The sequence below is a fragment of the Ciconia boyciana genome, chromosome 4, assembly GCF_034638445.1.
Source record: "Ciconia boyciana chromosome 4, ASM3463844v1, whole genome shotgun sequence".
NCBI lineage: Eukaryota > Metazoa > Chordata > Aves > Ciconiiformes > Ciconiidae > Ciconia > Ciconia boyciana.
Genome location: NC_132937.1, coordinates 59,666,588 through 59,738,676, shown reverse-complemented (window position 1 = coordinate 59,738,676; position 72,089 = coordinate 59,666,588).

Sequence of the window (72,089 nt, the reverse complement as noted above, 5' to 3'; positions counted from 1 at the left end):
ACTTGCCACCTTGTATTATTTCATAGATACGTTCTGAAAGCTACTAGATTTGCACCATGTTTTCCTTAACTGGGTGGCATTCAAACACAGGGTAGAAGAAGCCTCATATATTTTTACCATTCTGCTGTGTAAGACTGGGGATCTGAGCCAACAGTCAGCCAAGTGGTAGGCTGGGTAGAGAGCTTGAAGGTCTTCAATCCCTAAGAACTTTGCTAAACTGAAGACAGGCATGCAAATTTCTTCCAGCATTCTTTGGATGCTGGGGAAATGCTCCTTTATGACCAATGTGTGGGCTGTGCCTCAGTGCTCATCTTTGCATGCTGAAAGACAGCAGAAGACATTCAGAACCTACCAGAGTTAATTGGAAATTTGTAATTGACGTCAAGAAAGGCAGGATTACTGACATGATTTCCACTTGTTTATTGAGCTTTTGTGGTTGGTAAGGCTGGTAAGGACCAGCCACATTTGTAGAAGGACTGTATTTTGCCCAGAGACAATAAGACATAGTTGCTAACTAGCCTTGCAGACTCTTGTGTTCCTGGAACAAAAGAGTGCATATTTTTTCTCTGCAAATGAAGAACAGAAATATCCTTTTATCATTAGCAGGCTGCAAATGAAAAACCAAAATCCCAGAGTTGCCCCTCTGTTAAATGGTTTTAGTGTTCCCATCAGGTTACATAATATTTCATATGCTGATACTTTTAATAGTTATCTCAGGGCAAAGAAGAAAGAACTGTTTGACTTTTTAAAAGCTTTATAAAGGAAAATGTTCCAAATTGGAATATAAGTTAATTAGTCCAAGGTTGAAAGATTCAGTTTAAATAATGAACTCTAAATCCTTAAGAAATTAGAGCCACATGCTTTTACTTGTTCTTGTGATCATCTTACTCCAAAACTGCTGATTTTCATCATTGGAAAAACATAACTGAATACTTTAAATTCAAATCCCAAGTAACATTTTGGGCCAGAGCCTCAATTTATGTTTATGTCTTGAAGGTGTTCTGTTTACACCAGAAGAAACACTGTTTTAACAAGAGAAATTTTCATCATATGACTAGCTAACATACATTGGCAATAGAAGTGTCATCCAAAATGTAAACAAAATGTCTGTATTGAATTATGATTTACTTATAACAAAGGACTTTCCCTAATCTGGTACTGTTTAAACAGATAGATTTTTTAAAGGTTTTAGATATTTTGAGCCATAATTTAATTTAACGTTCTTAGTTATGTATGTTACTATATGCAAGTTACTATATCTGTTAATTTTATTGAAAATCAAGATAATTGCTGCCATTTCCTTATGGTAATGTGTCAGTTTGACAATTTTCTGTCTGGAATAAAAGGGGAAAGGATGAGGTAGCAACAGGGACAGCAAGTCAGACAATAAAGCTGACTTGCTGAAAAGCATAGAAGACTGGGGCAAGCAAATACAAGATGTCAATATGAAGTTAAAGAACACATAATGAAAAATATAGCTCTTTGGTAAATGTGATTGATTATAAGTACTAAACACAAGAATATCATCAATGAGTGCTGGTACTATTCACACAGCAAAATGCTTGGATACAGTTGATTCTCGCAAGAGACTGTACTAAGCCTTCTGTGTTCAGTGAACAAATGGCTTCCTCGGAGTCCTCAAGGATACTCTTTTCAAACTCTTAAGAAAGACTAAACAATGCTTCTAATATTATAGAGACCATGCAAACTTGTGTATCACTATTCATTTACTAAAATTGTAAAAGTTTGAAGAGCTTCCCTATGTGATAATTTTAAAACTAAGAAAGCAGAGCAAGAAAGTGAAAGAAAGGGCCATAAACATAACTTTATATAAAGTTTATTGTATCTGTTGTAGTGATACTATTTCAGCAATCTATCTCTCTCTCTCAATCTGAAAGTAAGAAGAAATGTCACAGAGGAAAAGAAAGTGGAAGAAACCAAAGATAATCGATAGATATGGTGATGATGTTTGATGCTTTATCTAATGAATCCACCTTTGATATTTTTTAAAATTCTATTTTCTGCCTTCAACTGAAAGCTGTGGGCAAGTTTTTCTCAATGTGATTATATTAATGTAACCAGTGACTGGAAGATGCCAGAACAACACAGGGTCTCATAATTTTGTTCTGATTCTGTTTTTTTATGGATATGGACATATGTTTTAGAATTCCAGTTCTTCTGGGAAGGGTTCTTTGCTTTTCTTTCTTTCTAAGATACTCAATGCAAGAGGTCTTGTTACCAGTGGGGACACCTGATTGCTATTTTAATACAAATAGTTACTAAAATAACCATTCTGCATTGTTTATCCTGACCTTTGAACATTGTTATCCTGATTCTTGAAAAACACCTGAAACACCTCCCAAAAATAATGAATACCTGAGGACTGAATTTTGCACAGCAAGTTCCAGCCTCAGTAGGTGGTCAAGGTTTTATACACCTGAAAACAATATTTAATGACTAAAGAGTTGAGCAGTCTTATGTAATGCCTGCTCTGCTAGTTACATTAAAAGTTTCCTTTAATTTGATTTGTGCAAGACAGGGTGTTGTCAAAACCTCACTGAATTACTGACAATAAATAATATTCTTTATAAGTATAGGCTTTTTTTTTGGAAAGCATATAACTAAACCATGCTCTCAAATTGTTGTTTGCAAAACTCATGACCTTGAACAACTTTAAGTGAACAATTCCATAATTCTCAAACATTCATATGTCTCTGTTTTTAATGGAAAAATGTTTGTGGGGTTTTATTCCCAAGTTCAAATCAAACTTAAAAAGAAAACTGGGCTTTGTAATTTTGGTATGCTGATGATGTGCAGTGAATTGTGTTCACAAAATTTTTCAGAGGCTTCAAGTGCACTAGCCTTCTCTGCACTTCTGCATTAATCATTATCTGAGTCATTTGTCCTTTGAGCTGTGCATACAGATGTGCATGCTATATGATCTCTGGTATCTCAATTATAGCAAGATTTCTTAGTTAGCTATACTATATCATCAAAACCTAATTTGTGTTTCAGAAGAGTGAGGGGTAATTCCATTAGCGTACTTACTCATACCTCTTCAGAGCAAGGAAAATTGTATGGTATTTGTGACCAAGCATGTCTTATGGTTTTAAAACGCAAATCCATATTTTAGTTATGACTTCAACCTTGACCTCAGAGTTAAACCCAGTGTTTTATCCATTTGCTCTCTGAAGCCTGAAACAGGATGCGCATGTGAAGTAGGTATTTAGAAGTAGTTTTGTCTGATTTGCATACTGCCATTTTTGTAATTATTTTTGTTTGACATGGTACAACTGCAACTAGCATAAAATCAAAGGCAGTAAACCAGTAAATTGTTTTGCTGCTTGCCTGTTAGCAGCATGCTAAGAATGCTAGAGTACATCACTAGGAAAACTAACAAGAATTTTAAGCTCCAAGTCTGAAAACAATTTTTTTTATCCCCTCCCCCCCTTTTTTTTCTTTTTTAATGTAGACACTATATTTCATGCCTTCCTTTTCCTTCTTTGAAATTAGCTCATCCCATTTAATATACTTTGGAAATAGTTTGCTAGCTTGTCGAAAGATTTATAAGGCATAGATAAAAAGTCAAGCTTGTTGACTTCTGGAGCAATTAACAGAATCACAGATGGCCTATTTCTTAGCTTATTTTCTCAATCCAACCATCAGTACAATTATCCATGTTAGAGAATTTTTTCTCTTATAGAAAAGAGGGTCACAAGTCCAAGAAAGTTAATGTTCACTCCAGGAAATATAACTGGTTTTAATGCTTCTTCATCAGCCACTCCCAAGGCTATCAGAAAAAGTAGCTTCTGTCAGTATCTTGAGATACTTATATATCTTTGTAGTCCTGGAGAAACTTTCGGAAGGGAGTATTTTGGTGTTTAGTATGGTGCTTTTTAATTTTTAAGCTGCTTGTCCAAAACAAATACAAAAACTGAAAGATCCTTCTTCCAACATGCATAGATAGGCCTTTGTGCAGAAGGATGTTAACATTCAGGGGATTTTAGTCAATATACCTTTTAATTTTAATATATACTTCCCCAGTGAGATAATGTTCCCAATGTTAGCACTGTAGCACTATCTTAGCTTCACTGCACAGTAAAACAGCCTTTATTATGCTGGGTAAGCAGGCCAATCTCCTTTTAGATTAGATTTTTAGATTTAAAGATTTTTCCTTTTTCTTCAACTGTGGTAGATCAGCTAGGGGAGAGCTTTAGAAGACAGAAAGCAAACGAGATTTTTCATTGTTCCTAATAATGGAGTGCAACAAACTTGTGACCAGCATCAGAAGAATTTGATAGGTGCTTATACAAGTTTCCACATCATATAACAAGTCTGCTGCTAAAGTTTTAAATTAAGATTCTGCTTAAATCAGACTGAAGATGCTTATGAATATAGCAACTCATATAATTGCTGTTGGGTTCCTTAGGTAATTTTTTTCTTAAGCAGGATAATACATTTCAAACAGTAACAATTATTTGCATTAAAAATAGGGCAAAGTTACAGAGAGGAGTAGGGCTAACTGCTCAAGCCCTCACTTTTAATATTAAGTCCCTTTTTCTCAGTGAAGATGAAAGATATGATTAAAGTTGAGAGCAAACTAAATTGTATTCAAGATCAGCACAGTCCTTAAATGACTAGAGTTGACACATCCATCCAACCATGGTCATTTAAGTACATAGTGTAATATGTTCTTAATGAGAGGTTTGATCAGAAATTTAAAAATCTGCTGTTTTCTCAGATCAAGATGCTGATTTATAATGTGCAACAGAAAAGATTGACCATAAACTAGAATGTACGTGACCAAAATAACTCTGGATATTACCTCTTGCCATCTTGCTAAAGAAAATATTCTTTGAAGAGACAGTTGAACAGATTCTGTTTTAAGCCAAGTTGGGAGATGAAATTATTATACATTTTCACTAACATTACTAGTACTTTGTATTCACTATCTCTTCTTTGGATCAACATGAATATGTTGCATTTAAAATGCAAATTGAGGTGCATATCAACATTCCACAATTCCTGCTGAAACAGTAACAATTTAAGTTTGTGTTGGTTTTTACACAGTTCCTCTCTTCTGTCATCTTCTGAACTCCATCTCATTTTCAGTGTCCAGTAGTATAAGTGTTATCCCAAAACTACTTTATTATTATTATTATTTTATTTTTAATTTGACTAGTAAGAGTCAAATTAAAATCTGAAAATTGAAAATTAGAAGTCCATTTCTGAGGAAGAATTGGTGAAAAGGTGACTGTGGGATTTCGTATTTTATGGTAATTTATTAAAGGCAAACTGAATTTACTCATTTGTAAAGTAAGAGGAGTATGTTGTTAATTTCTTTCTATGTCAATCTAACTAAGTGGCATTGATCTAACATTTCTATTATTTAATGACCAAAGATGAAGTGAAGATTTCACACATATATCAACACACAACTGTGGAACGGGACATGAGAGTAACCACTGGCCTAGTTTCAAGACAGCTATGTTACAAAAATAACATGGAGCACATGCATTTGCCTAGGAGTTAAAGTGAGGATCTAAAAACCATATTTTCCATGTTGTAGAAATTTCACATTTTATTAATTAATAAAATTAATCCATTTTCTCCAATCCAAAAAGGAAGAAAATGAAACAGTTCCAAAATTTCACATGAAAAATAATTTTGAAAGTAAGCACATTTGGTTTTGATCAGATGAAACTTTCTACTTAGATTTTTACCTAAAAATGCAAATTCCTACATTATTTAAAAAAAGAAGTAAATCACTTCAAAACAACCATCGGAACATTCAATCCATTTGGTTTCTAAATGGAAATTCCTTTAACTTTTCATGATTAGATATTTTCAACTGCACCCCAAAAAGTTTAGTGCTAATGAAAGCACCTGAGAATTTCTACCCCAAATGTATTTTCATGGCCTACAGTGATTTTTCAATCATAGAAATAAGGAAGAAAAATGGGGGAATAAATGTACTGATATTGACTATGAGTAAAAAACCACAACCTCAGCAATAGGTTATTATGTTTCAAATGGAATGCATTTGAAGACAGTTTTTATAAACCCAAAACTTTACATTTGGAATTGCAGTGACACTGTGGCATGTTTATTTCAATTAACTCTGTTGGTGAGATGTTGTACAATTTAACTATATGTAATCTTTGGCCTCCCTGCTCATGCAGGGTAAGTTAATTATATAAGCCCAGGTTTTGTATCAAAAAATGAATGCTTTTCACTTCATTTTTCTTTAAAGGGCAAGAATAAAATTATTTTGGTTTTGCTACCAAGGAAAAGAGAAATCAGTATTTCTGATCACTAGAAATACATGAGAATCCATTATAATGATCCTCATCAATTAAATCAACATCTTGGTTAAGGTGGGGGAGGGCAGTTGTATTCAAGGTCACATTTTGTATTTAATTTTGTCATTGACTTCTCTCTAATCTCCTCTGACTGTAACCCAGCTGTATGTCATCCATCAGCCTATGTTCTTAAGATCCTGATCCTGTAGAGACCCATATATACCTGTGCATCACCTATTGCTAGTGGTGCCACTGGAAACAGTTAAATTTATCAAGTGATTTACTATGTAAGGAAAGGAGACTACCATTTAGAAAAGAGCAGTTAGTTAACTTCTTTCTTGCATTTGAATCTTACTTGATGTTTAATGCCATTTAGTACTGATTTAATGCCATCCGACAACTTACTAGCAGGTTCTGTTATCAGATCAGCTGTGCTTTGTGATCAATAGTCTTGAAGATTGCCAGAGAGTCTAACAGCACCAGCTTGGACAACTGACCTTTGTATATAGCTTTCGGGAAATTATAGAATCATAGAATATCTCAGGTTGGAAGGAAGCCATAAGGATCATTGAGCCCATCTCCTTGCTCTTCTCAGGACTACCTAAAATTAAATCATATAACTAAAAGCATTGTCCAGATGCTCCTTGAACTCTGACAGGCTTGGTGCCATGATCATTTCCCTGGGGAGCCTGTTCCAGTGACCGACCACCCTCTCACTGAAGAACCTTTTCCTAATGTCCAATCTGAACTACCAGAATATCTGTCTTTGTCACCTCTTCTGTTTCTATGCCAAATTTGGGTCTGAAGTTGGGCTAGTAGGGACTTTTGTTGCCAAACAGATGGTATGTTAGTTGAAGGGCTGGAGAGCACTGAGGGATTACTTCTCAGGTAAACTGGTCCATTGAGTCTGTCTGCAGTGATGCAGGATCTCTGAAAGAAAACAGTTAATGATTTGTCCCAAATGTGCAATAGTATTCACTGTTAATAGCTATACACCTTTGTCAAAGGTGGTTTTGCTGCATGTAATGACAACTACAAGTCTACCCTTGTCTCTTTTTCACTATGTTAAGTTATGAGGAAAGATCTCTTTTCAGTGACTCTTTGAGCAAAATTTTTTTATTTATGCAGCTGGAACTACCTGTGTTACTAGTTTAGTACTTCTTTATGAAACTTTGAAGTTGTAGTATGTACATTTTAATAAACAAGTAATTGGTTGGGAAAAGGTAAGAAACTGACTCCAAATTTTACCTGATCCCTCTCTGGAAACATTCCAGAAATCCTTTGAGTATAGACTTCTCAGGCATTTCTGCCTTTTCTTTCTCTATATTTTCTATAGTTCACAATTCATTTCTTAAATATTTCTCTCTTCATAGTATTAACCTTGTTTGGAGCAAGTTGGAATCTGTGTGGCTCCCCTTTCCCTCAAAGCTTTGAGGAATCTGCTATAATAAATTACCTTATGTCTACCTATTTTGGGTTAGAATTGCAATACTGACATAACTTTCCTCCTCTCTCCAATTTTCCTTTATCTTCTTGTGATTAATGGAGCATCTCTAAGACTTTCACACCAACACCAGAGAGCATCAGAGAAAGAAAGTCTTAATAGTGTGGTTCTCACATTCTTCTGCAAAATATTTCTGTCTAATAAAACAATATAATCTCCCTGAGTTTTGCAGGTGATTTAATCTCTCTCTCTTATTTGCTACATATATTTCTCTGCTGAGCGCTGCATGTTCATTGACCACTGATGTACTTAGCAGCTGTTATTCTGTGTCACTCTTCCAGCTGTTCTGCCTGGCACTAGGCTACCATATTGTCATGCCATTTGGAATCTCATTTCTTTGCTGCATTGCTAGTGTACGTTCAGTCTTTTTTTGTGACTGAACTGAAAGAATTCATTGAGATCATCTAAAAGAAAGAAAACCATCCTAAATATTCTTCACAAGTTGGAACAGGCCTAAGGAACATACTAAGTTGGAACATACTAAGGTAGACCAAAGAGGAGAGGTCAGATAGATATGTTCTAAAGATAGAATAACAATTTGGTGCATTTTACTTTATAAATTTCTGCTATGTTGAGAAATTCAGGAACATGATCTTCCTTTCTTGGCTTGGCAGAAGACTTGTATGTTTCAAAGGCAGTGAAAGGTGTGCCAGGAAGATTTCACTGAAAACAGATTAAATTGGACAGGCCAAATACAGATCTAAAACCACTGGCCACTTATCTCCCTGCTTCAGATTTGAGCAATAATCCAACTGCTTCCTTATAAAACATTAATTTGTATGTATGTCTATACACACACACAAAACAGTCAGGCCATCATACAGAGTGGTAGGCTGCAGTACAGTTCAGGGTGTCATAAATGAATTATAACAATGGCAATACTCAAATACAAAACCAAAAGAAGGACTTATCTGAGCATGATTCAATCCAACTGCATAGGTCTCCAGAAATCTGCGAGGTGGTCCTTTTTTATAAGAGAAAAGAAAAGAAAAGAGGAAAGAGGAAAGAGAAAAAAGAGAGGAGAGGAGAGGAGAGGAGAGGAGAGGAGAGGAGAGGAGAGGAGAGGAGAGGAGAGGAGAGGAGAGGAGAGGAGAGGAGAGGAGAGGAGAGGAGAGAAGAGAAGAGAAGAGAAGAGAAGAGAAGAGAAGAGAAGAGAACAGAAGAGAAGAGAAGAGAAGAGAAGAGAAGAGAAGAGAAGAGAAGAGAAGAGAAGAGAAGAGAAGAGAAGAGAAGAGAAGAGAAGAGGAAGAGAAAGAAGGGAAGGGAGGGGAAGGGAAGGGAAGGGAAGGGAAGGGAAGGGAAGGAAGGGAAGGGAAGGGAAGGGAAGGGAAGGGAAGGAAGGGAAGGGAAGGGAAGGGAAGGGAAGGGAAGGGAAGGAAGGGAAGGGAAGGAAGGGAAGGGAAGGGAAGGGAAGGAAAGGGGAAGGGAAGGGAAGGGAAGGGAAGGGAAGGGAAGGGAAGGGAAGGGAAGGGAAGGGAAGGGAAGGGAAGGAAAGGAAAGGAAAGGAAAGGAAAGGAAAGGAAAGGAAAGGAAAGGAAAGGAAAGGAAAGGAAAGGAAAGGAAAGGAAAGGAAAGGAAAGGAAAGGAAAGGAAAGGAAAGGAAAGGAAAGGAAAGGAAAGGAAAGGAAAGGAAAGGAAAGGAAAGGAAAGGAAAGGAAAGGAAAGGAAAGGAAAGGAAAGGAAAGGAAAGGAAAGGAAAGGAAAGGAAGCTTGCAAATGTTAAGAACTAAGAAAAAGGGGTAGAATGCTTACTCTTATGGATGAACAAGTCATTCAAAGGAAGATTCATTTTTAAGAATATCCAAGACTTGACCACCCTCTGAAGAAATAGAGAAGATATCAGCTGTTAGTTATGTCTTTTTAATTATGTCTGTGTTGCTATAGCTTAGACAGTAAGAAGTTGTGATAACAAGCTACCACCATTTCACTTTTGACTGCAGTTCCAAGAAAATTCACAAGATGGCAAAGACTGAAGGGTTCTTTAACCTTCAGATATCTCTTGTTTTCCCTCTTTCAACATACCTCAGAGAACAATAAGATAATTTAGGTTGGAAGGGACAGGAGGAAGGTTACCTTTGATCTCATGATCAGATCAGGTCACTCGGAGTTTTATCCAGATGAGATTTGAAGACCTTGCCGGTGGGTGTGGCACCACCTCTCCAGACCCCTGCTCCACTGCTGGACTGTCCTTTTCAGGAAAACATTTCTCCTGATGGCCAGTCTAAACTTTTTGTGTTTCAGTTTATGTATGTTCTGTCTTGTCCTCCTGCTATAAACTGCTGTGAAGAACCTAGCTATGCCTCCTTGATCTCCTCCCCAGAGGTGCTGATTGTAAGTGCCTTTGAAATCACCCCTTCTCAAGGCTGAACAAGTCACACTCCCACAATGTCTCCCTGAAGGGCTTATCCTCCAGCCCCTGTCCATCTTCTTTGCCCTCCACAGAACTCTGTCCAGTTCATCAATGTCTTTCTTGTATGGGGGAGCCAAATTGGACACAGCATCTAGATGTGGTCTAGTGAGCACTAAGTAGAGGGAAATAGCCACCCCTCTCAACCTATTGGCCTTGCTCCTCTTCATACACCCCAGGATGTTGTTGGCCTTCTCTATTGTCAGACCATACTCCTAGCTCATGTTCATCTCACTGTCTTCATTTTAAGATTGAGAGAAAAAATCAAATTAATATAAAAGTGCAGTGAATAATGTAATTCAGTGTATTGTTGAACTTCAGTATAAAAAGGAAGATCAAGTTTGTCTGTGTACATTTGACTGTACGTTTACCGTATCATGCTGCTCCATTTAAAAATGACAAATGGATATAATATTATTATGAAATGTTCTATCTGCCTGAGGGACAATAACTTCTGGTCTTATATTCTGGAAATTTTGAAGTTATTTTGTCCTGATATTACTCTTAAAATAGGAAGGCTGTTGAATGTTACATGAATTGCAATCATTAAATATCAGCTCAGTCTGGAAGATTTTAAATGCAATATATCAAAAGAAATATACCCTAAAACCACACTTTGAAAGGTACATCTTAACCTCCTTCAGGTTAGCCAGGATATGCAATAATTTGTTACTTATGTTGAAAACAATTTGACTATTCTTGTCTCAACCAAAAGTAGAACGAAAAAAATAAGTAGGTAAAGCCATGAATTAAGCACTGTTTTAAAGATTTTGGTTCTGTCAGAACTCAATGTACTTTCCAAATATGAACACTACATGGAAACTGAGAGTATTATTTAACTCCAGGAACAACAGTAAATGCTACCATAAAGTGTTCTAAAGTGAGTGACAATAAGGTCAAAGCTCATTTGAAAACAATTCTCATTTTAGATCCCTTTCCAATGAGTGAGGACCAAGAGCTTTCTAATTTTATATTTCTTCTGTTTGTATATTTCTGTGTGTACATGTACATATTGTGTATATTTGTAGTATAAATATGTAATTCACTGTGCAGCAGCTGTTCATTGTTTTCATAATCTTAAACAAAAGGTACAGTGGAAAGGATTAGTGTAAATAAAAATGTACAGAAGATTCCTGAAATAAACAGAAAAAATTAACATTTTTGTTTTTATAAAGAAACCTCTTCTCCTCAATGTGCTTATGGGTTAATGCAGAGGGTTATTGCCTAACAACCACACAGCAGTCAAATCTCATCACCTTCAGCAGGAATAATTTATGGTTTAATCTTACATGCAGGCGTATTAGATTAGTATTACTCATCAGAACTCACTTATTAATAAAACAAGCTGAATTAGCCACTAGAGAATCATATTTGGAAATTCAATGACAATTTTACATTTTTAATAAAGGCTCAGAAATATTATTGCAGAGCAGGTGGTATGAAGAAATGTGGTCAAATTTGACATTCATTAATAATTGAAGTGTGGAACGTGACAGAGGTGAAAACTGATATTGATTTTTTCCCCTCTAATATTTGGATGAGTTCTGAAAAGTAAATAAAATGAGATAACAAGACATATCAAGTCACCCTGATTTCTTTGATCACCCCTCCCTGTATGCACACATATATATCACTATTTTCCCTATCATGTTTTTGAATAATTCAACAGCCATAGTCTTTCCAGTTCAATGCATTATAAAACACACTCAAGCAGAGTTTCAATCATATTAGACTGAAAGCTGAATTTTTTATGAAGGATTATTTAAAACAAAATGTGTCTTGGGCCCTACAGTCTCTGAAACCAAACAATCCTGAGAGTTCAGTGAAGAAATGTCAACACTGTGGAGAATTTTTCGATTCAAAAAATTAAAGGAATCCTGTTTGATGTATATTAACCATATCAATATTAACAACCTTCTGCTGGATTTCAGAAGTGATATGAGAGTGGCAGTATTATCAGGCTTGTATTTTAACTAGTTGTGAAAGCTCTGAAATACTCGTACTCACACTGAACTTGACCTGCCTTTGTGACAGCTCCAGCGGTACTCCTGCTGAATTCAGTAATGCCAATCTGCAAGCTCAGCTGAGGTTAGCCTCTTCGGCCTTGTTGAACTCCAAGCACGCAAGGAGAGCCACCAGCCTCTCCTGACCAAACTCCAGTGAACTGTAGGCATGTCCGTGGGGTATTTTCTGCTAGATTTACATGGCTATTAGAGGTCTGTAGTATACTCCATCATGCATATGAGTTTGTTTCAGCATTTCCCACCTCTTTCTGCCCTCACATTGAATAGGCTTGTGGTCAGGATCTTCTTCAAGACATCTCTTGGTTTACATTCTTAATCTACTTGAGTGACTGGGTTCCCCTTTCTTGGTCCCGTACTGATGATGGCAATAGGGGAAACTTGCTGAAAATGAGCTGGAGCCTTCCATTCCTATATGCTTACAAAAGTAAATTCCTTGATTCTGGAGGAAATAATCTACTCACACATTCTGGCTGTAGGTGCAAATGTTATGGAGAAAATAAAGGAAAAAAATCACTTTCTCTAATGTTCACTGTAGAGGATTTCAACCTTCATGTTCTTTGCAGTATCACCCTCATTCCTTCTGTACAGTGTCCTACAAGCTTGCCTAGAACTGCAAGAAAATCCTGTTCTCATTGACTTTATCACAGTCATTTTCTGGATTATATAGATAAGCTATACAACTTATCTACATAAACAGCCCACAAAGTATTGTTCAATAATTTAACAATCTTCTCAGCAGAATTAGCTCTCTGGAGTTAACCTATGAGATAGGAGGAGATCAAGGAGTGTTCTCTTACATTGTCTGTAAAAAAACCAAAGGCAGCTATAAAAATGCCAAAGCAGCAGAACATTCAGGAAAAATATAAACAATCAGGAGTTAAGAAGAAGGAAGGAAGTAGAAAAGTTTAAAAACAGGAGAGAGAAAGTGTGTCAACTCATTAGATTTCCTTCAATTTTTTTTTAAGGATGCTTTCATGTTTTGAGATGAGCATCTCTGCTCCAAGATATTGAGCGCAAATAATACTGATTGACTGCAGTTATTTTATGCTCTCATGCCTTCTGTCTACTGCAAACTGTTTGCAGGTCCTGTTGACTGTGTTAGATCAAATGGATGATGCTCTAGGTCTCATTTTGTAAGAATGATTTTATATTGACTTCAATAGCCAGAATTAATGAAATCTAGTCAAATAACTGAAAAGGTATTCCACAAGGTATTTTGCTTTAATTAGTGAGAAGTATTGCAGAAAATATGAGTCAGCTGAGATTTTTAAACATAACAATATATTATTCTCCATTCATATCTGTCATATATTAGTGTTGGAAACATAACTCCAAATTATGAATTGTGAGCTATTTGGAATTTGAGTGCCATTTCTTGGGTTTTTTTATTATGTGTAGGTTTTCATCAGACAGAAAACATAATAATAAAAAAAGTTACTATTTTAATTAAAATGAGACAATAGCTTAATAAACAATAATAAGCAGCCACTACTGGGCAAGTTAAATTGTTCTTATGTGACACGGTGCAAACAGGAATATGTTCCCTTATGCAAAAATTGCAGTTAGTTGTTCAATAAAAAGATCTTGCAAATGGAAGTATTTTCTGTGATGTTAAGTGTTTTGTCCTCTTTATCCTGGATATACCATTAATTTTGCCCATCATTACACTACATATATTACATATATAATCACACACAAGTTTAGAGAGTTGTATGTAAGACAGACATAGAAAAACTGCGGGAAGCTTCTCAATACCTCAAGCAACTATTTCCTGTCAAAAGTCCATAGCAGATGGATATCTGTCTTGGGGTCTGAAAAATTCTGCCTTTTCACTTGGGAAAAACATTTATTTCGTACCTTCACTGCCACTAATGCTGAGACAGGGATCATGCTCTTGATAAGACATTTTTCCAAAAACATGGCACCTGTAGCTCTTCCCTCCTTGCTGAAGAGTTGCTTATGAACTGCCAAAAACTGCCAGCTTGTAGCTCTACCAGCCCATTGAACCTGAACTTCCAAGTAATGCTTCAGGTTATAGTTTGTTTGAAACTCCTAGAAACTAAGTCATGAAGTTCATTGACAAAGATTTTGTGCAATGAACCCTGGAAAGCTCCCTCTACCTTATTCAAAATCTTGAATTCAGACCTTCACTGTAGCTGCACTTATTTTCTTCTGTCTGTCTGTGCTTAATTTATTCACTTATGGTTAAAAATTACTGTTCTTAGGAGTTAACCTACTATTCAAAAGGAAATGAAAATGGATAGGTTAGGAATAATAACTAGCTTTCTCCCTTTCTGGAAACCTGTCATTTATATAAAAGGTTACTCCTCCCCCGTAAATCTAGGAGCTGACCCTTATTCCTTTATTACAAGAAGACTGCTTGATTAAAGAATTGAGTTAGTCAACTGTTATGAAGATTTAAAAAAATGCTTCCTTTCTTATTTTAACCATTGGAAGAAAGATGTGGATACTTGCTAGGAAGGCATCCTATGATATATATAGTTATATAGTTCCTCATGTGCTGCATAGCTCACTTTACTACTGATATCATTCCACTGATTCCTCCACCACTGAACCAGAAAAATGGATAGCAGGTTTGTAGTTCTGTATCCAAAAGAAAGCTCAGAGTTTTGTGACATATGACAGAACATAAGTGAACAATAACTTAAATTTCCACTGCCAGGCAGAGCTATGCCACACATTGTGGAAAATTATGCCTACTGATTATAATTCTTCTGGATCCAGAGCCCATCAGTGCCTATTATTAAGGACCATGGAGGCATGAACATGAACCACAGTGCACTTGCTATTAGGCTGATCATGTCATCAATCAGCCTCTAAGGATCTTAGGAATGGCTTTCAATGATCACTCAAGATATTCATTTGAGTTTGTGAGAGAGCTGGTTTGTGCCACCTTTTTTGTTCAGTATTTGAGGAGACACTGTGTATTTCTGTGTGCTAGACATGATATTAATGCCAAAATTTGGGCACCTGATTCTGGAAAGGAAATACGAAATTGCTGGAGAATTAATAATCGTACAGATTATTAACTCTATCGGAGCCAAGAAGTCAAATCCTTTAGAAGTATTTCAGCCAAAAATTGTAGAAAATTAATTTTGATTAAATGAGTGGCCAAATACACAATGTGTTTGGAACAACTTAGAGATCACTGAACACATGAAATAGAGAAAAGCAGATTTCTTTCTTCAGTTCAGAATTTTTCCTTTAACACAAAGAGAAAAAAAGCATCCACAACACTGACAAAGGGGCATAGTATTACAGTAGTTGATTTTAAAAAATATGTTTTAGTGACATGCAATTCACTATTCAGCTGAAAAATATTTTATTGCAAGGAAAAGAAGGAGGTGGCATTATCATCTGGCATGGGAATAAATGATCATTTTATGAAGTCTGGAGTAACTTGGTGGTAATACACAAGGCACAGTCTTTTAAATGCTCGTTCCATGCTTCTCTGAAACAAAGATTGATTCATCGTTCATAATTTGGCATGAGCTGCCATACATAACTGTCAAGAAAAACTTATATGATGATAAAAATAGAAGTTGCAAATATATGGTGGTGTTACTTTCAGAATAAGAAAGGGATATTGTTCTATTTCCTGTTCTTTCGTGTTGCTGTTTGTCTGTAGTCCTGGCTTCCTCTGATTGCTCTTCTTAAAAGATGTAAGGCATTCCTCTTCATTTAGAAGAAGAAATTTTACAAGAGACCATGAATCGCAATCCAGAAGGTACTCTTTACAAATGTCAGCTTGAAAGTGTTTTCTGGAGAAAAATGAACTGAAGTACTGATCCCAAAATACCTCCTTATAGCAAGATCCCTGTGCTTTCTTTGAGGAGGAAAATGTCAATATTATTTCCACCTGGTGACAGATAATGCCAGTAGGAAGAACAGATAATGTGAGTACAGAAACAATCTATAGCTCTTTACACTGTGTTTAGACTGCATCATAATCTAAAATTGTCATGGCAAGAAACAGTCATTTTACATGGCAATCAGAACACTGTACAGATCTGATTTTTTTTTTTTTAATGAAGAAAAAAAGGTTAGAGAGTAATAGGCTCTAAAATACTCAAAACTACAAAATCATACATGCATTGCCAGTGCCCATACATATTTTTACGATTTCTGTAAGAGCAGTAACTTCATTTTGATTTTCCAACATTTAACTTAGATGGCTCATATCAAAAAGTGAACTTTCTTAGTATAGTCAAAGCTGGTAATTGTTGATTTGTAGACAGACATGTTACAATAATGATGGTGTTTGCTTTTTGTCTGTATGAACAGCAAGGGCTGCAGTGACCACTATCCTGGGCAATATCTTGGTGTCACTTTGTCTGGAACAATCCCAGTGGCAGAGGAGCAGGCCTTGAGGAATTGCCCATCCTGTCATAAATGCTTCGTTCTCCTTGTAGACAATCTGACTACAGGGAGCAGAGTTGTATCATGGCACAGAAAAGTACGGTCTCTGGCATACCCGCCAGTATCCTGAAAACAAAAAAGAGATGGCTAATTTGCTTATGTGGATGTACTTTGCATAAGAATGGAAACAACTGAGAGATGGACAGGGGAAAAATAGAGAAGAAAATGCACTATCCATTCCTTTATATTTCCCTTAAGAGGCCAAGGCCCTTTCTCACAACAGTTCATAATTTTGTTCCAGCTCTGTACATTCCTAGTCTTGCTCTCCCTGAATGAATTAATTTTCATTCTCCATTCTGTTTCAAGTCAATCAACCTATTTTTTTCATCTATTTTTACATAAAAGTACCTGCACTGGGTCAGATCAAAGGTCTACCTACTGTAGCATCCTGCTCCTGACAGGGGGCCTAGGGAGGAGTATAAATGGAGGCAAGCACACAATGATACTTCCCTAGGATAGTCTCCTTCCTTCTGGGGATTTATAATGCAGAGACCTGAACTAGAGATGGCATATTTATATGCACTTGTGTTCAATACATTTTCTTCCACAGGTTTTTCTGTTCATTTTCTGATCCCAAACAGACTTTTAACATCGACGACATCCTGTGGCAAGGAAAACCACAGAATACTGAAGGCCTGTCCTCCTTTGCCTGGAACAGTGTTGTTTACCTCTCCTGTTCATCCCGTTCACTTGTGGAGAAAAGATGCAAGATAGCTCTCCTACCAGTACCTCAGAATAAGAACCAACACACAAATCAGCAAACAACACTTCACAGTGTGTCCATGACCTAGGCAATGAATGGCAGTTCCCAAAAGTGGAGCTGCCTCTCTTCCTATCTAGAAGTACCTGCATGTGTATGGCTGGGACCTTCTCCCTTAGTAGTCCCACACGTAAAATGGGAGTAGTAATAGCTCCTCTTTTTTCCAACAGGACTTTCGTGTGGACAAATGCATTAGAGCATATCATGTACCTGCCACTATGTTCATATTACTGTAATGAGGAAAAGCAGTTTTGCCAAAATCTCATCATTTCCACTAGAAATTGTATCCAAGAAGAAAGATGATATACAAAGAATAAGTCACATTAAATTAAAAACAAAACAAAAATATACTGTTAAAGTAAGGGTGATAAATGGCAATGGAAGAAAAAATGGTAAAAATACTCTTTTGGTTTGGTTTTTTTAGTTTGTTTGTTTGTTTGTTTGTTATTTTAAATCCATGATACTTAGTCTAATAATCATATCCATTTGCAGGGCTATGTGTGAAAATAATGGTCATATCATGACAATATATTCCTGGAATTTATATGAAAATATACACAGCACATCTTTCCTGCATAAATTCTTATTCTTTATAATTTATCAAATGATGTATGGCCTGTTGTAAGACCATATATTATGGACAGTGAGACTTCTTTTTTACTTTAAATAAGCACTTGCTTATTTGTGATACTCCAAATTCTTTCTTGCCCCACACACAGTTTGCTATCCTACTGCAGTTAGTTAAAAACACAATTGGAATTACTCTATATTGTCCCTACTTCCACTTCTTGTCCAAAAAAATGAAAAGAAAATATACATATCCACACATTTACACTTATGCTGTTATATATGCGTTATCCACCTTATTAATCAGCATTATAGATAAAACACTTCTTCACTTGTTTTGGAATTTCTCAGTTTTCAATGTAGGGCTAACAGACGTCTTCACTGTTGTATAGCTGAAGGTGTATTTCAATACCACTCCCCAGTAAGGACTTATTTCAAAACATCTGTGGTCATCCGAGTGTTGTTTCCATTCACCTTATGGATGTGAGGTGACTTTTCCTGTCTTCCTCTAAATTAGACTTGCTTATTATTTCCCTCCTCTTCTCTGGTCCACTGAGTGGAATAAGAACATTCTTGTCTTACTTGTTGTTTATTATTTTGGAAGTGCACTATATCTGAGTTCTGGTGTAATTTTTAGGCATTCTTCTCTTTGGCTGGGTCAGTAATCTGTGGGGAGAGACTTTTTCTTCTTTTCCTGCCATTAACCTGTCCTTGAAGAGTTCTGATCTTTCAGTCCTTTATTTCTAGCTCATGCTAGCAAATGAGACTGTGAAATCTCTTTTTGGCATTGCAATTGTGCAGCAACAGCCAGTCATAGGACAACCATCTATTCATCCTCTTCAGTCCTTCCTAGGGTAGAGATCTTTAGTTTTGCTTTTTCAACACTTTTTCCAGTGAAAGCTGATTGCTCATGAAATAGAATGTGTATGAAGAAAAGTAACTTATCAAGGAAGGGAAGGAATAACCTATCAAAATCTATTTAAATCTGTTGGCAGTCTAGTCACAATCTACTAAACACCTTTCCACTCTACCTTCCCCCAAAGACCAAATATTCCCTTCTGCAGATCAGACCTTATCTCTAGAAACTCTCACACAAAAGAACTGCTTACACTCCTTAATCCCTATCAGAAATGCCTTTCCCACATTACTGTCCAATCTGCATTAAACTGGTGATGTATGCATTTATCACAAGGATAGGCCTGTAAGAGGAGCTTTGTTTGCTAGCCTTTGAGTTGATGAACATTTCTACCTTCATTGCTTGGAAGGTATGCATTCAGTCTTGGAAATGAAACTGTGCATTTTCCTGCTCTCTGAAGCTGCTTGCTTCATCTCTGACATTCCTCAGCAGAGACACTAGTTTGTTAACACTTTGACTTCCAAAAGTTCTTCTGTGCATGCATATCTACAGAAAAAAAATCACATGATAAGCAAATGACATCAGTAACCAGCTTTTGCATGGGCCATCTATGTTTAAAAGGTGAGTAAATATGTTGTGATGTGGCAGTTTCTACATGTAGATAAAAATATACCAAAGCTTCTTTAGCCATTTTACATCCCCATCCTGTAATTTGTAAGAGGCATTCCCACGGATGTCTGCTTCAGCAGCCGCTTTTGGTTTGCCTTCTCCTAGAATTAGGGATTTGGATTAGACAGTAGCTTGCAAGGCTCAGCCATGGGAGCCTCATTTGAATGGCCCATGAGATATATACGACAAAATCTAATATACCTGCATGTATTTTAAAAATAATACTTGTTCTTATAGCATTGGTATAAATGTTTGTCCAGACAGTTGGCCATAGGATGTGAAAAATTCTTACTGGAGCTCTGAGGGATTTATTTTCACTGCTTCTGCCTCTCAGAGTCTTGATGAGGGTTAAGGGATCTTATGCTCTGGATATTTTTACATAGATATTTGGATAGTTGAAATAGGTTTCAGGATGGTCTGTCAGGACAAGAAGGGAAGGCAAGAAACTTTTTGTTGGCTAATTTTGCAGTTTGGGGATTCCTTCCTTAACATAAGAAGATAAAAATATGTATATATGGCACAGTAAAGAGGGGGAAATAATGACACTCAAAGATTGTCTTATTTAACACTAAAGCATTTAATAATTCTAGATGTCATTAAAATTATTATAGTGCAGGTTACCAAGAGCATCATGTCATTCATCATACTTTATGTTGAAAGTGGTATTGTTAACAACATGAGATTTTGGCCTGACATGGCAAGTCTTCCAACTCTTTATGTACTTTATTTTAACACTGTTGGCACCTTAATACTGCAAGTCACATCTTATCAAGCAAGTCTACAGTATGAGTGTGCCAAGACATTTAACTTCATTAACTTTTATTCTTTCCAGATTACCAAAAAAAGAGTAAGAAATGAAAAACCAAATGTGATGTTGTTTGTACTTCCTTACACTATGCAGAAATTGAAATGAAGTAGTGAAAATAATGGATTGCATAGTTCTCATAAAGTATAGTTTGCTATGTAAATCTGTGTAGATTAATTCATGTTACAAGCCAGTTGTTCAACTGGTGTAAATCAGTGTACCTCTAGTGATGTCAGTGGTGTTATGATAACTTAAAATCTCTGCAGACATGAATATATATTGCATTGTCCGTATTGCTGTCCATATCTGTCTTCTCAAACTCTTTGGAACTAGCCTTTCATTAGAGAAATCAATGTTAGCTCCAGTGAAACAAATTGATATTGTTATAAAGCCTGATTCAAGGCTCTCAGCACCTAGGTAATATTTTATTTGGCTTGTTCTAAAGTCTACCCTACAGATTCTAGTACAGCAAGTGTGTTCAGATATTTCCAGGACTGTAGGTAACTTGTGATGCTAATGGACATGTGAGGTTTTGTTTACTTGTTATTCCCCCTGTCCCCTGCTGCTGTTTGCCCATATTAGTAAGCAGATATGCAATAATGACTCTGTGAAGACACCAGCAAAATGAATATGTGGCTAATGACCCTAAGACCCTTATACTGTGTGAGAATACAATGTTTTATACAGAATTACATTTTCAGATGCAACAGGAAGTCAGCAAATCTGGCTCATATTGTAAATGTTTTCATCTCTCCTTTAAAGATGTGTTTGAGTGGCACAAGAAAACCCAAAGCTATACCCTGACAATTTTTCAAACACCTTGCTATTGTATTTGCAGATTATTAATAATACAAGAGAATTAGACTTGGAATTAGTGACAGTTCACAAAATATGTGAATCTCTCTGATTATTGTTCATCTCTGTTGATCTGTTCTCCATTGCCATGTCCTTACCAATATTCCTTACACCTGGTCTAAGGGATATAGGATTATATGAATCAGAGTACTAGTGTTTCAAATTTGCTAACTGATAGACTAGCCAGACTGCAGACGAGTGAATTCCCTCTCATCTCCTATTCAATATTTAGGCAGTTAAACTAACATGAGAAAAAAGTCAACACAATAAAAATACTGACTGCAGTTGCCATAGCATGAAAAGAGAGTATACCACAATGGTGCAAAGGAAATTATATATATTCAAAGCATGAGACTGTCAAATGTTGTAACATGAGCTTGACACAAGGACTCAGCCAACAGACATTGGTTTTATTTCTTAACATTGCTAAAATACAGTTTGTAGTCTGCTGACTGCTTTTACAAATAAATGGTATTTGATACAAATTTCAAATTTTACTTCAATCCAGGAAATAACTGCCTGATACTGTATTAGTTCAAGGAGAGAGTGCCCACCTACTAGTATTTCCTGCAGCAAGGCTTCCCATTCTACTCTGAATGCATATCTAAGAGTCATTCAGCTCTACCTATAATTCAGGTTAAGTGTCTGATACAGTCATGCCTGAGTTATTTGGTTCTTTTATGTCATTACTCTTGTCTTAAAAAAAGGTTGAGATCTAAGTAGTCAAAAAAGTACAGTTGAGTTATAAGATTCAATATCTGTTTGCTTTGTAGGATAGGACAGTTTTAAAGTCTGTGCTTTTAATAATTTCAAGTACATCTATTAAATAACACCTTCTTAGATGGATGCCAAAGACACACAGTTTCCACCAGGGCTTTACACCAGCATTAATCTAATGAAGGATACGCTAGAAAAAATGGTTGGTGTAATTCTTAATGGAAAACATGTTTTTCTATGTATTTTTTTGATTGAAAGTGTGAAAAAAGTAGCTTCTGGCTGCTGCACCTGCCAACAAGATAATAAGTTAGCATCCCTGTATAGAATAAGGAGTGATTACCCTCCTGTGCAGCTCAGAGGGGAAGACAACTTAACATCTCTTGCAGATGTCACCTAAAGAGGACCAAGAAGGCAGGAAACATACAGAATAGTTCTCTCAGGGGTTCTGAATGGTTCAAGTCACACATACATGTGTTTGTGTGTTTATAAATAAATATATGTATGCTTATCATTTATGTTTAAACGTGTCTATATACATACCCACATAAACACAGAAGATAGATACAAATATAGATATAAACATGCACAGACAGGCTATGTATCTGTGCAAATATGTAGTGTGCTGAGATGTACATATGTACATTCTGGTTTTGCATGTCTATTTACATACATTTGCATGCCATACCCCTTTTGTATGTATGTTATATTCAGGTTTACAGACACATAAGTAACATTGCCTTTCCAATTTTTTTCTTTCTCACACCTTTCATGGCCACTGTACATGGGAACATAAATCACAAATATATATAATGAAAGCATTCACAAATGTGTGTATAGTCACAAACATAAATATACATTAGGTCTACATATGTGTGGGGAAGGAATAGGATGGGTGCAGAGAGGGGGGGGGAATGGGTGTGCATTCTGTGTGTCTCCCATGCACACACACATGCATGTGAGCATGCACACAACACACAAAGACATAATTCTCCACTACCTGTTTTCTTATGCAACATAAACAAGGCCTCTGTTTATCCCAGAGGGTTAATTCGGTCAGACTTTGATACATCACTTTGTGCCTGGTGTTAATATTTTACTCCAAATGCCATATCAACTTTTATCTTTTATTTATGGTGATTTTCATATTCATTTCTCAGCCAAGGAGGCAGTCACTGCAGGGAGAGAAGGCATTGATCTTTAATTTTTTTCTTTTCCCTTTGTATTGCATACTTTTGGCCCTTAAGAAAAAGTACAGACTGTGAAAGAGAGAAAAAAGATAGGGGGAAGGGAAAAAAAAAACCAACCCTCATACTTTGGGAATTCTTTGCAGGAAGTTGAACCAGCTTTTTTCACCGGCTAGGTGATGTAGCTATAAATAAGAAACAAGTTTCATGAATTTGTCTTTAGGTGGGACATAACTTGTACACTACTTTTGAATTGAACCCTAAATGTGAAAAGGCAGGCAGAGAAGAAACTTGGAAAAGGAAGATGAGTTTGGAAATATGAATAGCAAAGCCCTTGGCATAAACTTTCAAAAAATTCACCTGCAGCCCTAACAGACCGACCTATCAGATACATGATTGCTATTTAAACAGTTAGAATCCTTACTATTCTTTTTTTCCCTTTGAACAGTAGCCAGCTGGATCTGTGAATCAAGGTCTATGTTCTGTCTAGTGTAATGCTGCCACTGAATAATCAATTTTCCTTCTGCCAATACAAATGGACAAGAAAAATTGCCTAAACAAAGATTTCAGGAATATCTTCTTTTTTTTTCAAGCTCAAACAAGGATTACACAAATTCTGAAAAGTCTGAATTCCTAGCAAAACATTATTAAGACTCTCTTAAAGTGTCATTTTCTTTCAATCTTCCATCTCTTCAGTGCAATCTGATCCTTTCTTCTCAATCATACTATTATTTAAATCTTGTGTGTGTGCATGTGGTGTGTGCATGCGCACGTGTGCTGATTTTAGCTGGGATAAAGTTAATTTTCTTCATAGTAGCTAATATGGGGCTATGTTGTGGATTTGTGCTGGAAAAAGTGTTGATAATACAGGGAAGTTGTCGTTGTTGCTGAGCAGTGCTTACACAGAGTCAAGGCCTTTTCTGCTTCTCACCCCACCCCACCAGCAAGTGGGCTGGGGGTGCACAAGAAGCTGGGGGGGACACGGCTGGGACAGCTGACCCCAACTGACCAAAGGGCTAGCCCATACCATATGATGTCATGCTCAGTATATAAAGCTGGGGGAAAAAGAAGGAAGGGGAAGATGTTAGGAATGATGGCGTTTGTCTTTCCAAGTAATCTCTATGTGTGATGGAGCTCTGTTTTCCTGGAGAGGGATGAACACCTGCCTGCTGATGGGAATTCCTTGTTCTGCTTTGCTTGCATGTGCGGTTTTTGCTTTACTTACTAGACTGTCTTCATCTCAACCCACGAGTTTTCTCACTTTTACCCTTCTGATTCTCTCCCCCACCCCAACCAGGGGGGTAGTGAACGAGCAGCTGTGTGGGGCTTAGTTGCCAGCTGGGGTTAAACCATGACAGCATGTATATAAGCTTCTAATGGCACTGGATTCTGTGACATGGACACAACTTGCTTGCCTAATCCTGCTTTGTTGTCTTGGGAAATCCTCAGATTCGATAGTCTGGCAAAACGGTCTATTGAAATTGTATATATTATGGGAAATTCTCTAGTCATCACCAAATGACTGAAATGTCATTACCTTGAAATTCTGAAAATAAATGTTTAATCAGTCTGCTTGGTAAAACCTGTCGAATTTCAATTTGGATACCAGCACAGACAAAGATTCCAATAGTAGCTGGAGAGAAGTAAGAGTGGGACAAGACATGACACGAAGTCTGTTGAGACTTCATATGAATTCATGCTGACAGGCTTCTCTGCCCTTAATTATCAGCTAGTCATTTTTATGCATCATTCAGACTGCAGTATAGAACCACTGGCATGGGCTGGGGTAGATGTAATAGTACACCACATTGGACTTAGTCCCAGCTTTAGGATGGTTGCGTGAATGCACATGATAATAAAGAAGAATTTGACTACTCCACCGTGGGTGCAATTTATTCAGTCATTTCCACATTCAGGTGATTTGAAGAGCAGAGGTCTAGACAGTCCCCATTACTTTTCATTCATTCTGTATTCACCAGAGGCAATCTGGTCCCAATGAATACTCTATTCCACTGTACAAGTGTCTTGTGTATTTAAGGAAATCATTAACCTACTCAATAAGAAACATATTCAGCTGCCCTTTTTTATCTTGATGCATGCAGCTACGTCTTGGGTGATGGGCAGCTGTGTGTGTGTGAAGATGGGAAAGACAGACTTGGAAAGAAACAGTTATTCATAAAATTCATGCGCAATGTGTTATGTCATAATCAAGAGAAAAATGAATCCTGTTCTGGCTATTGCATGTTGTCCAGGGAATCGAAGTATGATATCACAGTTCATAAAAGTTCATTTTTGCTTCAGAAGCACAAAAAATGCTCTACTGAAGTCAGACCACATCCCACATGGGCTATGCTTGATTATGTGAAAAGACTTTGACTCAAAAGGAAATTACTGTGATACCTAAGCAGTTTAAATGAAAATATAAATAAGGTCAGAATACAAATCAGAATTACATCCTACTCATTTCCTTATGTGAACACATTGTGGACAATAAAACGCTGAAACTCTGAGTAAAGTGGAGTTTAAATCCCTGAACTTCTTCAGGCATTTTTGTGGAGTTTCACTCACCACTTAGTGAATTATTTTTTTATAACTCAGGGAAGTGATAGGGCTAAGTGTTCTAGGGAAATTAAATGTCTCTAAATGGTGAGGAAACTTACAAGAACAACAAACTAAGAACATAACCTGATTTTGAACCTGCTTCTTATGGGGCAGCCCCTTATGAGGCAGTTATGTCTCTCATCTGACTGGGTGCCTATGTAATGAATGAGATTGCCCCATCATCCTAACTACTCTGGTGAGAAAGATGGCTCCAATGGGAGATTCAAACCACTTAAGATTTGAATCTCCTTATCAGAATCTCTAGTAAGTGCAAAGGAAAGTCCCATTTGTCGTCCAAATGAAGGGAAAAAATGTTCAATATTGGTCACCTCTGTTAGGTGCCCAAATTAAATGGGATGTACCTGAGTCATAGACCTTTCCTTCAAGCTGTTAAGAAATATTCCACACATGGTGAGTTTTGTTGTGAGGAGGTTATTTTTATGTAAGGAGGAAGCAGATCTGGTGCCTGAAGCTTAGATAATAGCTCCTGGAAGCAGCAACCTCATCCTAATCTGAACTCCTGGGACACATTTTGGGGAAACTGGGCCCAGCTCCTTTGGGATGTTTAACCACTCAGCTGGATCCAGTGGGAGTTAGTCATTAAAGTACCTGTGGGGAGTTGAGGTCTAAGGGCAAGACCCCTTTATTTCCCAATAACTTCCACTGGAACTGAAGTGCTCCCATTTCATGCCCCACCCTGCAAGGGGTCTAAACTGCTTTCTCCAGTAAAATTCCAGTTCCTTTTTTGTGGGGTTAGTTCTAGATGCTCAGCACCTATTGAAACTGATGTATGTTAGGTCCATAAATAGCTTTAAAACCCATCCCTTGAAAAACTCTGTGTATGATTATTAAATGCACCAGTCATCTGCTCTCCCAGAATTATGCTACTGAACACATAATAGTGTACAATCTCTTTCTGATAAACTAGACCATGGCTGAAGACTGTTTCCTGCAATACCTAATGTTGTGGTCCGTTCTGACAAATCTCCATGTTTTTTTAACGAGTTATTAGAGACAACTTTTCTACTTGCTAGCCTGCTCTTTTCCACATATCCACAAAGGCATTGGATACTCTTATAGGGTTAATTTTCGTAGCTTTTGGTTTTAGATTCATAGAACACATTGTGTCCAACCTTAATATTTTACACTGCAAGCCATATCATCTTTTATCTTTTATTTATAGTGATCCTCATATTAATTTCTCAATAGCAGCTGGAACAGTAGGAGGGACATGGCATTGATCTTCCAATTTATCCACTACTCTTACATATCCTGAGGTCAAAGCAGCCCAGAGAGATTGATGGAGCTCTGGCATCAGTCCAGAGGTTGTGTGTTTCTCATGCATGAAAATCAACAACAGGAAACCAAAATTTGACAATTGGCAGTAATATCAGTGACCTCTGTAATAAATATAACAGGACGGTCTTCAATAATTTAATGGAATATCGGGTATTCCATAATGAAAAATCAGCCATGTGAGAGTGTGTGTATATAGCTTTGTGAGATTCTGTATATGTGTGCTTAGATGTGTACACATACAGCTGCAAACACCAATATACAATTTATTTTATTTACAGACCAGGAAGTCATAAAAGTTATCTATGATGAGATTAGTTGTATTATTTCTCTGCTAATGCAGGAAAAGTAGTAAAATTAAAGGGCTGTCATGTTTGCAACAGTTAGGTAAGAATACACACACACACACACGAATGTACATACGTATATGTATTTCCTCTAACCTTACAATATGAGTCACGGCTTCACTCTAAGTTGTGGCTGATATCTTAGAACCATTCATACAGCCTGCTAGGGACAGGCCTCTGAAGGATAACATAAAGAAGACTTTCTTATTCTTAATCATTATATTGTTTATAGTTGCACAACAGGGTTTGACAGCTCCTGCTGTATCGCTTCCACTTTTTACCTTTTTAAAAACAAGCAGTGGATCTGCATTGTTAGCAGTTATGAACCACAGATTAATCCTACTTTCCAACAACAGTCCTCAGATTAATCCTACTTTCCGACAACAGTCCTATCTCCTATCCCTGGTCATATGCAGTAAGAGAGAATGCTAACTGTCTAATGTTTATTCTTAGTTGAATCTATCTGCTGTAGGCAGGTTACAGGGCTTTGTAGACACAATTTTAAATAAAAACTTTATCAGTTCTCTCTGCTGAGTGCATCTAAACGCAGAAATGCTGTCCTACTCAAAGGAAGCTAAAAGTATCTATCTAAAACTTGGTAAGGTAAGATGTACAAAAGTGAAGCTGACTCTTCAAGGCACTCTGAGTAGCAGTTACTGCATAAGCACACACCATAAAAAACTACAGGTAAAATTGCAGCTTGTGCTCCTAATTGTACAGGAAATGTTAAAGTCAATGTTATGTTCACTGCCATTTCTCCTGTGTGGCTTTAGCTGACTGGGTTTGTTTTTCTTCCTCCTTTACTTGTTATCTTCCAATCACCCAGAAAGACAGTAACAAGTCCCACCACAGTGCCGGAGCTTTCTGGCTCCTCGACCCATGACTCAGATGAGGGGGTCTGGGAGAAACTGAGATGTTTGGATGCAAACTCAGCACTCCAGCTGGTGACTAAATAACCTTATAGAGAATGAGAAATGCTCCATGACATGGCCTATGCCCAAGTCAAGGGGACGTATTAAGACTGAAAAAATCCACCTCATACATGGAGCCATTGCATATGCTCTGAAGGTGTGATTACAAATATCAGACTGAGTTAGACTTAGGAGCACTCTGGAATTATGTGTCATGGTTGTAATTATGGAGGTGCTAGGGAGACCTCTGTTCACTTTGGAGCTCCAACCACTGCTCGCAGTATTCAGCCAGATATTACTTCTGAAATAAAAATATATCTCATCCCCTATAGGTCTTAAGAAATAAAAAAGAAGGGAGGAGTGGAGTATCTTTCTGCCAGACACTTTAAAAGCTGCAGAAGAAAAACTCCCCTACTAGTCAAGGTGTTCTTTGGCATCTTAGGAAGTCCACGCGTGGTCTGAGGCACAGACTCATTCCCTTTAACAGTCCATGATGTAGTGTTTGTATAAAAGGTGCCATGTGACTTGTTGAGCTTTATGTTGTAATGCAGCTGCTTTAAAAAAGCTCACAGTTTTAATGGCCATAGTAAACAGAATATCTTACTTAAAGCTCATAGCAAAAGGCTATGAGGGGCTTTAAAGTACAGCAAAGAAATGGCAAGAAACCACTGCAAGCTATTTTTCTATTTTAAAGCTTTTTGTGACTATGAAGACCCTTTATTCCCAGAAATTCAGTCTCCTGTAAAGAATCCCTGCTTGTGAAGTGTATTTACTAAGAAACGATAAGAAGCCTCTGAACATTTACCCAAATCTAGGAATATGCTTAGGCTGTTTTTTTGTCAAGTTTTTTGAAAATATTTGAATATATTATTTTTCACTACTGGCTTCAGCTGGGACTATAACAGGAAATGCTGATAAAATGAGAGAGGCTCTTCTCATGGTATTTCTGGACATAAACAGTAATAGAAGTGCCAGAGATTTCACAGGAGAGACTGCTTTTATGATATTTCCTTCTCAATTTTATTATTTTATGGAGTTCAATAATGTCTTGGGTGCTTCAAGTACAGGTAAGATGAATAGTGCATAAAAAAACAAAAATGGCTTCTGTCCCAAAGTGCTTCCAATCTGATTTCATGCAATGGCAAGAAGAAAGAGAATAACAAAATGGAATGAAATGAGAAAAGACAGAGACTAAATAATTATGGCTGTCTAATACTTCAGTCATGGCATACATGCTTCACAGCAGTTATCTGTAAACCCACAAATTCTCCTGTAAAATATGTGTAGATTTTGAGGAAAAAAAAAAAGAAAAAGAAAAAAAACCTTTACATTTGTTTGGGGCTTGCTTTACATTATCTATGCATTTCTGTCTTTACAGTGACAAACCTCTGAGCCCAGGATGCTCAGAGCTGCCAAGAATGGCAGCCATTTCTACTGAAGTGGGCTTGGAAAGGAAACTCCTGCTTCACTGATACCAGTCATCTCATTTGACACACAATCAGTTTATTAGGAGCTCTCACAAACATCTTGGAATTAATAGGGGTTTCCACAGAAAGGCTGTTCTGCCATATCATTCCTCTTACAGTCAGAAAAGACCTTCTGTTTTCCATACCCATCGCTAGCCATGGATACATTTAGACTCCTCTTATATATCTTTTCTATTCCATATCCTCTCCATTTCTCTGATCATCCTGTTAGTGTGAACTGGCCAAAATTCTAGATAGGGAATTAACATGCATAGTGCAATGCCATTAGTATTTCTCTGCCTGTGTTCATTATATGCCCAAAGATTACATGTAGTGAAATCAAAGTGTTACTGCATAGCTGACAACCTGCAGATCATGAACAATTAATATACGGATGCCTTTTTCCACACCTATGACACTGCCAATTTATTGCTCCAATTCTTAAGATCATTCAGCTCTTCCCTTACAATGTTCTGATCAGCCTCTATCCTTGGCATTTCCCTCCAGTTGAATGTCATCAGTGAATTTCTTTAGCAATGACTTTTTCTTTTTTTTTAGTGAGCTCATTACTGAAAATCTTTACTAAGGTAAAATTTGTCCTAAGATTCTTGAAGAATTGCCCATGTAACATCCCATCTACAACACAGTGTGCTCTATTTCAAAGAATTTCTCCACCAATGTGCAAAACTTTTACTTACAAGTCCCAAATGATATTTGTTAATTACTAACGTGAAAGTATCTAAGTAACTGTAAAAAAAATGGAACTATCTTTCTTTTTTTCTTTTTTATTTAACCAACAACCAATTGTCTAAAGAAGACGCTACAGCCCTGCACTCTGGCAGCAAGCTATTCTCAAATAGGAAAAAATCTCTTGTTAATACCACCATATTCCATGTGCCAGGTCAGGGCAGCACCTTGTAATAACAACATAATGGGGGCATAGTATGGGGAATTGTGACAGTGGACCTGGGGGAAATAAGTTAGAATGACAGGACAGGCTTTTTTTATATATATATATTTATCAACGGTTTTGCCTGAGGGAGAGAGGAAGGTGCTTCTGTCAAAACCAGAAAGACACCAAAACTGCATTTTCATTTTTCTGACTCACTCTTTTTCTTGTTATCTGTTTTTTTTTTCAAGATTGTTACAGCTTTTCAGGACACTCCGACAGTGCATATAACAAGCAGAGGAAAAATAGTGACATTATGAAAATATTTTAGTGTGACATTTTTTTGCTAGCAAGAAACAAACAGGAAAGAGACTATTTTCTTTTAACGGCTAATTTTAACTTTCCAAACTTGGAAAGTTTCAGCACTTCTGCCCCTACCTCTGTGGTCCTCTGCTTTGTCTTATACAACCCAGATGCTCTTCAGATTACATCTCTCTAAGACTTTTGAAGTTTTACCTGGTTATTCTTGTCCTAATCCAGATGCTTTCATTCAAAATGTTTTTGTATAAATAAGGAGAATAAAAACCCTGTATATATGCATGTGCATGTGCATGTGTGTTAATGTCATTGACAGTTGATAACATACTGTCAGCTACAAAGAATTAAATCACAGGCTGTGTTATGGAGGAAATGGGACAATAGCAGTGCGACGTGCGGGGCCCTTGGGCAAACGCTTGGCACAGTTCCTGACGCCATGCAACCCTAACACTGGGGAGAAGACAGGAGTCTCACAGGAATGTGTTGGCAAGGAGCACGGGGCACCAGGTCATGCTGCTCCCTGGGGCCAGGGGCTCCTAGCCCTGCAGCACCCTGACACTTCCAGAGAACGGAGCCATATGGTTGTTACAAAGACTTGGACCTAGCTTATTACAGCTGGTAACTAGAGGAAAAGTGGTCTAAAATAAATAAGAGTAGTAGGACCTGATGTTTAACTCAGAAAGCAGAGAAGGTGGTAAAATGGATAAAAAGAGAACAAAATATAGCTTGCCATGCTATTTGGAAAACAGCTGAGTGCATTACTTGGGCACTACTGGATTCCGATGGTAATGCCTCTTTTCTTGGTCCAAACCAAGGAGGACCAATGAGGTAGGTTTTGAACTTGGACGTGATAGCTAATTCAGGAATTTCCCATTTCTCCAAGTGTGAGTCCATGTATTGCACTCCTTGCCATACCATACGATCACCTGCAACAGTGCATTACACTGTCTCAGCCTAATGGCATCTGCTCTTTCTCCATCTGCCTTTTCATGGGGATAGAAAACATATCTGCACTGGACAAACTTGCTTTCAGAGAGAGAGAGAGATATAAGAATATATACAAATATATAAAAATAGATACACACAACTATTTATTTGTATTTAAGGGGAAAGCTGGTGAGCTCTATTTATAATGCTTGCATTTCTCAAGAGTTTTGATTCTAGCATTTTTGGGCTAGCTCCTGAGAGACTTATATCATATTGTAGTGGGAGTAAAAGGAAGCATTTTCTGGGCAAAACAAATACTGAACTATATAGCAGATATATGGCCCAGATAGGAAAGTATTGCTCCTGTGACTAGCATCACTAGATTCAAAAAGACTCCTTTTGTAAGTAGGAGTATCAGTTAAGGGCCTTGCTGTGGTCAAAGAGTAGAGAGCTTATTGTGCTCTTACTGTACACAGTTCTGCACAACAGTTGATCTGTATTAGGCTATGGAGCCAGATTCATATTCTAATTTACAAAGATATGAAAACCTCAATTTCCTTACGGAATCTGTTGCAGATTCCACAACAAAAATTTTATGCATATGTATAGTGAAACCAGAAAATAAGTTTAGACTTGGAAAAAAGGACAGATGAAAGGGATCTGGGCAGCTGGTGGGCAGTAGGCTCAATGTGAGTGGCATTGAGGGCAGCCAGGAGGGCAAACCGCACCCTGGGGTGGATCAAACACAGCATTACCAGCCAGTCAGAAGAGGTGATTATGCCTCTGTATTTAGCAACGGTGCGGCCTCACCTTGAGTACTGTATGCAGTTCCGGGCCCCACAATTTAAGAAGGATCTTAAGGTCCTTGAATGTGTCCAGAGGAGGGCAACAAAGCTCATGAAAGGGCTGGAAAGCTTGTCCTGTGAGGAGTGGTAAAGGACTTTGGGTTTGTCTAGCTTGGAGAAAAGAAGGGTGAGGGGTGACCTCATTGCTCCGTACAGCTTCCTGAGGAGGAAAAGTGGAGAGGGAGGTGCTGATCTCTTCTCCCTGGGATCCAGGGATTGGGAAGCTTTTCTTTACTAAAAGGGTGGTCAAACACTGGAACAGGCTTCCTAGAGAGGTGGTTAATGCCCCATGCCTGTCAGTGCCTTAAAAAGAGGCATTTGGACAATGGCTTTCATGATATTCTTTAAGCTTTGGTCAGCCCTTGAAGTGGTCAGGCAGTTCGACTGGATGATTGTTGTAGGTCCCTTCCAACTGGAACTATTCTACTCTCTTGTAAATAAGTATTTGTGAAAGGTGCTGAACCAAATGAAACCAGAAAGTGGTTTTCTGACACTGCTGCTTATGGAAGCTGTTGCACCTTTGGAGACCTTTGCTACATTTCCCACTGGCAATGCTTTCTCTTCCAGGACTTCATGGACCTGTGACAGTTGTGCTCTGGATTGTGGCCACTCAGGTCTTGAAAACCTCCAGTCTCCCATAACTTCTCTGAGCAACCCAATCCAGTGCTTAATGATCTTCACAGTGATTTTGTTTTTTCTTCCTTATCTCCAGCCTGAACCTGTCTAGTTTCAGGAGATGCCACTCTCTCTCACCCTCCCACCTTGCACTGTTGGGAAGAGCCCATCCCCACCCCCTTGATGCCCATCCAAATATGCTAACCCTAACTTTTCCCCATAGGCACCAGCGTGTGCTGTGAGGTGCCCTGATGCCTTCTCTGCTCCATGCTGAACAAGCCCCAGCCCCACAGACCCTCCTTGCCTCCCCTTGAGCCTCTGTGGTTTGTTGACCATTCTCTCCTGTCCAGGACCCTAAACAGAACGTAGTGCCTGGATGAGGCGTGATGGGAGCTGACCAGAGGGGATCACCTTTGCAGTCTCTAATTAGGGGAGAAAGATAGAAGAAAACCCACAAGAGTGAGCCAAGTGCTGCATTTAACTTTCCGAAATGGTCACTGTCTGAAGTGGTCAGGCAGTTGGACTAGATGACCACTGTAGGTCCCTTCCAACTGGTACTATTCTACTCTATTCTATTAGATTCTATTCTTTTCTATTCTATGCTATTCTATTCTGTCCTATATATACCATTGGGAGGAAGGATGAATCAAAACGTTGTTCTATTGTCCTTGTTTAGGCTAAAACTACTCTTTTCTTTTCTGTAATGGGAACTACAAAATTGTGGACTCTGTTTCTCAAAGAAACAAAAAATATCATGCATATGATACTGATCAGTGTTATATAATGTACACACAATACAAATATTGTACCATTCTGTTAGGAAATTTTGCAGAATAGTTCATATTATTTGACGTTCCTAAAAGTTTTCCACTATTTTCTAGCCTGATTGGGCCTCAAATTCTGTGTGGAAAATCTATACAACGGTATGGTATTTTGACAACTGAATTTTGAAGTCCCATTTAAACTCTGCATGGAAATAGAGTGTAAAGCTAATATTATTTTCTAGAAACGTACACATTATTGTCAAACACATTTATTACTAAATAAATTATGGAGGTTTCAGGGTTAGACCTTAGCGCTCTCTTCTCTTTTGAAAGAGCTCTGTTGCATCAGCTAAAGTAAACCAACTCTAGCTTTATGTATTGCTGCAAGTTACTATTTTCCCAAAGAGAACAAGCTGCAGGAGGGTGGCATCACATGTATGACTAAGTTAGTATCCTGTTGTCTAGTCTAAGGAAAATTTCCTTAAGTAGTTGTAGTAACAGTTTTCTTATGGTTTGTTGGAAAGCTTGTAAATATCTTACACTGCAATATCAATGTCCCAACAGCATGCAAAATAAAAATATTAATCTTCCTTTTTAGAAATTCCCTTTTGACTCTTTAATCTAGAATTTGCAAACATACTTTTTTCGCAGTTATTTTCCTTCATGATCCTGTCTCTCTGACCTAAAGCTATAAATATAAGATAATTTTAAGGATGTTGCTCAAACATTTTTATTAATCTACTACTGGTGTGACTGTGTTCATTAAATAATGTTTAGGTACAACCTACTGGAAACCTGAGAATAAATTCTGGTGATGAGAATGTTCAGAAGGACCTGTTTGACAAAGAACATAGGAATGACTGAAAAATATGTGGTATAAATCCCATAGGTTTTATAAAAAATTATTCTTTTCACATCAATTTGGTAAACATTGTTTATCTCAAACCAGGAGTATTATATGGACCTCAAGATAATATGTGGTGGTATTGAATCCTTGTAAACAGTTTAGAAGTTACTCATGATCAAAAAAGAGTGGGTTTTTCTGGATTATGCATGACGTTTGTATTCAGACACAGAAAACTTGTTTGTCAAGTACTAAATGTAAACAACTGTTCATAATTTTCAAATTTAAATCAGAAATTAAATATAAAGATCTCAGTCCTATTTATATACGTGTGTGTTCTTTTCCCCTTGTTCTTATTCATGCCTTTTCTTTCTGCTATTCTTTTCTGTCTCATTATGCTATTTTTTACTCTTTTTCCTTCTCCATCCCATTTGTTACTTCTCTCCTTTTGGATCTCTTACTTAGGTCTACAATCCTTTTTATCTGAAGGCTTGTTTCATTCCGTTCACTCCTCTTTATTCTCTTCCAAAACTATTTTCTATCAAGGCTCTGAACCAGAGGCCCCATGCATCTACGCCCAACTCTCACTCACCCACATGCACCACCTTTTCCCACCATTCCTCCCATTGGTTGATGTTAGTTCCATGCACTACTGTCAGTCACCTTGCTGCCTCTTCCCTATCCAGCTGCTCAGTAAAATTTATCATAGCATTCTTTCTTTACCTATTCAAACTATTGGCAGGGAAAATTGCTGCACTTTGGTAACTGGTAAGTTATCACATTCCTCTTGCTCAATAGGAGGTAATTGCAATCATAAAAATTCAGCAATCTAAGACCACAAGGGATAGATGATGAAGTGGAGCAGGAGAGCAAGGAAGAGAAAAAGCACAGCAAAGTCATAGGGCATCCATATCTGTGATATGTTAGCATTTTGGCCTAAAGAATGCTGTATGAAGACTTGGACTGATTGCAGAGCCCTCCGAATCGGGTCCCCAGTTTTTCAAATTGGAATGTTGCTTCTACACAATGGATACTTCTTGCTGCATAGCTCTGTCAAGTGGGAGATGTGGTGGAAACAGGTATAATTCTCAGTTTTACTTTGTTTTACTGAGCACCCTGGGGAAATCAGTATACTCATCAGTAAAATGGGAATAATAATAATACTTATCCACCTTTGACAAGTGCATCATGATCTAAGGATCAAAGTGCTATGTACAACTAAGTATTTTTATTATTACTACTTTGATGTGTAAATCACAGACACAACTGGCTGTAAATGTCTTTGAAGTTGTTCTGAAAAATCATATCATATTCCACTTCAGCAGTGATTTAATTTGTGGATTAGTGACATGACAGACCATAAGAGGCTATTTGGAAGTCTTCCAATTGGTTTTCTCAATGTGGCTGCTGTGAACATGCATTTAGTGTTCAGTAGGCAGAAAATGTCCTCAAATTATTATTACTGATTGCATCATTTTCTCAGTGAAGGAATTTGCGTAATTATAAATCTTCTTTTTGTTAATATGATTAATTTTATTATCTGACTCAATTACCATAAATTATATTTTCAGAAACAAAGTTGTTAGTCATGCAACCTAGCTGCTCCTACCTTCAGACTGGTTTAGTAAGGGTGCAGTTCCCCTTGGAACTAGGCGGGTGTGCTAGAGGCCAGCAGACTATTGAGGCCTAGCTTTTATCAAAAAATCCAGTCAGTAGTCCTTTGACCATCCAGTAGACTGAATTTACCTGGTCAGACAATCCTACATCATCTTTCAAGAGGCAAATTCAAAAAGAGACATGATCTCTTTGTTTTGCCATTCTGGTACAACTCCTTTCCCTGCATGCAGTTGCTTCAAAGAGCTACATAAATGGCTTAAAATGTTGTGTTAACTGAAAATGTTTGTTATACATTAATCAATAAGTTACTTTTCATCCTTCCATGTTGTGAATCTGATACTGTGATTGAAAAAAAAAGGTATTCCAAAAAAGCCTCACATTTATGGAGTAGTACTTACACAAACCATTTTCAAGACCAAACGACAAATCAAAGACAAAGCAGAACTGATGTTGCATACTAGTTCTATAAAGAAAAACTTGGACATTATGGTACTGCAGGGCTATCAAATAATTGCACAGGGAGTGTTAGGATATTCAGACACTTTGCAAATCAAAGTATTTTTTACAGGATGTACCATGCCAGGTCATATGATCAGATAGTCCAAGGAAAGGCCAGAGTGATTTTCAATAAGAATGAAGAATTAGACTGTTTTTTCAAGATCTTTTGCTCTGTCATTTAAAATACAGAGATGACAACAGCCATTCTTTTAATGAATGCTATGAAATACAATATTTTTGGCTGTTAAATCTTCTTTAACACTATCCCACTATTGTAATACTATTACAATAGTAAATTCTAGTTTGTAAGAAAATATTTAAAGCATTGCTAATCAAACAAATGTCTGAGTCAAACAATAAAATAAGATTGTCTCTCTTTCTAGATTTTCTTTTGACTTCCTATGCAGAAATATGATTTTACCAAATGGTATTTCAGACCAAAGGTTAAGAAGTTATGAATATCCAAAACCTGTTTTCCTTACAGTAGCTGCTTTAAAATGGCAATATTTGTCACTTGCAAACTGCTGAGCCAGTTGTCTCCACCAGACCTTATTTTACCATTCTTATCAGACTTAAAGCAGGAAAATGATGACAGTTTATGTTGTATACATTGGAATAAATAAGAGCCAATGTTTGGCAAACAAAGATAATTTTAAACTAAAAGTGAGAGTCACAATTGAGATTTCAATAGAAAAATTGATTTCTTTACCTCAGAAATCTTAATTCTTCAGTGGTAATGCTGCATCAACTTTTTATTTGTCTCTACTTAAAAAAAATCCTCCGTTTCTTAAAATGAACACTTCATTTCTTATTCATATTGATACCTCTGGTCACCTTTCTGCTGGAAATTATTTCTTAAAAAAACACAAGAGAGCTATTATCTAAGGAGATAAGAACTGTCATATAAATGATTGAAATAGGCAAGGTAATAAATTATCAACAGACAGATTTTATACTCATTGTCTGCTACTGAGAAATTAGTGACAAAAAGGACCTTTTAATTATCTAATCTATCATTCTGCCGATGTTTATTCTTAACTTTTCCAATGTTTTGAGAAGTTTGAGATAATTCAGGTGAATTTTCCATCACAGTGAAATGCTATGGCTAAACACTCCTAATGTCTTCCACTGCATATTCAATTACTTAACATTACCCTACTATTTGTAACACTACCCTATGCTATTCAAGCCTATATTTCTTTTTGATGTTGGATTATCCAGTCCATGAGAAATTCAAGTACATATGCAGGTAGGCATTTTTGAATCAAGAGAGGTATGAAAATGTTGGAAAGTATCCACAGAATGATAACTTGATTTTAAGCTGTTGAATGATTCCATTTCAGTGTCTGTTTGAGTAGCTACAGTCTAATGGAAGTGGAAGTGCAACAGTTCACCCAAACGGAACATTGTGTTTTATAATGAGTGACATAGAATGAACAATGAGTTTACATTATAGAGAGGAAGGTAGACACTATAGTTCTCTAAGATACCACTGTAATGGTAAAGCATTATACTTCAGCCAGGTTGTGACTGCCCAGATGACACAAAAGAAAATAACAGCATTTAATTTGAAAAAAACTGTGGCACTCTGATGTAGACTGGCTTGATCCTAGGTAAAATATACCTGAGAAAACTTTTAAGGAATATGTTCGTTTTGTGGAAAGGCTGTTTTGGTACAAGCATATTTTTGGTAGGACTCTTGACTAATAGCACCAATGTCAGTAGCTCTCCATGCATCAGTGATCCCATCAGGTTTGTCATGCATCTGCACTTCTGCTGGCTGAGGACCAGGAATTCCAAACCTGTGGCTGAAGGCTGTGTGCCTAAAATTTTCTGTGATCACTTCCTGCTTTGAAGCACCTCCTGGAGAATATCTATTGAAAAAACAGCCACCTAATCCCTTTGCAAGATTTGCCTGTACATCTGCTAAAGACATGTTTCTTCTGTTGACTTTTTTCCTTGCTAGAAACACCTTTATTGGTAACCCTATCTCACCATCTCCCTTTTGGTGGGGAGGATTATTTTTGTCAAATCAATTGCTTTCTCTCCTGTCTATAATATTTCCAGTCACCCACATGAGAACATAGGTAAGGAAGACTTCCTAAGTGGTGTGTATATTGTAAATGACACTCAATGTCTGTTGTAGTCAAACAATGAGCATTCATCTACGTATCATTGAATGACCCTATGTTTCAGGACATGAATTAAGAATTTTAAGGGTATGGTAATCTTTACTTGCTAACCGTCAAGAAATTTCTTCACAACATGGGAAAGAAACTACAAAGGAGCTTATGGTCCAAGAAAAATACTTAATGGGCTCTTAATCTTGCTGCTGATATACATGATACGATCTTAGGAGACATAACAAGTACTTAAATGTCTATTTTTCATTTAACTCAAGAAAAATTTAAACAAGGAGAGTCACTTAATATTGTTTGAGTAATAGTTTTTCTTAGCACAGAATCTCAGAATTTAACAGCTTTAGTTTTGTTTAGAAATTAAGACCAAGGTGGGGTTTTTTCCCACCAGTTTAATAACCAGAGTTCCAGTCCTGATGAAGTTAGACCCTTTTATGCTAACCTAATATTATGCTTGACATAGAAGCGATAGAGTGTGTTTTTATTCCAACAGTATCAGAATATGCTATTTAAATCAAATGTCATTTTTGCTGGGCTGACGGCTCTCTAAAATTAAAAAGTCATATTTAAATTAAAAAAGGTTAATTCGTTGACCTCAACTTTGTTTAATTGTTACTAATGCATTTTATGCTAATTAAGCACGCTTTCTCAATAATTATAGGAGGGAACAGCAAAGCTTTTAAGGCTCCTGCTAATCTAGCACCCTGTGGCTGCATGCTTCTACTTTTTTCATTTTAATGTACCAATCATATGCATTATACAAATAAATATGTCATAAAGAATCTATCATTTCAGCAACCCTTGACCTGTAAATGCTTTAAATCATATTAAAAAATACAAAGCAGTATCATTCTTCAAAAACTTCGAAAGGAAGAACTGACTAAAACATTATCTGCATTTTCTAATGATGAGACCTTAAAGGCTCCAAATTAGTTGACCATGTATAATAGTAAATATAATATTTAGGAGGTACAGAGTTACTGTACTCAAGAAATATGTTCTAGTCCTTACACGTGATTTCCCATTTCTAACTTTCAGTGTTTCCCTTTTAAACTTTTATAGTGGTCTTAAAATTTAGTTCTACTCAATTATACAGCAGTTCTCCTCCTGTTTTCTGAGTTGTCTGAATAATCTCAGTTATCTGAATAATCAGCACAGACCCAGCCTATTAAAATGATAGAAATTACTGTATTAGAAATTTTTCTATGGGCCTGGTATTTGGGAAGAAAGTTTGACATCCTGAAACTGCAGTACAGGTCTCAATGTACTTTGTAATAGAATGACTGTGTAATTACCTATATCTTTTTGAGACAGTGTGACTGATTGACTGAGATGGTTTTAGTATGTAAAGGCAGTTTTACAATGACTTAATCTGGACCAGAATTTAACTCTCTGCATATCACATGGTGTAGTTTTCTTGTAGCAATATAATCTCTGAACATAGAGTTAGAGATGGGAAGCAGCACCTCAAAAACTCCAGCACAGCAAAGACTGTAATGATTTTTTCCAAAGTATACGCTCTCAGCATTACTTGTGTGATATTGTTACGGAAAGTCTCATACTTCAACCAAAAGAAAAAATTCATTTCTATAGTGACAGTTCTAAATGCAGAAAAGAAAGATTGAAAACTGCAGGCTTATTTGTTTCTTTTTATGTTTTTTTTTTTCTTCTGGGTTATTTTGGTATTAAAAAAAAAAGATTTGAGGAATTATGAGGAAAAATCTCAACATCCACAGTTTTGATGATTTCTACAGTGTTACATTAAACAAAAAGCTCTTTTCATCTTGAAAATGTTAATTTTAGAAAAATGTTGAAAGATCAAATAAGGATGGTATTTTCATTTCTATATTTTTCTACCATATCAGCTGGAGTACATAAATAGTTATCATCACATATTGCATTGGAATATGGTGTTTATGTTTATACTTGACTATGAACCTATGATACAACATAAATAGAAATAAATAATCATCTGAAATAAAACTAAATTTCTTCTGATTTGTTTGATGTTTTTTGAACAAGAAAATCTTTTTAGTTGTTTTGATTCAAAGTAAAGATGACTTCTGAACTTCCAGAAGAAACAAATGAGAATTCATTCAAGTCTATCTGTATTACTATATACATGTGATTTTTCCCAAACATCAGCTCTGGAAAGCAGTTGAGAGAAATTAAATGCAAATGTAATTACATATGTGTTTCCCCCTTTATAAAGCCCATAAGCAAATGAAAGTTGCCCTTTTTACAAAGCAGAGCCCCTTCCCTTATCAGACTAGAAAAAAGACCAACTCTGATATATGTTATACATAAACTGTAACACAATAGCACTATCAAATTTTTGTCAGGCGATTAAACTTTATGCCAAGCTAATTTAATTTTGCTGCTGTTTTATTAAGTCCTATGAAAAAAACCAAATCTGTTCTCTTCAGTAAATCACAAGTTTCACAAAGCATTTCCTAACTCAGACTCCTTGTTCTGCTATTTTGATATATTAAATATCCAGCAAAGAATTTCCAGGGTCATAAATCTAGAGTGATAAAATTAATCCTATTGCTGAAGTGAAATAAATATTTTATTGCAGTTTTATGAGCTTTTGTTCCCTTTTCACTTGCAAGTAGGTGTTGTTTAGTGGTACAAAGACATTTTGCTGCTGAAAAATGTATTAGAAACAGTACAGCAGTAATAGAATTCATATCTACAAAGCTGTTCACTTCTCAGAATGAAGGTTCAAGAATATCCTAAGGAAAACTTAAAAGACAATATTGTCAATAACAATACTACACTGATAATTCTTCTTACATTTTAGACTCTAGGAATTATTTTACTATTATTAGTAATTTTACAACAGAAATTTTCTGAAATTGCACCTGACTGATATCTACACAATCAAATTTACTAGATGCAAATGGAACATGCAACCTCAGAAATCAGAGATGTTAATCTAATTAATCCTTCATTTTCTTTCCATTTTTTCTTTCTTAGGAATGTAAGGAAATTATAATATTAAAGATGTTCATGCCTTGATTATACCTTGGTCTGAGGTGCTAAGCATTTACAGTAATGATTCAGTTTATTCAAGCCTGTCACAACATGCGCTGCATTTTGAATCTATATTATCTGAAATATAATTAATGTGAGTAAGGGCCTCAGGGGCCCTGAATATTGTTTGTCGCAATTAAGAAATGGGCTGGGGAGAGAGGAATGTAAAGGCAGGAATTTCCATCGCAGTAGAGACAAATGGACAAGGATGGCACAGTCTAGTCTTATATATTATACAGAGGCAATTGCTTTCATCAAAGTACTGCTGCAGATAAGCAAAGTGGGACAGTTCTCTGCTGTGACTGCATCTTGTACAGCCATTCACAAAGATCTAGAATGAGTCTAAATGCTCCATTCTATTTTGGTAAAGGTTTACATGAAATTTGCACAGGCTGTATTGTCTGTAAGACCCTGACGACTCAAATTTACTTAGTCCAGCAGTTTCAGGTATTGTTTAAAAATTTAAAAATTGCAGATCAACAAATGAAAATGGTAGTGTGGCTAAGTCTGAAGAACAGATGACCCATAATGTCTTGACAACATACGGTAACCAGAAAAATGTACCTGTCCTCAAAAATGCACAGAAACACTATAAAACATCAGATAGGTACAAAGCACTGGCAGTTCATTTTTTCCATTTTTTGTGAGATACTAAGTTAGTTTGTTAACTTTTTCTGTAAAGACCTGATACTTTTTAATGAGCACTGCTGATGTTCACATTTGGAATATATGACAATTTTTCATTTTGTCATAGTTATCAAATGGTATGGCAGATTACTCATTCACACTTGCAAGTGACAAAGCTTTAGTCCAGGAAAACTGTACAACCACAGGTAGAAGCTTAAAACAAGTATGAAATTTACAGAAAGTCAACAGAAGTTTTCAAAATTATCTAGTTTGTGGAGAGATATGGAAAAATTTAGGGAAAAAAATGTTATCAGGATAGGCTATGATTAAATATTTAGGCTAAATACACACAAGTGGACCATGATTCAAATGTATTCTGTGACCCACTAAAATAAAGAGGGGGAACACATGTAAAATGTTCCCTTTAGCTGATTGTACTTAAAGATTTATGTGTTCTCCACTGTCAAATTTTACATTAAATCCATATCAGATACCTGATTGCTTTTCTACTTTTAGGGTTTATCAGGAAAAGAGAAGCTGAAGAAGAGGACATGCATAGAGAATAATAATATTGCAAGCCACTAGTATTGAGGAAAATAGTCTTGAGCTCTGAAGGATAGATCAGCAACATGCAAAAAGGATCAAGTTTACCAGTTAACAGGTTTTTTAATATTAAATATTTAAAGGTACTTTAGTGAAAGATCTTGAGCAAACGTTACCAATCACCAAAGAGGTGTGCAGCCTAGGGCTAGACTAGATCTTCTTTTTCTGTCCTGTAACAATGAATATATAATTTTTTTATGAAACACGGAAGGAAAAAAAATGCTAGAGTGACATCATGGATAAACAGGCTCAGTACAGGGCAAGTCTGACAAGGGGATAAACTGGGGAGGAGCTCAAGCCAATCTGTTTGCTGGAGGTGAAGCAGTCTTATTTACAGGTTGGAACTGACCATAACAGGCTGAGCTCTATAGGCACCCAACAGTTTAGGAAGTACCAGTGGACCCTCTTGTTTCACTCCAACGTGAAATTTCACTCCAACATGAAAACAGGATAAGGATGAACTGCGGTTAATGTTGGCAATGCTTTACTGATCACACACCAGCACTTGGATAACCAACCATAAACACTTTTATTCCAGCAGGGAGGCTAGATTTGGACTATGCCTACTATTTCTGACCACCGCTACCTTTGTCAATAAACTTATTTCCTGCACACTGCTCACTGCTCAATCCTGTGTAACAGGGCAGATTATTGTCTTTGAAATTGCAGTAGTAGAAGTAGTGAAATTTAGCAAACAACTCCAACAATATTTCCTTTTCAGGTAGTCCCAAATGTGCCTTCACCCTCACCCCGAGCTACTATTATATTTTTGTATTCATTTCTTAGGCTGAAACCTCTATTGTACTATGTATTGCTGTTGAATACCTGCAGCAGCGGTCCTTTCAATGTCCTGCTTGCAGCCTTCCTTTTCTTAGGGTGAATGTGGCGGTGTTTTGGTTTTTGTCTTTTCCCACTATGGTGATAGGGAGGTTCTTCAATGCAGAAGAATCAGGCATTTCTAAAACAGAAGGATACCAGCTTGGTAAGGAACCATTTCTGGTAGAAGATAGAATGGAAAATGGAAACTGGCACAAGGAAAAATATGTTATAGAAAGCAATGGGGGAACTGTGGCATATTTTTAATGGTGTGAAATGAAAAGGATTATAGAATAATTATGCTCCTTATGTGGTTTATGGCACATAAGACCACAACAATCACTGCTCTTCCTTGTTCTTTTAAACCCGGAGATGAATAAAATTTGGCATTTTTTGTTTACTAATTTATGAAAAGCAACAGATAGTGCTTTTTCTCAGTAAACTTAACATCTTTCCCTAATGCCTGTGAAATATTTAATAGCTTAGAAAGTGTGACAGAGATAGTTATGTATTAATGTTATTTAGCAGATCAGGGTGTTACTACTAGTTCTTATAGGTCTTCTTGAACATTTCTAGCCTGTGGCTCCTTTAGCAATGAGGATACTAAGAAAACAAAAGATTTCTTACAGTGTTTATCTAATTATGTCAAATTAGACCATCACCTGCAGTCATCCTCAGCAAATGAGTGAGTTAGCCTGACACTTTAATTTGGTTATTCAGTGAGATGCTTTTAAAATCTAGGCAAGTTAATAAAAATAGCTTTTTGAAGTGTTTGGGTATTTTTATTTTTATTCCTTAACAATGAAACCATCCATTTTTACACTTCTGTTCAAAGGCAAAAGGGACAGTGGTGTTTCAAACTCTCAGCTCCTGTTAGTCCATGTCCCAGACAGCAGCAAGTGCATTAAGACAGTTCAGGTTCTCAGCTGTCAAATCAGACAAAATCTTTCTCTGGCTACCACGTATGAAGTCAGAAATTAATAGAAATAAGTGTTGAAATCTCACCAGGAATGTGTTTATTCTGGCTGTTTAAGGGAGGAGGCAAGTTATAATTTTTTTGTAATATTTTTACCACTTTATTCAGCTAGAAACTCCCAAATCCATCTGGATCTGCACAAACGAGCAAAAGCATGAAAGTGGAAGAGTGCATATATACCTTGAAATACGCAATTTTTGTAACACTTTGTTATTTTGTTCCCATGAAACTCATTGTGAAGGTGTTCCAAGGGAAACAGAGACGCCATTGCTGGTAAGCTCGGAGAGGAAGAATTAAAATACTCCTATTGACTTCTTCCCTTTTCCTTCCCCTGTGCACCTGGCTACTCCCATCATAATACATAGTGCAGGTTTTTTGATTATTAAAGAAGGATTTTTTGGACACATGAAGGGAGATTGTTCTGTAGAATAAGCAGTACAGCATTATAAAATCTGCACGTTCTCAAAATGCGTTTGTACTCTGCTGAAGTGGTGGAGCTGACTATTCTGTTAGTTTCTTTCACTCTGTAGATTGTATTGCACCTCATCAAACATTAAAGATGAGCATTGCCCTTTCAGGATATCAGCAGATGCAGAGAAAATAATCGTTATAAAAACCACAGCTCCACCTTGGGTGTATTTTCTATAAATTACTTTATATAATAAAACCTCCTAAGTACATTTTTTTAACTGATCAAACTTACGCAATGAATGGCTACAAGTAAGAGTCTCAGCTCTGTATGAATGCATAATCCCCAGCACAAATGAACTGCTGGCTACTGGCATGGTACCCAGCAGAACATGATTACGAAAGCTTATAGCAACAAATCCTGTCATAAAAAAGTCACTATGCCTTTTATTTGAAATAATATTGCCACAAAAACACATTTCAGACCTTTAAAAAAAACTCTTTACAAGATTTAACATGTCCAGTGTAAGTTCTACAGCAAAGTTTGTAATGAACTGCAAACAAACTCTTAGTAGCTGAGCTGAATTTGACTTCTACATTCAACAATAATGAATTTAATGGTAACCAAGAACATTTTTTTCATTAAGGAGATCAATGCTTTGACGATGGACCTAGATGTGTATTTCAGTTTTATTTAAATCTGTTAAAAACACTTTTAAAAAATATTTTTCTTGTTAAGGGAACTGTGGCATCCCTGTTAAAAGAATCAACTTAGTTTTATACTTTCATTAAATTTATAATAGGGATTTAAATAATTCAGTTTGAAATAGGACTTCTTTCAATACACTTTTGCCAAGATCTACCCATTCACTGAAACTTATTTTAAGAAGCAGAAGCTAAGAAGCAATGTGTTATCAGAAATAGAATGAGTCAGGATTATGTGAGGGTTTTTTTCCTTCAGATACTCTTTTAGACTTTTTGTTGATAGGAGTAGTTTGGCCACCCTGCTTTTCTCCTCTACAGCTAAAATGAAACTGATGGGCAGAGGGCACTTGAAACACCTCAAAAATGTTGCATGGACAAGATGCTGTAAAAACAAAGGTCATTCCCAATACCTTCTCTAATTCCTATTCCCAGAATTCTGTTTTTAGTAATTTGAAAAATATTGTTCTTTTTCTTGAGTTTTGAATTAACTTGGAATGAAAGGTGTGACTTATTTTTGTTTGGATTTAAAAAAAATATTTTTGATAAAAAATTTTTCTGTTTGAAATGCAAAACCATTTTTAATTTTTTTTAGTGAAAAAAATTGTAAAAGTTTAACAAAATTATACTTTTTCCTTTAAAATGTTTACAAATGTTTGAAGAAAAATAATTTCTGCAACATTATGCCCTTTTCTGGCAATGTTCTTTTTCCTGTAAAATGCCATTACTTAAATTGACATATCTCTTCAGAAATATCAAATGCACATGATGAACTGAAGTAAAGATTTAAAACCCATTGGAAAATGTGTACCTGGCCACAACAGTACATGAGATAGTGGTGTTTGCTTCTGCCAAAGTTCAATATGGATGCTACTGTCTTGTTGCAGAGCCAAGTTGGGTTTTACAGCGCAGATGCAGCTGGCTGGAGCTAAAGGGCTTATCAAATTTAAGCTTCCCTGTGACTACCAAAAGGAGTATGATGCTGAGTGTGGAAAAAACTGACATATGGCCTCATGAGAAATGACTGCAATTGGAAAACATACAGGAAGTTAATGAATGGTCCTTGTATGTAAAAGATACTGACAGACAAACTTCCAATTAAAACATTCAGGCCAGAAGCTGAGTACTTCTAAGAGTAAGTGTCTCACAAGTTGAGTAAGAGCTATGTCCACAGTGAGAGCGGTGACTGAGTATTCCAATTTCTGAGAAATTTACTGTGTTGTTTGAGTGGTAGTCTATTGACCTTCAAGTTCGATTTCACATGGGGAATTTTGTAGACCAAAAAGTATAATTTCTTACAAGGGTCCAAAGTCTAGTTTAGTTTTGTTCCTTGACAGCCTTTTTCTCAAGGGGAACTGGTGTACTCAAACCTCAGGGCTAGGAGTTGTAACCCCCAGGGGGCGCATCCTGAAGTTTTCAAGCAAGTAGATTGTTCCTGCTATCTGCTGAATGTGTTTAAACAGAAGAGGGCTCTTCACAGAGATATTCTGACAAGTAAGCTTTCCTTCTAGTCACAGTGGGTTGCTAAAAAAGCTATGTCCTAAATTTTTCAGGGTTGCATATAGTTCATATCCAAATCCACTGAAGTCAAGACAAAAAAATCCATCAGGTATCTTTTTGGCTAAGATCTATTTGGGGCATGTGAACTGTATTATCTGTTTTTCATCATAGAATCACAGAATCATAGAATGGTTTGGGTCGGAAGGGACCTTCAAAGATCACCTAGTCTGACCCCCCTACCACAGGTAGGGATACCTTCCACTAGACCAGGTTGCTAAAAGCCCCATCCAACCTAATCTTGAACATTTCCAATGATGAGGCATCCACTTCTCTGGGCAACCTGTTCCAGTGTCTTACCACCCTCATTGTAAAAAAATTATTCTTTATAGCAAATCTAAATCTATATTCCTTCAGTTTAAAACTGTTGCCCCTTGTCCTGTCACTACAGGCCCTGGTGAAAAATCCCTCTCCATCTTTTTTATAAGCCCCTCCTATTGAAAGGCCAAAATAAGGTCACCCCAGAGCCTTCTCTTCTCCAGGTTGAACACCACCAATTCTCTCAGCCTTTCTTCATAGAAGAGGTATTCCAGCCCTCTGATAATTTTAATAGCCCTGCTCTGAATTCACTCTACAGGTCCCTGTCTTTCCTATACTGGGGACCCCAGTGTACCCAGTGTAGTATACAGTCTCTTCTACTCTCAGCAATCTATACTATTGAATAGTGTTTTTGACAGTGTGCTCTTAGGTTGTTAACTTATTAACAGGTTTCAGAGTTATTCTCAGGTTTCAGATCTTGATCAAGAGATTTTTGTGTATAAGACTCTGCATTACTTACAGGTACTTGTTGTTTCTTCAGTATTAAGCAAACTCACTAAAAATGTCCACCATGACCTACAAATCTCAGGGACATGTACAGTCTGGTAAGGGGTATCGTCATTCACATAGCTATGAAGGATCTAACTATACATGTTCTTGTGGCTTTTTGCTTATTGCAACTGATTTTTAGGGTAAGTTAATTTTCAAACATCTGCTTTAGGAGCTGTGGTTGTGCAGCATGTTTGGTAAGCCACAGTCATTACTCCAGCAACTGTGGAAACCCACTGAACATGCTCTAGCACAAGACTACATGACTAGAAACCATAGACTCCCACTTTGTTGTCAGAGCTACTTTCTGCTCTTTTTTGGATATCAGAATTAGATTCTGGACAGAATTGCATTAAAACACACAACCAAAGATTAATTTGACCAAGTCTAAAAATCTTCTTTCATATACTGAGATGTTTGCAATTCTGTGAAAAAGTTTTGTTGGCACTAAACCAGCAAATACATATATATGTATATCAGCTTTGCTTTCTGGAACTGTGAAAAGGATAAACACTTCATAAAACCTCCTGCCACAGAACCAAACATATTGAAATGGCTTTTTATGGAGATACTGAAACAATAACAAAAAAACCCCCATACACAGGGCTTGTTTCTCCTGAGGCTTCAATCATTTTGAGTGCTGGTAGCAAACTTTGATTGATAAATCTAACCTTTCTTTTTCAGGCAATAGTTTGATCACACAGTGATGAGAAAAAGTTAGAGAATGGAAGAATAATATTTGGATTGCATCAGAATAATGAAAATGCAGAGGATGCCTTTGACTTTTACAAGATGAGAAATTATTTGCCATTTTGATTGTGTGATAGCAAGATTCTCTTCTAAGAGCAGGCAAGTCTGGGCTTTGTATGATGTTCTTAAATTATTTTTCAAAACTTATAAGATTTCTCCAGCTTTCCAACTAGAAATTCATAATATATCCAAAATACAATTCAAGCTATATGGCAACATATGTTTTTCAGCAGCACAAATGACTGAAGAAGTGGTATGGTGACCACACACCATACGTGAAATATGAACTAAGAAAGAAAACTCCCCAGCCCACAGGGAAAACCAGGCAGCCTTTCTATCCAAAACAAATTTATGATGTTTTCCAACTGGGCTTACACAAATAAAGTCATCAAGGATGTCCATCGTGACCTAATTTGACACCTCTATACATCTTTTTAATTGCCCATTTACACCTTTTTTTTTTTTTACTCTTCCCTTTTAAAATACTTCTTAGCAGCCTGAAATCCTCCATCATTACTTTCATTAAATCTTCTCCTTCCTTTTCATGTAGAAGAGAGAGAAGCTATCAATCAAATAAAATGAAGATAGATCATTTAGTTTTATTTTATCATCATAAATTCCTTTCCATCTTCACTACAGACAAGGGAGCTATGCCTAACCTTGCAAGCAATTCCACTGGAAAAAAAAGAAAAAAAAAGAGAGAGAAAGAAAGCAAAATTTGGCTTTAAAATACAAGCTTGATCATCAAATTTTATTTTGAAAGTAAATCACTTAACAATGTTTGAAGCTGTGTTGTTTAAATGTTTTCCAGTTTCCACTAGCAGCCATAGAATATTATTTTGAAATCCCTGAATATTTTTGGAATCCAGTAAAGTAATTGTTTAATTGCCTTTCATTAACAATTTTCCTTTCTGGTTCATAAAATATTTTTTGAGGTTTGTGAGAGCATTTCATAAGTAATTTTAAAAATAAAAAATCTTAAATGAAGAATTAGCTACACCATCCAACTCAATCCACTCCAATAACCCAAAATTTGGAGAAAAAGGTATTTTATGTATCAGAGTCATAGTAGTGCAGAAGACAGAGAAAGCAGACAGATACATTAGTAACTGGTCTAAAGAAAGCACATTGCAATGCAGCTGTTTTAACCTGAGCATTGCAGTAAGAGTCGAGCATGGACATGAAAACAGTTGCATTTACCAGCTTCCAGATGTGGTGTATCAGAATGTTTAAAGCCAAATTAAAGTTGCCCTTAGCAAAGGTATGCTGTTGCAAATGTAGTCTGCCTGCATATGCTCTCTCTGCCCTCAGTCAGCCGTACAGGACAGATGTAATTTAGTTGTAATGTTTTAGTTAATGAAATCACTGCTACAGCCTATGAATAACTGCAACAAACGGTCTCAGCGTTAAACAGTAGTGTGCTTGCAGGCAAGCATGGCCAATAGATGAGCCACTACATTTCCACCTACTTTTACAGGTTTTTACTGCCTGTTTTTTTAATATAAAGCTAGTTTTCTGAAGCATGGTATGCATGCACAAAATTTAAAAATGAAGAGGTCAAGTCCTAGACAGAGATTGTAAATCTGTGTAGCTCTGAAAAATTTATTTACACTCACTAAACTGTCAATATCTAGTATCCAGACTATCACATTTCATCTTCTTTTTCTTGTTTTACATACTGAAATGAGAAAATACATATTCAGAAATACACTGATGCATACATACACCACATATATTCTGCTGGCATCTCTGTGATATATTGCAAAACCATATATAAAGTAATTTTTTTCTAGCAACTTGGAGAATCTATCTTCCAGCTTCTAAGCCATCTCCTTGGATTTACTAATGTCTCAACCTCCAAAAAGTTTCATGTATATTTTTAAAAAATAGTAATCATCTTTATCAAGACTTTGTCTCAGTTAAATAATTTTTCCCTTTTAATTACACATTACTTCTAATTATGACCTTTTGCTCAGTTTCAGCAAAAAATATTTCAAGTTGATTATAAGAATTCTTACTTTGCAACCGATGTGCTAACAAAGCTGAGCATTGCAATTGTGGCACCAAAAACACAGGTGAAAAATTGCAATTTACTTTCGGAAAAGCAAGTTATAATTCTCCATAGAAATTCTGTGCCAGCAACACCTGGAACATGTAATGACAGGTGATGTTATGCATGATGAATGTTTCATGGGTTTGCTGATTCTCAGATTTTAAACTTATCTAAAAAGAGGAAGTGCATTTTCAGAGGGACACCTAAATTTATACCTATGAAGTCCATATGCATATTTTAACTGCACTTGTCCAGTACAGATCATGGGAAACTGTGCAGCTGATGACACCATCTGCACTTATCTGTAACATTTGTGTGTCATTAAAGCTATGGGCAGATAATTATTGAGAATATATGAATAAAAACTGGCATAGAGCATTTTTATAGGATATTGATTCTCCAGAACTAAAGGTCACTTTCTGTACATTGGTTAAGCTTAATAACTCCCCCAAACTCCTCAGAAAGAAGGATTACTCATAAAATCATTACTGCTTTTTACATATGAAAAAACAAGGTGTAGTTGGCTAACTACTTTATGTCATCAGTCTCATAAAGTTACTATTTTAGTTCCAGGCTTTTCAGAGCCTTCTGAAAAAAGTTCCCTACTGATGCGGCATCTACACACTGCTAAGTAGGCTTTATATTCATTGTTATTTTTGTTCTCTGTACCCATCATCAGTTTTAAATCAATAGTTATTGCTACCTGATAAGATCCTATTTTAGTCATCAAATGACTGAAGCTGAGACTGATTAGTTACTTCCTAGGTTCTGTAGAATTATAATTGAGGGTCTGTATATACAAAAAAAACCCCCTAAGGCTCTGGATGACTCTGTGAAAAAAAAAATTTACATGCCATAGAAGCAGAAACTATAAGATGCAAAGTCAACAAAAATAAACCTGACAAATAGGGACTAAGAAAAGGCAGAGGCATTTAATGCTTTTTTTGCCTCAGTCTTTAAAATTAATGATAGACCATTGGCTGCCTGGTCCTGTGAGTTGGAGGATCACAGCTGTGGGAGCAGAGACTTTCCATTCATGGACCCTGAAATTGTAAGGGACCAGCTGTATCAGCTGAATGTTCATAAGTCCATAGGTCCTGACAGAATTCACCCCAGAGTACTGAAGGAGTTAATGGATATTACAGCAGGACCCCTTTCAATCATCTACTAAAGGTCTTGGGAGTCTGGGAAGGTCCCTGCTGACTGGAAGCTAGCCAACATTATTCCAGTTTACAAGAATGGCATGAGGGAAGACCCAGAAAACTGCAGACCTGTTAGTCTAACCTCAGTACCTGGAAAAATTATGGAGAAAATCACATTGGGTGCTTTTGGTGGTGAAATGCCGTGAAAGGCATTTCAAGGACAATGCAATCATCAGGCACAGTCAGCATGGGTTGACAAAGGTGAAGTCCTGTCTAACTAATCTGATATCCCTCTATGCTAAGGTCACCCGCCCCGTGAGTGAAGGGATTGTGGTGGATGTAGCTTTTCTGGATTTTAAGGCTTTTGATACTGTGCCTCACAGTATCCTCACGGATAAATTGTCCAACTGTGAGATGAGCAGGTACACAGTACTCTGGGTGAACTGGGTGAGTGGCAGGGCTCAAGGGGTTGTTGTGAATGAGGCTACACCTGGCTGGTGGCCAGTCACCAGCGGTGTTCCTCAGGGCTCAGTTCTAGGGCCAGTTCTGTTCAGTATTTTTGTCAATGATCTGGATGAGAAGTTGAATACATTAGCAAGTTTGCTGGTGATAATTACCTAGGAGAAGCTGTTGACTCTCTTGAGGGACAAGAGGCCTTGCAAAGGGATCTAGATAGATTGGAGCATCAGGCAATCATCAATGGCATGAAATTTAACAAGAACAAATGCCAGATTCTGCACCTGGGATGGAGTAATGCTGGGCAAAATTATAAATTGGGAGAGGAGTGGCTGAAGATCAGCCCTTCAGGAAGGGATGTGGGGGTGGTGGTTGACAGCAGGCTCCATGTGAGCCAGCAGTGTGCCCTGGCAGCCAGGAGGGCAAACCGCAGCCTGGGGTGCATCAAACACAGCATTACCAGCCGATCAGAAGAGGTGGTTATCCTGCTGTATTCAGCATTGGTATGGTCTCACCTTGAATATTGTATGCAGTTCTAGGCCCCACCATTTAAGCAGGATGTGAAGGTCCTTGAATGCATCCAGAGGAGGGCAGCAAAGCTGGCAGAAGGGCTGGAAGGCATGTCCTGTGAGGCGTGGTAAAGGACTTTGGGTTTGTCTAGCTTGGAGAGAAGGAGGCTGAGGGGTGACCTCATTGCCCTGTACAGCTTCCTGAGGAGCAGAAGTGGAGAGGGAGGTGCTGATCTCTTCTCCCTGGGATCCAGGGATTGGGATGTGTGGGAATGTGGCATCAGGGGAGGTTCAGGCTTGACATTAGGAACCATTTCTTTACCAAGAGAGTGGTCAAACACTGGAACAGGCTTCCTAGAGAGGTGGGCAATGCCCTATGCCTGTCAGTGCCTTAAAAAGAGGCATTTGGACAATGGCCTTCATAATACTCTTTAAGTTTTGGTCAGCCCTGAATTGATCAGGCAGTTGGACTAGATGATTGTTGTAGGCCCCTTCCAGCTGGAACTCAACTCCTCTTCTCTCTTCTCTTCTCTTCTCTTCTCTTCTCTTCTCTTCTCTTCTCTTCTCTTCTCTTCTCTTCTCTTCTCTTCTCTTCTCTTCTCTTCTCTTCTCTTCTCTTCTCTTCTCTTCTCTTCTCTTCTCTTCTCTCCTCTCCTCTCCTCTCCTCTCCTCTCCTCTCCTCTCCTCTCCTCTCCTCTCCTCTCCTCTCCTCTCCTCTCCTCTCCTCTCCTCTTCTCTTCTCTTCTCTTCTCTTCTCTTCTCTTCTCTTCTCTTCTCTTCTCTTCTCTTCTCTTCTCTTCTCTTCTCTTCTCTTCTCTTCTCTTCTCTTCTCTTCTCTTCTCTTCTCTTCATTTAGAATTTAAAATAGAAAGCAACCATAATAAAAAAAGACACCAGAAGGAGTAGAGCAAGTGAGCCTGGGAGGAGGAGGGCAGGAGGAGATAGACCTGCATATGGCAACAGACAAACATTCACTGAAAGTTATGTTTTGTTCTTGGTGTGCTTGTTATGTTGTTCTTAGCACCATAATATTCATTTATTTATACTACTGGTAACCTCGGGTACGTGACATTCTGCAGAGTTAGGCCTGCAACCTTATTAATGGAAGACAGTCTTAAAATACTGCCATTAAGCAAAATGCTCATTATACATGTACCAACAAGCATTTCTGTTTCTCTTAGATGCTTGTATTGGATTTGAGTGGCAAGGTTTTGGTATCAAGGGGGCTACAGGGGTGGCTTCTGTGAGAAGCTGCTAGAAGCTTCCCCTGTGTCTGATAAAGCCAATGCCAGCTGGCTCCAAGACGGACCCGCCACTGGCCAGGGCTGAGCCCATCAGCAAAGGTGGTAGCGCCTCTGTGATAACATATTTAATAAGCGGGGGAAAAACCTGTGCAACATCAGCAGCAGTCAGAAAAGAGGAGTGAGAATATGTGAGAGAAACGACTCTGCAGACACCAAGGTCAGTGAAGAAGGAGGGGGAGGAGGTGCTCCAGGCGCCAGAGCAGAGATTCCCCTGCAGCCCATGCAGAAGACCATGGTGAGGCAGGCTGTCCCCCTGCAGCACATGGAGGTCAACAGTGGAGCAGATATCCACCTGCAGCCCGTGGAGAACCCCATGCTGGAGCAGGTGGATGTGCTCAAAGGAGGCTGTGACCCCATGGGAAGCCTGTGCTGGAGCAGGCTTCTGGCAGGACTTGTGACCCCGTGGAGAGAGGAGCCCATGCAGGAGCAGGTTTGCTGGCAGGACTTGTGACCCCATGGGGGACCCACACTGGAGCAGTCTGTTCCTGAAGGACTGCATCCTGTGGAAGGGACCCACGCTTGAGCAGTTCATGAACAACTGTAGCCTTCGGGAAGGACTCACGTTGGAGAAGTTCATGGAGGACTGTCTCTGCTGGGAGGGACCCCACGCTGGAGCAGGGGAAGAGTGTGAGGAGTCCTCTCCTTGAGGAGGAAGGAGCAGCAGAGACAATGTGGATGAACTGCCTGCAACCTCCATTCCTCGTCCCCCTGCGCCACTAGTGGGAGGAGGCAGAGAATTTGGGAGTGAAGTTGAGCCCAGGAAGAAGGGAGGGGTGGGAGGAAGGTCTTTTAAGATGTGTTTTTATTTCTCACTATCCTACTCTGACTTGATTGGTAATAAATTAAAGTAATTGTCCTCAAGTTGAGTCTGTTTTGCCTGTGATGGTAATTGGTGAGTGATCTCTCCCTGTCCTTATGTCGACCCACGAGCCCTTCGTTATATTTAAGGTGCTGATAGAGAAAAGGGGAAAGTGTCATAGGAGTTTGAGGTTTGGGGAATACTTGATCGAAAATTAGATGGAGAAAGAAGAGACTGAATTTCAGGGAGAATAAAAGAAATTACATAATTTAACTTGAGCCAAGTAGATAAGAGGTGAAACTGAAATTGGCAGAGGAACTTAGAGAGGGAGAACGGTCCTGTGAATAAGAAACACAGAGGAGGAGTAAATACAGCTGAACAAGCCAGGCTGACATTGGAGCAGAAAAGAGAAGAGAGTCCACAGGGAAGGATGGTTAAGAAGAATGAAGCATGCTTTGTAAAGCAAGTGGCATGAAGAGGAAATGAGATTACTACGGAGTGGAGACTGCACCTTTGTAAAGGGAGGTACAGTGGAGTGAGTACTGGATAGTGCCACACAGGGCAGGGTACTGCCCAGGGCGTGTCAAACTGGGGAAAATAGATGAAAACTAGATCATCCATGAGAAAACATGCAGAAGAGCTTCAAATGGCTATACAATCTTCCCAGTTTCAACACTCCAATGCTGTCACAAAATAACACGTGAAATCCACTAGTAACGTGTAAATTTTATCTAACAGGTATATAGAGTTCATGATAACCTACTTCAACCAACATTAATGTATTCAGTGGCAGAGGTCTGTGTAGTGAAGACAACGTATTTGATGAGAGATAGTCATCATTATGAAGTCACATGAAAGGATTTTGTTTTACAGTATGCTTTTTAAAATTATACACTCATATATGCAAACACCACAGAACAAGACAATACCAACATTGCAAATTTAAGAAAATCATCTGCATTGTTTCAAATTAGCCCCTCTGTGATAGTCTCATCTTTTTTTTTTTCTTTTTTTCTTTTTTTCTATGTAGAAACTCAACTTCAATAAATTCAAAGGCAATATCTGCATAAGGATGAATGAGGTGGGACTGTCTACTATAAAATTTCTGACTCATTAACTGAAGAAGATAGAAGTGTGAGGTGAACAAGGTAGATCACACCAAAAGCAAAATAAATTCTGTTTAATAAACATATGCTAAACAAGCCAAGTCAGCTGAACTTTCCACGTGAAGTCATCCATTAAGTATTCACCACTTTCAAGATATCTGATATGAAACACTGAAATCTGATTATTGGAAGTGATTATTACTTCTCTCTTCAATGGAATTCATTGGGAGTTTTGCTGATTATATAAGTTCTGTATAAGAAATTAGTACTCTGAAAAAAATTTGCATTTGTCATTATATCTATAAATAGCATCTTGCTAGTTATTTTCTCTAGTTATTTTCTTCAGCTGGAAGGTTTGTATTGTCACCTTCAGAGGTGTTGCAAAGTTATAAAAACTGTGAAACATCAGCTGTGAGCAATTCGTATCTTCTGATCCCCTCTAACACTTGCTTGTTGCCCCTATTTTCATAGAGAAAGATCCCTTTGCACCCACAGCCAAGAGTGATTCAATAGTGCTTGTTTTCAGTGAACTACTCTGAGGGGAGTTTCCAGCTCTCACTGTGATATGTTAGCAGAGTCCTTCTCAGTGAAAGACTCCCTGTGTTGTCTGGTGCTTTGTTGGCTTTCAGACGATGCTGAGTTTTGAAAATGATGTCATCTCTGTGCCTAAAGCTCAGTGTCAGTTTGGTTTTGATACCCCTGTTGACTAACACAGTGCTGACCATAAACTACTGTATACTGATTTTTTATGTTCTGTGGTATGGTTGCTACTTGATGTCTAGTTTTAAAGGAAGTTTGTTTTCTCAAAACCAACTTTTAAGCCTTTCTTTTTGCCAGGCTGGTGTGCTTTAGGTGCCTCCATATCAGTGTTTTTGCTTGGATCATGAGTGAGCTTTTCCCCTCTCAGTCTGCAAGCTGGACTCCCTGTAGATGAAACTAAATCCTAAAATGCGCATGAGGATTCAAGAACACTTACGGTACTCCAGCCACTAATGGGCATTCAGGTCAAAACCTGACTAGAGCTAGGTCCAAACTAGAGCTAGTCTGAAGTAAAACCTCCAAAGTATACATGGATATTGGGCCCTCTACAGACCTGTTGCCAGTGAGCTACCCTAATTGCTAATAGCAGCATAGCCTTTGGTTTCAGCCTCTTAAAACTATTGTTCAGCATCCAGGTCTTCTACTAACCTCTTCTACTTTGTGGTCATCCTGAAGAGTGGAGAGAAAGAATGCAGCTGTTTCACATCAGCATCCATATTAAGCAATTAAAAGATCTGGTTATTCAACCTTCACATATTTCTACCTGTTTCTGTTAGTGCTGACTTCAAATAGAATTCTACAGGATGAAGGGGTCATTTGTAAGATAGAACCTGGCAAGAGTTTCAAAAATCTACAAAGTGATGATCGAGAGAGATTAAGGTTATGTCTATACCAATAAATTAAAATGTACTGCAGACTGTACCTACACAGTGAAGCCAGCCGGCACAGAATAGTTCAAAACTATGTTAATAAATTCTCTGAGTTTCTAAGTCTATGTGGCTGTATGCAAGGCCCCATGGACATTCAAGCATTTAAACCATGTCCAAGAATCACAGAGAGAGGTACATCAAGGACCAATTTACCATTGTAGGTAATTCAGATTATGGGAATGTTCCCAGGAAGTAGTTTATTTGTTAGTAAAACCCATATATTCCTCCACTGCCCTTAAGGACAACACGGAGTTTATACCTGACACTTTGACCGCAGTCCAGTCCGCTCCCATATAAACTAAATATCAACTGCTTATTTCATCTTGTGTGACATAAGACAATTCCATAGAGCAGAAAGTTACAGGAGTCTCTCCAGTAATTGCAGTCAACTCGATTTCTCTTTTCCAATTAACTATTTCATGAATAAAAATGTACCCATGAAGAAGTTGTTAATCAAGTATCCAGAGTAAGATCTACATAATGTGGTGTAAATAAGGCACAAGTTTATACACAGAAAAATGAGGAAAAAGTAAAATATGAATGGTACCTCATTAAGCAGTCAGAATGAGGCTGTAGTTCTATAGAAAATGTAGTTTGTAGTTATGTAATTAAAGAGCATGTGATACTCATGGGAAACAAAAGAAAAAGAAATGCCATTTCCTACCTGAGAGTAGTTTGCATTAAAGTTAATAACAATAATCTGTGCAGTCCTGTAGATATTTAATAATAATAATAATGCACTTTTACAGCAAGCTTCAAGATATTTCTGCATACATGATCAGAAAATTTTTTTTAGTATCCTAATTGATTGCCAAACAAGTAAAAATATTCCTCTATACTATAGAGTCTACTGTCTAAACTTTCAGCAACATGTATTTAAAATTCAAGTCTTTTAAAGCTGTGTTCAACACAAAAGTGATTGATTATGAACACTGAACACGCATCAGCTGTTATTGGTTCCAATGTTATTTTGAGTCCAAACTTACATTTAGTTTTGTTTGTAAGAGTCATAACTCCTCCAGTGGAGTCATTTAGTCTAACAAATGGTCTAACCATTTAAGTAAGTCTGATAGAATTTATCCCAATTTATCTGAGGATTTATACTCTGCTTCTTATGATAGAAGTAGCCTGGTTCGCTAGATCTCACTGGTGGATGAAGGGAATGGAAGGAAAAAAAGGAGTGCCACTGTGATAACCTGAGATCTGAAAAGGTGTTTACAAGTGTATCTAATATTTTATTTTACTGTGAATGAAAACTGGTCAAACAACTGTGAAGTTGTTTGAACTTTGTCACCCTCAACTATTACCTTTACAGACTTTGTCCTGCACAGGACAGCTTAACCCAAATCATTGTCACTTACTTAAAATTGGACTAGATATATTTTTTCATCTGTCTCCTTTTCTCACTGCCTCATCCTGTCTTGCTCTCCTTATTCACTCTTTCACTTGTACAGGAAATTTGGGTTCTTTAAAATACCTAATAGAGAAAGTTATCATGTCCTTCTCTAGCCAAGTCATTCTGTGAGTCAGAAAATGCTACCTTTACTTTTGCGCTCTTACTGTACTTGTTTGGGATTCCAGAAATCAAAGTTCCAGAATTTTAAAACATATAAAACTGGAAAACATATAGAGAGTGATAAGAGGCTAACAATTTCTCAGTGTTTCTTAATCCAACAGTAAAAAATCAACATCAATTTTATATGAAATTTCTAGGGTGGGAGTAGTGAAGGAATCAAGTCAAAAGCTCATCTGAATATTCTACCAAAACATGACGTAGAACTATTTCAGATGTGCTGTTTTTGGCCTGATTTGTACCTTTGGAATATGATTGACAACTGTTTTGATTTTCTATAAAGAACAGAAATTTTAAACTAACATGAACAAGAACAGAAGGAGAAGATGAAGTGAGCACAATAATACATAGCATTTACTTCCCACCCTGTGTTTAGAGAGGAGCTTTTGCAACTGAGGTTTGCTTTTCTTTTCAGAGTAATGGCAATGTAGATGTTCATCCCGATTCATCTATAAACTTTATATTGTAGCAAGTAAGAAGTCACTGAAAAGTATTTATCTACTATGTTCACTTGAGAGCAAAATAAACATCTTGACCTTCCATTCTTCCCCCTTTTAGCTTTCTTCTTATCAGAGGATGTCAGCATTTAGCACAAGGACAAATGCCTGCATTTTTGTGAGGAATGTAGACAATGCTGTCATGAAACAAATAACCTCTAGGAGGAGAAAAATGGAAGCCTTTCAAAAGGCTTAATGTGTAAAAGAGGCAGTTTCAGTGAACCCATCACTGTATGTCAAATGCCTAAATAAGGGGAAAAAAGCCCCTTGGAGAAAAAGATTTCCTACTCCCCTGAACTGCAGTATTTACTGAAGAACTGAATACACGTGTCAATGATAAAATTTTAAAATACTCTGTTTATCCTAATACAATATGCATTTTCCTCTTTAGGCTTATTATACCACTTATTTTCTTAATTATTCATGATGTTTAGCTATGGTATGGTACAGAGACCGAAAGCAGAAGCCAGCCACTTTAAAGAAACATGTGAGCTGAAAGATTGGCATATTTTTTTCCTACAGCATATCTCTGACTGAGAACTTTATTTTACCTAGGATTCTTTTTTTCTCCTTACTCTACTAGAATCAAGGTAACATACCATCTGAAATAGCTTTGAAATGTAATAATTCCAAGAGTAATAAGAAATAAAATGCATACTGTTCTGATGGGAAAGGGATATTTCCCACTTATATAGTTTGGGAAAGTAATTGCATCATTTTAAAGCTACAGAAGATTTGATGTTACTGCCACAGCTTTTGTCTGTAAAACTTTGTGTCGATTCTCCCCAGTTTTGTCCTTTTATGGGTCCAAATTTGTGAATATCTGGTGAAACAGCTAAGGAAATCCATGGTGTAAACCCTCAGACACAGAAGAAATGTGTCTCTCATCACAAAACTTCCAAAAGAAATATTGGAAATCATGCATCTGTTTCTATGTGTTGCCTTGTTTGCAGAATAACAGTTATTGCTTTAGCAGCTCCTACTACCATATGTGTACAATAAGCAAATGAACATAAAATTGAATGAACACATAAAAGAGGGCTAAACCCACTCAGCTTAACGAATCCATTCTCCCACCCGCTGTGTGCTGGAACATGAACAGAGCATTGTTTGGATCATAAGGATTAGTAAAATAACAGTCTTGGTGAACAACATGGTCATGTGGATGAAATTATTATTTCTGAAAGTCAGTGGATGATAGCTGGGATACCAGTGATTGTACATACTTAATTCATTATTCTAATCCGAAGACTGTAGAAAGTGTATAATTATGTCAGTTGAACAAATCAGCAATTATACTCAAAATAAAGTTAAGAATATTTTATATAAAATAATTATGATCCTTTTTTTTTCTCCTTGGTTAAAAATGAAATTACTATATTTAAAGTTTTCTTTACAACCCGTTTCTCTTTCAATAGCACCATTGATTGTCTGTGAGAAATGAAGAGCATAAAATGTCTTTACCAGTAGAACTGGAAACAAGCTAGGAGAGTTGTTATCCACACTGGTTATACTCAAGATGTAAAGCATCAAACTTCAAAAGTTATCAGTCATGATTGCTCTTCTGTGATCTAGTAACACTCAATGAGTTTGGACCATTGCATCGATGATGTAAACAGTTTCATTGCTACACAATTCCTATGTCTTCTGCTACTTCAGTGTGAATTAAAACATTGTAGACTTTATCTATTTCTACTGATTCCATCCTTGGAATTGGAGTAACAACTACTTTCAAGGATTGTCAGGGTTAATTAGCAAGACTCTTGAAAACCAGGTAGGTGTATTCCTACACAAAACATGAGCAATTTTCCACACTGATCATATTCTTACTTTTAAAAAGCCCAAGGTCATTTTTTCTTCTACTGTGTCTTTTATCCTGTGGAGGTGGATTGACCCTGGCTGGATACCAGGTGCTCACCAAGCTGCTCTATCACTCCCCTCCTCAGCTGGACAGGGGAGAGAAAATATAACGAAGGGCTCGTGGGTCGACATAAGGACAGGGAGAGATCACTCACCAATTACCATCACAGGCAAAACAGACTCAACTTGAGGACAATTACTTTAATTTATTACCAATCAAGTCAGAGTAGGATAGTGAGAAATAAAAACACATCTTAAAAGACCTTCCTCCCACCCCTCCCTTCTTCCTGGGCTCAACTTCACTCCCAAATTCTCTGCCTCCTCCCACTAGTGGCGCAGGGGGACGAGGAATGGAGGTTGCAGGCAGTTCATCCACATTGTCTCTGCTGCTCCTTCCTCCTCAAGGAGAGGACTCCTCACACTCTTCCCCTGCTCCAGCGTGGGGTCCCTCCCAGCAGAGACAGTCCTCCATGAACTTCTCCAACGTGAGTCCTTCCCGAAGGCTACAGTTGTTCATGAACTGCTCAAGCGTGGGTCCCTTCCACAGGATGCAGTCCTTCAGGAACAGACTGCTCCAGTGTGGGTCCCCCATGGGGTCACAAGTCCTGCCAGCAAACCTGCTCCTGCATGGGCTCCTCTCTCCACGGGGTCACAAGTCCTGCCAGAAGCCTGCTCCAGCACAGGCTTCCCATGGGGTCACAGCCTCCTTTGAGCACATCCACCTGCTCCAGCATGGGGTTCTCCACGGGCTGCAGGTGGATATCTGCTCCACTGTTGACCTCCATGTGCTGCAGGGGGACAGCCTGCCTCACCATGGTCTTCTGCATGGGCTGCAGGGGAATCTCTGCTCTGGCGCCTGGAGCACCTCCTCCCCCTCCTTCTTCACTGACCTTGGTGTCTGCAGAGTCGTTTCTCTCACATATTCTCACTCCTCTTTTCTGACTGCTGCTGATGTTGCACAGGTTTTTCCCCCGCTTATTAAATATGTTATCACAGAGGCGCTACCACCTTTGCTGATGGGCTCAGCCCTGGCCAGTGGCGGGTCCGTCTTGGAGCCAGCTGGCATTGGCTTTATCAGACACAGGGGAAGCTTCTAGCAGCTTCTCACAGAAGCCACCCCTGTAGCCCCCTTGATACCAAAACCTTGCCATGCAAACCCAATACACATACACTTCGATATGGATAATTCACTCTTCCTTATATTTCAATTTCTGTATAACTTATCTTTGACCTGTCTCCCAAAAGGATTTCTGGGGAACACAACAGGTAGCATAAGTCTTACTCTATGGCACTTAGGCAAATGTTATAGGAAAGAAGAGAAGGTTTTTTGCCCTAGTGACATTTAGGTTCTAATTTCTTCTGTAACGTTTCCAGGCTATTTTACACAGTGGCCATTGAAAGCTTCCCAAGAGAAATTCTTTTGTTACTCACTATTCCTTTCACATGAAGAAGATATTACACATTAAAGGAGAATGAAATAATCAGGGGAGAAGCTGAACACTCTATAGTAGAATGAAGTAGCAACAGTAGCCTGTTTGTACTTCTTCAAGTCACAGTATTTGGAAGAGGAACTCTTCTGTCTTACTTCTACGGGACAAGTTCTGCAAGGGATGTTTGGGAAGAGAAGCAGAAGCTTCAGGTACATTCTTCACCCTCTCACGTGAAACAAGTGTTGCACTAAAGACAGTCCCAAGGCAAATTCTTTTCCTTCCCCCAAGCAATGATGGCCTTCTTGTGAAGAAGAGAGCCACAATAACCCCCTTTTGGCAATGACACATCACTGCGCCACTCTTGATGCTTCTTGTCAATGTCACGTTTCTGTCTTCAGCATGATTTCCTTTCATTTTCTTTCTCATCCACTCAGGTGCTATTGAGTAGCTATTGACATAAAAGAGGTTGCTTTGACACTGTGACCTGAGTTTCTTTGTCACTACCATTACCATTACCATTACCATTACCATTACCTTTATCTTTAATATATCCTCTGAATACATTTCAGTTTGGTAGAGTTTTCTGCCTGGCTTAAGCTGCTTGTTTTTTCTACTTCTAATCTGAGCAAGAGGTGTAACATCAATATTTATCTCTGTATTTATGTTATTATTGATGCTAGTAGAAGTTCATGGTTGATATAACTTCAGATTCTAAACAAACCTGCTTAGGTTTTAAACAAACTTTGGTAAAATTAACATAATCTTAGTTCTTTCCTGAAGCAGCACTGCAAGCAAGGTTTGTATTCTCACAATGTGGATGTGGTAAAATAGGTAAGTGTTTGGGTGGGAAGATTGTTTTCTGATAGATAAGGTGGTGTGGGTGTTTTTTTTTCTTTTACAGTGTCTTACCAGAATGAATCTCTCTGTTTCTTTTCTGTTTCATGCACAACTGTTTGCAGTGGCTTATATTTTGAAGTCAGATAATTCAAGCTTTCGCAGTTAGAAAGGAATCCTGTAAATCTAACTGGGATTTTTCCAGTAACACAGGTTGATTGGTCAAAATGAACATTTTTCACTCAATCCTAGACATCAGTTTTGACAAAGGTGAAACTTTTGTTCAAAACCAGACACTCATATAACCGTTTATGGCACTCACCTGGGATGTAGGGCTGTATCTACAGTGATCTTAAGACAACAACTCAGAAAACACATTCAAACCAAATGTTCTGTTTAATGGATTGCTGCCGGTTTCTGGTACGACACTAGCATGTTTATTGTAATTATCCACATTGTTTTCAACGCGGCTTAACTTCCAGCTCTTCACCAATGCCACACAGAAAAAATATGTTATGTTCAGAAAAGATTTCACTGTCACATAATCATAGAATAGTTTAAGTTGGAAGGGACCTGTAGCAGGCATTCTGTCCAACCTTTGCTCAAAGCAGAGCTGACTTATACCAGGTTTCTCAGGACTGTGTCCAGTCAAGTCCTAATATTTCCAAGGTTTGAGATTCCACAACCTCTGCGGTCAACTTGGTTCAACGTTTGACCACCCTCATGTTGAAAAAATTTCCCTTATATACATAATTGAAATTTCCATTGTAGTTATACCTTTGTAATATAACTGCAGAAGCATCTGAGATAAATGGGAGCAGCCAGATGCATGCAGATCATCTATGCAGCAGCCAGGGACACACTTGGATATAGGCAATGGGGTAAAATAAATGTGGATTTACCCTTCTGATGCTTCCTGAAGATCCTTTTCAAGCCCAGGATTGTGGCTTGTGGCTGCGCTGTGTAGATGCAAACGTTTACATACTTGAAAAAGGGTGAGCCCACACTTGAAGTATTCTGTAGAAAAAGGGTAGGTAGCCACAGTTTCAGGTCATATTTAGTTTATATAGAGGGAACCAGCACAAACACGTCACCGGAAAGATGTGTCTCAGAAGAAGATGGTGAGCTTGTGCTTTCAGATGTCTTCTGAAAGGAAACCCTGTAAATTCCAAATGCCTTGTCTGAGTGAAGAATAGCTCAAAAGAACAATTCTTGACTCAAGAACAAGAATGCCAAAGGACTAGTCTCTCACATTTCAAATTGATTTCACTGCAGTACAAGACGAAAACTCTTTGAAGTGGTAAAGTCTAAATGAAAAAATACAAATACTCATTTTCTTCACACCATTCCATTTTAATCTCTTTTTTTCACTATTCCTCTGGTCTTATTGTTTAATTATTTCTGTTTCTGACATTACTTTTAATATCTGCAAACAAGAACATCTACTTTATGCAATACTTCTGAGATGCTAAGTCACATTTTAATTCAGCTTTTTTGAATGAAGGTATATTCCATACTCTTAAAGTTCTGGAAAACAATCAGTAGGTAAGCTTTATCCATATGTCAGTATTGACCTGAAACCATTTCAATATTCCCAATCTCACCTCCTCCGGTACACTGAACAAGTGGGATACAGCTGGGTCTCACTTTTGATCTTCTAATTCTCTCCCCCATCCCACCGGCAGGGGGGAGTGAGTGAGCAGCTGTGTGGTGCTTAGTTACCGGCTGGGGTTAAACCACGACAATAGTTTTGCCTTTTGTTCAAAAATTAATTACGATGAAGCTACCAATCTGAACTTTTACTTAAGCATTGTGTTTAAATGTGAAGTCTTACAATGTAAAGGTTGCATGTTTCCAATGAATTCACAGTGCTTTTGAAACCACTTATGTCTAGCGGCTAGCACTCGGGTTTTTTAGTGTGTGAGAGGTTTGGAGGTTATTCCCTAATTTGCCCAAAGCCTTTAAGTTTGACTTATAAGGACACTGGCACTTTGGTCAGAGGATGTTAAATCCATCATATCGAATATAATCTTTAGGGTTATTTTAGGATGATCTTTGAAAATTAGAATTGAACACTGAATTACAGAATTACCAAGGAAAACAGTAACTGTCAATACCACCATGAAACCTGTAGATTTCGATACTATACAATCAAACCTTTCAAGATTAAAGCTTTTTTTCTTGTTTTTATTTTTGTAAGACAGCACTGAATGTGACTGAAGAAAGTAAGGTATCAAATTTTCAAAAAAGTTTGCTTCCTTGTATTTTTATTTAGAAACAGGGATGGGAATGACAGACTGTCAAATAAAGAATTTGTATCCTAACATTGCACTGTATCATGTCACTGAGGCAATATATGTTCATGTCACTGAGGCAATATATGTTAATGGTGGACTATGTGATATGATAACACATTCATCAGAATGCCATTTTGCATGATAGTGCCACACATTTGCTGATTCTGATTCTCATTAAAGAAGCTCTACTGCTTCTCAAGCTTAAGTAAAACTGTTCTAAAAAAACTGCAATAGATTAAAAAATACTTTTAAAGGTATTTAAAAATCTATCAACAATTTATGAAAAGCTTCATCTTCTTTTGTTTATAATTCTGAACAAAGTACAATTTTTAACGTTCTTTTATACAGTAAAGTGCTATATTATTGGAATCATTCAAGCTGGAAAGGACCTCAGGAGAGCTATAGTCCAATTGCCTGCTCAAAGCAGGGTTTATGTTTGAATTCAGAAAGTTTTGCTCAGTGCTTTGTCCAGTTTGGTCTGAAAACTCTCAAAGGACAGAAATGCCACAGTCTTTCCAGGCAACCAGTTCCACTGCTTAATTAGTCTCATGGGGAAAAATCCCATCTCAATGTATGACTGTTGCCTCTTGTTCTGACTCCAGCTCCTTGATCATCTCTGGGTAGGTACTGGGAGACTTTGGTCTGTTCCTCTTCTAAGGTGAACAAGCCTTAGTTCCACAGGCTCTGCTGGCAGGGCAAATGCTCCATACTGGTTGCCCTTTGCCAAACTTGTTCCAGTTTATTGACACCTTTCCTGTATTAGGTGGCCACAAACTGGCTGCGGTATTTAGATGCAGTCTAACAAGTGCTGAGCAGAGGGGATAATTACCAACCTCAACCTTGGGTTATTCTTCTGTTCACGCAGCCAGTGCACTGCTGGCCCTTTGTTAATGCCCAGGTGCACAGCTGGCCCCTCTTATCTTGATGCTCATCAGGGCTCCCAAGCTATCTCCACAGAGTTGCTCACTGGCTGAACCATCTCCAGTCTGTGTCACTGACAGGGGCTCTGCCTTTCCAAGGCTCAACCTGTATCATTGTTGAATTTCATCAAGTTCTGGCTGGCCCATTCCTGCAGCCTCCCTAGCTCCCTCCGAATGTCAACCCTGCCTTCAAGTGTGTTCACTTCCCCAGGGCTGATGTTCAAAAATTTGGTGACAGTGCACTCTGCTGGTCCCAGGACAGAACCCTGCAGTAGTCCGCTTTAAACCAGACTCCAGGTAGAGGTCAAATCATTAACCACTACCCTTTGAGCCCAATGATCAAGCCAGTTTTCCCCTCATCTAGTTGGTTGTCCATGTAGACCATAACATCTCAACTTGCAATTCAGGATGCTGTAGGGGACTGTGTTGAAAGTGTTGTTAAAGTCAAAGTAGATGGCATCTACGGTTCTCCCATCATCCAAAAATCCAGTCATTTCATTACAGAAGGAAATGAGGGTGTTCAGGTATGATTTACCTCTGTCTCGTACCACTCGGTGGGTTGCAAGATGGGTGAATCTTTTTGATTCCCTGAGGGTTTGTGTAGCAACAAAGGCCGATCTCTGCTTGACAGCCGCGTGGTCGGTAGAGTCATGACAATGACTCAGAGGAACAGTCTGACTAGCAGTTTTATTAACTGGCAAATTCAACAAATGGACAAACTTAACAAACTGGCAAGCTCGACAAATGAACAGAGGCAATTTGGCAATGGAGCTGTTTTCCAGGCAAACTGTCACAATTTATCCAAAACTTATGTATAGTATAAGAGTAGAGGAAGAGAGAGGCAAGAAAAGGAAAGGAGAAAAGAGGAGGATAGAGAAAAGTATCACCACCCTTGGATCCCATGATGACGATGACAGGTGCGACAATCCTCCTGTGGTGGGTGTGCGCGGTTCCCTGCAGCAGCGTGTCTTTTATACTCTAGTCCCTGCCTCAAGTTATGCCCCTTGAGGACTTATATGGTTCTTGTTCTAGAAAGTTCTCAATCTTCTGTGCAGGTGCTGGGGGAGGGGGGTGGTCATGAGGGGTCTTTTGGGTGGTCGCAAGCCCCTTCCTCAGATAAACCCTGTGTGACCTCTGGCCATATATGGTAAGGTCTTCTGGAACCCGGAACTGCGCATCCTCCGACGTGCTCCCCACGCCCCACTCATGCTCTCCCCCACCCCGTGCTCACCAACCTGCCATCGCCATACAAATAACACCTCACCTAGCCACAATGTTTGAGACATTAACTCTTTCAGCCTCTCACAGCCTCTGGTACCTACAGGCTAACTTTTCCCAGACATCCTCTTCTCCTTCATGTACCCATAAATGTGCTCCAAAAGGGGTCGCTCCATAATTTTCCCAGAGACTGAAGCAAAGCTGACCAGCCTGGACTTCTTTGGATCATTCTTTTAGCATGTTTTAAAGATAAATGCAATATTTCTCTTTCTGTAGGTGTCAGAAACATTCCCCAATCTCCATGACATTTCAAAGATGATAGGGAGCAGCTTTGAAACGACATCAGACAACTCTGTTGGCATCTTCAGATGCAAACCTAGTTCCATGGATTAAATCCCTGACTTGCTTCTGACTCAATGCTGGCAACTCCTCTCCTGCTTGGACCCTGCCTTTAGGCACAAAGACCTGGGAGACCTTGCTGGTGAAGACTAAGGCAAAGAAGGTATTGAGTACCTGTACCTTATCTGCAGCCATTTTCACTTAAATGAATCAGCCTGTTTAGCACTGTGTTCACATTTTCATTGTTTGTTATTTTACTGCTAGTGTAGTGATAGGAGCTTTTCTTGTTGCCCTTGATATCCCTTGCAAGTGTCAACTCAAAGGGAGTCTTGGGTTTCCTAATAATTTTCCTGCATACATGGGAAACAGTTCTACAATCTTCCATTGTAGCCTGTTCTCACTTCCAGCCCCTTTGTAAATCTGTTTGGTATTTGAGCTTAGTCATGTGTTCCATGTTTAGCCAAGCCAGTCTCCTGAGTCATCTATACATTTTCCTGAGTATCATGGTTGCTCAGTCAAGGCTGCCATTGATTATCTCATCCCCAGCTGGTTCTTCCTTGTTTGTAAGTAGCAGACCCAGGAGAACCACTGCCACTTTGTGGCTCATCCAGCTTCTGTGATAAGCAGTTGTTCCCAGCACACTCCAACACTCCCACACTCTATATTGCTTGTGTCCCAATGAGTTGCCCTTGCAGCAGGTGTCAGGGAGATTAACGTCTGCTGTAAACCAGGGGATGATGATACAGAGACTTCCTTGAGTTGCTTAAAAAGGAACCTTGTCGACTTCCTAATTTGATAGTGTGGTTGGTAACAAACTCTCACCACAAAGCTACCCTCCCTGTTCTCTTTTCTGACCCTGACCCACATAGCCTTGCCCAGCCTGCTGCTCATTCCGTGGGGTGGCTGGTATGCTCAAGCTGCCTATTGACATGAAGAAAGACCCTCCTCTTACCATTCCCTTCCTGTCTTGCCTGAAGAGCTTGTGTCCATCCACTACAGAGCTACAGCCACGCATCCTACCCCACAGTTACTATAATGATATTATAGTTCTGCATCCTCACATGAAGCTCTCACACCTTCTGTTTATATATTTTGCAACAAAATATGTTTCATACTCTGAGTTGTGTAAATGACAAGTGTCTTAGTAAGTGCAAAACTATTATTTTTATTTTTTTTATTGCAGAGACTTTGTGTTCTGTCATAATAAGGTTTTGTGTTCTGAGCGCATAATTGTGCTTAATGCTGTACAGATCTGTTTTCACATTTATCATTACATTTACTCAAAAAACAGTGAAATGAATACAGGTCGGTGCTAAACTCTCTGGTGAATACCGACTAACATTTCTAATATTTTTAGGGACTCCTTGCTGCAAGTAGTTCTGTTATCAGTGCAAGGCATTATGGTATTTATTCTAGTCATGCACAGAAATTGTGACTGTGCTGGGAAGGCTCAGGGCTATGAACTTGGGTCACAATAACCCCATGCAACACTACAAACTTGGGGAAGAGTGGCTGGAAAGCTGTCTGGTGGAAACGTGCTGGGAGTGTTGGTTGACAGCCAGCTGAATATGAGCCAGCAGTGTGCCCAGGTAGCCAAGAAGGTCAAGAGCATCCTTGTATCAGAAATAGTGAGGCCAGCAGGACTAGGGAAGTGATCATCCCCTTGTATTCGGCACTGGTGAGGCCGCACCTCGAATACTGTGTTCAGTTTTGGGCCCCACACTACAAGAAAGACATTGAGGTGCTGGAGCGTGTCCAGAGAAGGGCAACAAAGCTGGTGAAGGGTCTAGAGCACAAGTCTTATGAGGAGCGGCTGAGGGAACTGGGGTTGTTTAGTTTGGAGAAAAGGAGGCTGAGGGGAGACCTTATTGCTCTCTACAACTACCTGAAAGGAGGTTGCAGAGGTGGGGGTCGGTCTCTTCTCCCAAGTAACAAGCCATAGGATAAGAGGAAATGGCCTCAAGTTGCACCAGGGGAGATTTAGACTGGATATCAGGAAAAATTTCTTCACTGAAAGGGTTGTCAAGAACTGGAACAGGCTGCCCAGGGAACTGGTTGAGTCACCATCCCTGGAGGTATTTAAAAGATGTGTAGATGTAGTGCTTAGGGACATGGTGTAGTGGTGGACTTGGTAGTGTTAGGTTAACAGTTGAACTTGATGATCTTAAAGGTCTTTTCCCACCTAAACGATTCTATGATTCTATGATTCTATGAATTTCAAGATGGACCTTCATAGGCAGGTGAAAAACCACAGAAAGATCTCATGTGTTTTATTGTCAAAGATTGAATATGTACTGTTATAACAGGAAAGATGTTGATTATTCCTAAATGAACAGTGGTAAAGCATATTAATTATCTTGTCAGTTATTTCCTGAGCTTAGTTCTCTGTCTCTCACATGGAAACTGATTTCAAGTTCATCAGGATTGTGGTGATTAGCTACATATCCATCAATCTGATTGCCAGGTGATTGGCTAAGTTGTTTCCTTCTGAGTTCAAAGGTAAATGTTCTGGACTGGTTAAAATAGGCAATTAGGAATTATTAACATGCCCATGCTGGTATATAAGTACATTTTAAAGAAATTTTAGCTCTGAATGAATACAGATGTCCTAAAATGGGCATGTATGTCACCTACTGCAGAGTCTTTCAGGCAAGACTTTGGCAGGTTCTCTATGCTTCCAACAGCCTCCTGGAAGCTGACCTGCATGTACTTGGCAGGTGTTTCTAGATATGCAGGAGAATAGAAATGGCCTGCACCTCTTTTAAGGTGAAAAGAACTGAAAATTACTTCATGTAAGAGCAATCCCCCCCTGCCTTCCATGAAGTAAACTATTTT